Source organism: Bos taurus, chromosome 7 (assembly GCF_002263795.3).
Source record: "Bos taurus isolate L1 Dominette 01449 registration number 42190680 breed Hereford chromosome 7, ARS-UCD2.0, whole genome shotgun sequence".
NCBI lineage: Eukaryota > Metazoa > Chordata > Mammalia > Artiodactyla > Bovidae > Bos > Bos taurus.
Window position 1 is genome coordinate 64355217 of NC_037334.1, and position 72089 is coordinate 64427305.

A 72089-nucleotide genomic window follows, 5' to 3' on the forward strand; every position below is an offset into this window, starting at 1 on the left:
AAAAATGAAAACCAAAATGAATTACCAACAGTATTGGCAACAAGACAGTCTCTGAACCAGACTGGCCCCAATCTGCTCAGTCACCAAGGCATTTCCACCCTGATGACTATGATATCACCATTCCAGAATTTGAGTTCAGGTGGGGCCCAACTCAGAAACCTGAACTTTAGGAAAACAAAGAATCTATTGTTATGCAAATTGCTTTAAACACTGAAAAAGAGAGGAAATGAAAAGATAAGCAAACACAGACTGCATAATGCCACCTGGCTTCTAAAATAGTTCCCTCTACAAAGTTTCAATAGGATGTCAGCTCACTGGAAACGAAGTCTCTAATGACAGAGAAAGTGTTTGACTCAAATGATTTCATTTTCTATTTTGGTAGCTCTTGCAATGGTGCCATTGTGCTTTCAGAGAAAAGAATAACAGGAGACCCTGAATGGTTTCCTTGTAGGGACAGAAATTTCTACTTCTGTTGCCAAATGGGCAATCAGGCCCTGTGCTTATTCAACCAGCACCGATAGTGTATCAGGCACAGTGCTTGGTCCTAGGGCATAAAGTATGGAGAAGAAACAGAAAGGCCTTGTTTCCCTGGAGCTGGCAGCCTCGTATGAACACAGTCCAGCTTAGACATTACAAACACGTTTGCCTTGCTGTTGTAACACATGCAGTATGGCACTTTGTGCTTCACAAAATCCTCTCAGATATATCACTTTTTTTTTTTCCTTATCCAACAACCGTGTAAGAACAGCATGAATGTTAAGACTTCCTTCTTTTCTAAAATGAAAGGAAGGCTCAGAGCCCAGAAGAACTGGCCATAAGTCGCATCAGTCATGTTCTTTCCATTACACCAATAGCAACAAAAAAGCAAATGTTTAATAGCATTTATAAATGCTTTTTCACACAATACCATAGTGAATTCTTGCAACAAATTTATGATTCCCAATTTAAAAAACAAAGGAAAGAGGCTCAGAAGTTGAATAACTTTTTTAAGTCATTCAGGAAAAAAAAAAAAGAGAGAGAGAAGGATTGAAGTAGAGATTCGAATCTAAGCAATGTGACTATATGTGGCATTTAACCAGTAATTGACTGACAACACAGCATAAGTTGGTCATATCCCTTATTTTAATTGGAGCAACTATTAGTAGAGTCAATTTAAAAATAGAGTACTGAGGTGCACAGAGGTTTAGAGCCACATTCAAGGTCATACATTTCAAAGTGTTGAAGTTAAAGTAGCATCTCAATTCCCAAGATGTGAATTCAACTCGCTTTTCCACGCGACCAAAGGTTCTCACCCATGCACAACTGAAAGAGAAGGAGAGAGACCATCAGGTCTACACGGCTGCTTCATTTCATGGTGAATTGAGAAGTCCCCTCATACTGGACCTAGACTGTCAGCACTCTGGGTAAAAGTAAGAGCTGAAAGTAGAACATTTATAGTCAGAATGCTCTGGTCCACCCAACACCTCAGAGGTACTGGAGCCCCTATTCTAAATGAAATTTGAGTCTCACCAATGTGTCAAAGTTTGCCAATCGAAAGAGGTTGACAGCTCCTGCCCTTTCAAAGAAAAATGTTAATAGAACAGCTCTCATTAGTAAGAGTGTAATTAACTGGAGCTACATTTGGGTAGAATGTAGGGTTAATTCAAGAGAGAATCAGCTTTCCAGGTGGCTCAATGGTAAAGAATCTTCTTGCCAAACAGGAGATGTGGGTTCGATCCCTGGGTCCAAAGATCCCTAGAGAAGGAACTGGCAACCCACTCCAGTATTCTTGTCTGGAAAATTCCATGGACAGAGGAGCCTGGTGGGCTACAGTTCATAGGGTCACAATGAGTCAGACATGACCAAACCACTAAACCATCAACACCACCAAGAGAGAATCAGGAGATAAAATGCAGAGCAAGATTAACTCCAAATCATCCATCCATCCAAAAAAAAAAAAATCACTACTTTCTAAAAGACCAGAACTGTTTAGTCCTTGGGAACAAAGATGAACATGAAAGAAATAGTCCCTGACCTCCAAAACCTTACCATCGAGTACACCATGAATATACAACTCAGTTTACACTTCTTTTTCTGCAGGTGCTAGAAAGCTGTTGAAGGTTTCCAAGAAGGAAATGATTGGATGGCAGCTATTCCTTCCACAGACTCAGAAATTCTGAGTTGAAAAACTTACAAGTTATAAATACCCTCCCCATTGGCGTTCATAGCTGCAGTCACATATGGCTGTTCAACACTTGATATGCAGCTAATCCCAGATGAGATGTGTTCTAAGTGTAAAAAGCACACTGGATTTTGAAGATTTGTTATAAACAAAAAGGTAAGATATCATTAAAACTTTTGAAAATAATGATTAACAATAGATATGGTAGCATTTCTGGTACACAGTGCTCCCTCATTATCTATGGAGGGATACCAAAAACAGTACAGAAAGCCAAAATCTGCTCAGGCTCAAATCTCCAGTTGGCTGTCCATATTGACAGATTCCAAATCCATAGATTCAACCAATTGTGGCTCAACACAGCTCAAGATCTGAGGTTAGCTCAATATGTGGATGTTGAACACAGAGTTTCAGAGGACTGACTGTATGGGGTTAAGTACATTACTAAAATTAATTTTATCTGTTTGATTTTTTTAATGTGGCCATGAGAATATGTCTAGAATATGTGGCCACTAGAAAAGGAAAGATATAACCATTGGAATGCAGTTTCAAAGAATAGCAAGGACAGATAAGAAAGCCTTCCTCGGTGATCAGTGCAAAGAAATAGCAGAAAACAATAGAATGGGAAAGACTAGAGATCTCTTCAAGAAAATAAGAGATACAAAGGGAACATTTCATGCAAAGATGGGCGCAGTAAAGGACAGAAATGGTATGGACCTAACAGAAGCAGAAGATATTAGGAAGAGGTAGCAAGAATACATAGAAGAACTATACAAAAAAGATCATAACCCAGACAACCACAATGGTGTGATCACTCACCTAGAGCCAGACATCCTGGAATGTAAAGTCAAGTGGGCCTTAAGGAGATCACTATGAACAAAGCTAGTGGAGGTGATGGGATTCTAGTTAGAGCTATTTCAAATCCTAAAAGATGATGTTGTCAAAGTGTTGCACTCCATATACCAGCAAATTTGGAAAACTCAGCAGTGGCCACAGGACTGGAAAGGTCAGTTTTTATTCCAGTTCCAAAGCAAGACAATGCTAAAGAATGTTCAAACTACTGTACAATTGTACTCATCTGACGTATTAGCAAACTAAGGCTCAAAAATCTCCAAGTCAGACTTCAACAGTACATGAACTGTGAACTTTCAGATGTTCAGGCTGGATTTAGAAAAGGCAGAGGAACCAGAGATCAAATTGCCAATGTCCACTGGATCATCAAAAAAGCAAGAGAATTCCAGAAAACCCTCTGCTTTTGCTTCAGTTATGCCAAAGCCTTTGACTGTGTGGATCACAAACTGGAAAATTCTTTGAGAGATGGGAATACCAGAGCACCTTTCCTGCCTCCACAAAAATCTGTATGCAGGTCAAGAAGCAACAGTTAGAACTGGACATGGAACAACAGACTAATTCCAAATAGGAAAAGGAGTACGTCAAGGCTGTATACTGTCACCTTGCTTATTTAACTTATATGCAGAGTACATCATCCAAAATGCCAGGCTGGATGAAGCACGAGCTGGAATTAAGACTGCCAGGAGAAATATCAATAACCTCAGGTATGCAGATGACACCACCCTTATGGCAGAAAGTGAAGAAAAACTAAAGAGCCTCTTGATCAAAGTGAAAGAGGATGGTGAAAAAGTTGGCTTAAAACTCAACATTCAGAAAACTAAGATCATGGCATCCCATCCCATCACTTCATGGCAAATAAATGGAGAAACAATGGAAATAGCGACCGACTTTATTTTTTTATTTTATTTTTTTTATTTTTTATTTTTTTAGAGTCAAGTGAGTGATGTTGGGAAAGATTGAAAGCAGGAAGAGGAGAGGACGATAGAGGATGAGGTGATTGGACGGCATCACCGACTCAATGGACATGAGTTTGAGTAAACTCCAGGAGTTGGTGATGGACAGGGAGGCCTGGCGTTCTGCAGTCCATGGGGTTGCAGAGTCAGACACGACTGAGTGACTGAACTGAACTGAACTGAAAGGAAAATACACAGTATTTGTTTTTCTTTGTCTGACTTATTTCACTAAGCATAACACCTTCCAGGTCCATCCATGTTGTTGCAAATAGCAATATTTAATCTTTTTATGGCTAATATTCAATTGTGTATATTGTTTCATCATTTTTAAATAGACACACTTCATAAGTAATGCTTATAAGATCAGAATTGACTGTGATTCCTTAAGAATTTTAAGTTCTGCCACATATGGGGTAAGATAAAATAAAGGTAACTGCAAATGAATCTTTTTGTTATAGTATCTTTTTTTTTTTTTCAATGCCATTCTCCCAAATCTTCCCACCCTCTCCCTCTCCCACAGAGTCCATAAGCCTGTTCTATACATCAGTGTCTCTTTTGCTGTCTTGTATACAGGGTTATCGTTACCATCTTTCTAAATTCTATTTTTATGAGCTCCAAAATCACTGCAGATGGTGACTGCAGCCATGAAATTAAAACATGCTTGCTCCTTGGAAGAAAAGCTATGACCAAACTAGACAGCATATTAAAAAGCAGAGACATTACTTTGTCAACAAATGTCTATCTACTCCGAGCTATGGTTTTTCTAGTAGTCATGTAAGAGTTGGACCATAAAGAAAGCTGAGCACCGAAGAACTGATGCTTTTGAACTGTGGTGTTGGAGAAGACTCTTGAGAACTCATCGGACTGCAAGGAGATCTAACCAGTCCATCCTAAAGGAAATCAGTGCTGAATATTCATTGGAAGGACTGATGCTGAGGCTCCAATACTTTGGCTATCTGATGTGAAGAACCGACTCCTTGGAAAAGACCCTGATGCTGGGAAAGATTGGAGGCGGGAGTAGAAGGGGATGATAGAGGATGAGATGGTTGGTTGGCATCATCAACTCAATGGACATGAGTCTGAGCAAGCTCTGGGAGTTAGGATGGACAGGGAAGCCTAGCATGCTGCAGTTCATGGGGCTGCAAAGAGTCGGACACGACCGAGCAACTGAACTGAACTGCTGCTGCTGCTAAGTCACGTCAGTCATGTCCAACTCTGTGTGACCCCATAGACAGCAGCCCAACAGGCTCCTCTGTCCCTGGGATTCTCCAGGCAAGAATACTGGAGTGGGTTGCCATTTCCTTCTCCAATGCATAAAAGTGAAAAGTGAAAGTGAAGTTGCTCAGCAGTGTCCGACTCTTTGCAACCCCATGGACTGTAGCTTACCAGGCTCCTCCATCTATGGGATTCTCCAGGCAAGAGTACTGGAGTGGGTTGCCGTTGCCTTCTCCGAACTGAACTGAGAATATGTCAATTAACATATGTGGCTTCACTGTGTGTCTTTCAGACAATGCTGTTCTGTAGAATTCCTGATAAATGTTCAACTAGGCTTTCTTGAAATCTCTCCAGACTGAACATTCTCCTGTCCTTGAGAAAATCCATTCTGTGGCTTCAGGCTGCATATTAGAAATAATTTTTTTAACCATAAAATGTCTTTCTGCATATTTTATACATTGAAAATCATGATGCTCTATTGCAGTGGTCCTGAGCCATTTTAGCACCAGGCACTGGTTTCATGGAAAACAAATTTTCCACTGACTGGAGGGCATGGGGGTGTCAGGTAAGCATGATTTTAGGATGATTCAAGCTCATTACATTTCTTGTGCGGTTTGTTTCGATCATTGTTACATCAGATTCACCTCAGATCATCAGGCATTAGATCCCAGAGGTTGGGGACCCCTGCTCTATGGCGTTCTTCCAACAGTAACCCTCAACTATCTTTTATCTCCCCCCACTTCCATTTTCCCCAGGTCATCTAATCTTCCCTTGTTCTAAGCAAATACCTCCAATTAGTTTATTATTCCTTGCACAGTATGTTTTCTGGGTCTCTAATGATCCCCATCGCTTTTCTCTACACATTTTCTCAATTATCAGCATTCCTTCAAAAAAAAAAAAAAAACACAACTTTTCTAGTTGTCTCATTGGAGGTAACAGTATATGATGGTAAAATGACCCTTAGACTAGAAGTTAGAGATAAGTTATTTCTCATCTCACTCACCCTGTGCAACCTTCTATAAGTAATTTCACCTTGTGAGCAAAAGCTTATGAAAGTGAACTTAACAGGGAAGCCAAACTAGAAGGAAAAAAGAAAAAATAAATAAATAAAAAATGTTCCACATACAACCTCAACAGTGAACCTTTATTTTTAATAGCTGAGCATTCATGTCTCCTGCTAATAGAACCCATCTTCTCCACTTTCAAACTGTGCCATTTTTCAGTTGTTGGAGGGAGGAAGAGTAGGTTCACCCTGTCCCTCAGCTTCAGGGAAGACTGAGGCCAGGATTGGAGAATCAGAGGCACAGAAATTGGTTCAGTGACCAGCACAGTACTCAGCTGAGGCAAGTGCATTACATGGAGATAGCCTGCTGTAGGAGGATGCTAACAGGGGAAGCAGAACTCCAAGACTTTGGGGTGGAGGGAAGGACCTGATGATGCAATTCACATTATTGCAACCCCTGCTTACAGCTGTGCTTCAAGTAAAGTACTTTCTGGCCTTTTTTTTTTTTTTTTTAAAGAAACTGAATTCATGTATTTCTTTTTTCCCCTAACATCAGTTTGAGTCTACAACCAAGAGACCTGTCGCACTTTTTTCAGGAACTAAAATGCTTCCAGATCCTCGACCTCATTTCCAGACTTTTGATTTGTTGTATATGTACCTGGCCTCATGAATAAGCAGTGATGTTCTGCATATCAATATGGAAGGATAGGAACTTCCCTGGCAATCCAGTGGTTAAAACTCCATGCTTCCTGTATAGGGGGCACAGGTTTGATCCCTGGCAGGGAAACTAAGACACTACGTGCAATGTAGACAAAACAAAAAATACACACAGAATGACAGACATGTTGAGTGGTAAAAGTCAAGGATGGTAGAATCCTGATTCTGCGTCTCTGTCCTTTTCTCTTAAGCAGTGTTATCTGTCAATCTTTCACCCATGTCATGGAAAAGCTACATGGTCAATGCTTCATTTAGTCAGCTCATCTTTTCATATTAAAATGATACTTGCTCTATAGTGTGGCAAGTAATTAAGTAACATCACAGCATGCCTTGTTTTATAAAATCAATGTGTGTGCAGAAACAAACTGACTTCCATTAGGATTCACAACCCACTTGATTTTCACTTCTCATGGATCTTCAGTAGGCAACATCTTCCAACACTGCTAGTTCTCTCCTCTGCACCAACCACCACCCCCACCCCCTGCCCGGCCCCAGGTCCTAACACAGGTTTTATTGCAGCATTCGAGATCTAGAAAGGGCTTTAAGACATGGTTGCTTAATGCCATGACTTTATACTATCAGTGTAAAAGGATTTCTAGAGAATGGGAAGTGACTTTCTCAATGTACAATACAGTTGGAAACAGAGCCTAGATAAGACTTTTGTGCTCCCAGAATACGGTATCATATAGCAGCTGTATTCTAAGTGGAGTCACCTGGTTAGAGGCCTCTTTGGGTAAATCATTTCCCAATTTTCTTCTTTCACAAGATCATTTAACTGCATCTCAGTGTTTGTTTATAAAGTGGGCTTAACTCTGTTTGGGTCCATAAGCTGTTATTATTAATAGGTGCATGATGAGTGTGTGTGCTCAATCGTGTCTAATTCTTTGTGACCCCATGGACTGTAGCCCCCTAGACTCCTCTGTCTGTGGAATTTCCCAGGCAAGAATACTGGAGTGGGTTGCCATTTCCTTCTCCAGGGGATACTCCCAACCCAGGGATTGAACCCTTGTCTCCTGTATCAGCAGGTGGATTCTTTACCACTGCACCACCTGGGAATCCCACTAATAGGCCTAATCACTATTTATGGACCAGGCATCTACTACGTGCTTATGAATCCAATCTGGCTTAATCGTTATAAGTATCTCTGAAGTTGGTATTCTAAGGTTTCTCTTTTTTATAGAAAAGGAAGTTGAGATTTAGAGAGGTGATGGAGATAGCCTAAATCAGATATCTGATAAATATTGTCAACAGGATTCAATTCAATTTCTAGCTCTGACTCCAGAGCCTGAATTTTTAACATGAATATTCTGTCTTCTCAGAAAGATCAAGCAAATTTTTTCATTAGAACATGTCTGGAAACTGACAAGGCTGTAAAATAGAGTGATCACTTTCTGAGCCCTCACTGACCTGTAAAACATTTCAATATATCACCAGCTATGCTCAAGAACATCCCTGTTCAAGCCCTCTGACCCCCTATTTAAATGTATAATAAACAAAAGTCCATAATTCACTTACATCTTGCTATGTGTTCAATAGCTACAGAAGTTTTTACAGAAATTTTTAAGAGAGACAGAAATGTAAAACAGGAGGTAGAAGAGCAGAAGCCTCTCATTCCCACTGCATCTTCTGCCCTCACATGTTGCAGATACAGTTTCTATCTAGCTGAGTGTGTCCTTTACAACAGACTGTACCTAAAAACCCTAGATTGGCTGTGTGGTCGTTATCTACTGCTGTGTAACAAATTATCCCAAAGCTTAGTGTCTTAAAACAACATTCATTTTTGGCAGAAAGTAACAAACTTATTTTAGAATTCATATGGAAACTCAAGGGACACAGATAGCCAAAATGATCTTGAAAAAGAAGTTGGAGGATTCACAATTTCCAATCACAAAACTTACTACAAAGCTAGAGTAATCAAGAAAAGTCTGAAACTGGCATAAGGATAGCCATATAAATCAATGGAATAGAACTGAGAGTCTAGACATAAATCTCCCAGCTCAGTCATTTGATTCTTAATAAGGATGCCAAAACAACTCAATGAGGGAAAGGGCAGTCTTTTTAACGAATGGTTCTGGGGCAACTGGATATCCACATACAATAGACTGAAGTTGTGCCAACTTCACACCATTTATGAAAAGTAACTCAGAATGGATCAAAGGCCTACTATTTTATAGCTACAACTATAAAATGCTTAGAAGAAAACATAGGTCTAAATCTTCAAGATCTTGGATTAAGCCATGGTTTCTTAGATATGACAGAAAAAGCAATGAAAGAAAAAAGAGATAAACCTGACATTACCAAAACTGTAAACTTTTGTGCTTTAACAGGCACCATTAAGAAAGTAAAACAATACTACCTGAAAGTAAAACAACCTGATAAGGGCCTTATATCCAGAATATATAAAGAACCATTACAACTCAGAAGTAAAGACAAAAAAGTGACCAAGGGTCTGGATAGACAATCCTCCAAAGAAGATACACGGTCAGTAAGCACTTGAAAAGATGCTAAACACCATTAGTTATCAGGAAAATGGAAATGAAAACAACAGTGAGATACCAATTCATACCCACCAGAATGGCAATTATCAGTTGGACAGATAAGTGCTGGTAAGGATGTAGAGAAGCTCAAAATAGGCACTTTGGAAAAGTTTGGCAGCTCCTCAAAAAGTTAAACATAGAGACTTAGCTGTTTCATCCATACACACACACACAAACAGACCCAAGAGAGTAAAACATATGGAGCAATACCCATCTTGCTCAGAAGTCAAAAAAGCTGAAAGAAAAAGTAATTTTAGTTGCTACAGGCTCACCTGCTATTCCATGCCAACCTGCAACAGCTCAGTCTAAAAAGGTAAGATAGTTACAGTTCTATTTCTGACTTCCAAATCTCATTCAAAATGTCCTGCGGTCCATGCTAATCCACAACTAGGTACGAAAGGAAACTCCTGGAAGTTTCGTTTCAGTTTAGCTAGATTAGCATAACAAAATTAACTTCAATTATTATTAAAGAATTTGTGACTTGGGAATGGTGTTCAGTACACAAATTGTATTTCTGCAGAGTTATTTTTTTGCCAACAAAGGTCCATATAGTCAAAGATACAGTTTTTCCAGCAGTCATGTATGGATGTGAAAGTTGGACCATAAAGAAAGCTGAACACCGAAGAACTGATGCTTTTGAACTGTGGTGTTGGAGAAGACTCTCGAGAGTCCCTAGAACTGCAAAGAAATCAAACCAGTTAATCCTGAAAGAAATCAATCCTGACTATTCATCTGGTGACTTTGGCCACCTGATGCAAAGAACTGACTCATTAGAAAGACCCTGATGCAGGGAAAGATTGAAGGTGGAAGGAGAAGGGGACGACAGAGACCAAAATGGTTGGATGGTATCACTGACTCAACGGACAGAGTTTGAGCAAGCTCCAGGAGTTGGTGAAGGACTGGGAAGCCTGGCATGTTACAGTCCATGGAGTCTCAAAGAGCCGGACATGACTGAGTAACTGAACATCAACAAGAAATGGAAACTTGTATTAAATACCCTGGTATAAATTTCTCTTAAATATCAGAAAGCTGCAAAGGGTATATTCTTTAAAAAGGGTTTCTCAACCTCAGCACTACTGGCATTTTATGTTTGGTAAATCTTTTTAACAGGGGGCTTTCCTATGCATTATAGAGTGTTCAGCAGCACCTTGGTATCTACAAATTAAATGGAGTTCTCACAATCAAAAATATCTTCAGACAATGCCAACTATTTCCCAGGGATCTAAAATTGCCTCCAGTTGAGAACTACTGCTTTGAATGATACTAAATATTCCAAAACAAAGATGCTATGTAAACTCAGGTCTAGCTGAAATTAGATTATATGTTATGCTGCTTATATATTTAATTCCCTGTGTGTGTGTGCTTAGTTACTAATATTAATTCACTACATTGGAAGAGATGCTGTCTGGTTGACTTTGAGTCAAAGCTTAATAGCAAGGCTCAGTTGGTCAAGGTCACTAGTTAAAAACTATGGATGTGTTAGCTTTAGAAGATCCTGTCTTTTATCTCAGCAAGGGGAAGGAGGCAGCAGCTCACAGATGGCCCAAGGCAAATCTATGCCTGTTTCAAGAAGTTTGACAACTAGTTCCCTTGGTACAAAACACTACAGAGATGACACTCTTTCAATAGTGAATTGTCTTTCTTGACCATTTCAAATTCTCTTTCATTATTATAAGCAAATTATGTTTTTCTTAAGTAAAATGGTTGGACTCAATCTTGTACTCTTAAATGGCCCACCCTGTAGAAGTTTCACCTATTTCAAAAGTGACTAGCTGTGCCAGATATCATTATCAAGAGAGAAGATTCAAGTGGTTACAACTTACCTTTTGTCAAATCATACTCTAATTCAAGGGCAGAAAACTCAAATATCTTCAGGGATCAATTGGAAAAGTTAAACGCACAGTGGTTCTTAGCAACTATAGTAAACTGGAAAGTCTGTTCCCCCCGCCTAAAATGGTATACAAACTCTGCTTAGAGATGTCATTTAGGAAAATGTGACTTTTTTTTTAATTTTATGAAGCCAGGAGTCCATATATGTATATGAAATTAGCTGGCAATTAATTCAATTGTGAAAAATCATTACAAAACAATACCACATAGGGAGAAGCATGTGTGTGTGTAGGTACATGCCTGTAAGTAAAAGCAGGGCTCAGTTGGTAGAGATGGTGTGTATATATTTGTATGTATGTATGTATACATGAGGGCTTCTCAGGTAGCACTAGTAAAGAACCTGCCTGCCAATGCAGGAGACTTAAGAGATGCAGGCTTGATCCTTGGGTCAGGAAGATCCCCTGGAGGAGGGCATGGCAACCCACTCCCGTATTCTTACCTGGAGAATCCCATGGACAGAGGAGCCTGGCAGGCTACAGTCCATGGGGTCACAGAGTCGGACACAACTGAAGTGACCACATGCACACATGTATACATGTGTGTATATACACATGTGAGTTTGCCTGTAGGCTGCATTCACCCATCAAGAGACTAGATTATCATTTTTATTCTTATCAGCCAACCGAAAGGCAAAACAACTTACTAGTAAGGGAGGTGGAAAAATTAGTTATTTCAGAGGATGTTTCTCTTATTTTATCCTGTGACTTCTCAATACCATCAATAACTCATTGTTGTCCCACATTGTCAAAATATCCATGGTAAGCTTAAAGTTATTCAGACCAGTAATAAAAACTCACTTACACTTTCACGACAGAAAACTGAGGATCAGACAGTTTACATGACCTCAGGTCACAAAGCCTAGAAGGAGTGAAGCCAAGGCTGAAACTTGTCTCCTGAAACACACACCCAGCACCCTTCGGCTACTACGTAATTATGTCTAGGACCTTGTGGAAATCATCTGCCTTAAGTTAACATAAATCTAGTAAGTATCTGTGTGCAATCTTCATTTTTGAAAAAGACTATTTTATCCTTGTACGTCCCCAGGTGGAAATTTGACAAGTGTTGTGCTGAAAACAAATTATGCTGTACTGTGTGCGCATTAATTTCTTGGCTAATATTTCAGTTCACTACATTGTAAGCCCCTTCACAGTCATCATGATCTGGAAGCATATGTTTTATTGCTTCTAAATATTTGAATTCCAATACGAAGGCCTGTCAATCTACCCAGACTCATAAGTTGGCTTAACCTGATTTTCTCTGCTTCATGACAACATTGTTTAGTATGCGCTGGGCTGTACCTGACATAAGGAAATCTTATATTACATTTAATCAAATAGATTGAAAGCAGCTAAAATGCTCACTCTTCCCAAATTTGCAAAGCATTGCATTTTTCCCCCTTTTCTTTTTTGACTCTGGTGAGTCTGCTATCAAAGTATTTACAGAATTTATGTACATTGGGAAGCTGTCAAATGCATAAAACCCAGCGTGGTGTGAATCTCAGTTTTTGAAGAAAATATTGAAAGAGTTTCCTTTATTCTCCTGAGGACCCTCTCACAGAAGAAATTCTTAGGTCTGTAGGTAACTTGGTTATCTAGTGGCCTATATTTATAGTGTGTGTTATCTTCAAACCAAAATATAAATTTTACATTTATCCCTACCCTGTCCAGTAAGTTTCCATGTCTTTCCTTTCTTACTTTATAACAGAAAGAAACATGTTAAAAAAAAAAAAAAATTGTTCTCAAAGCCTTGACTCCATGAATAATGGAGAGGGAAATCTCAGTAAACCCTGTCTGTTCCAACTTTAAAATAGCTCTCAAGCTCACCCTTTTCTTCATCTCTAACTTTTTACTCCATCATCACCCCAACTCTCCCTTGTAGCTTGAGCCAAAAACTTCAATCTTCTAGATTTCGATGGTCCCTCTCATTTATACTTTGTCATCTCCAAGCCACTGCCCACACTACATTTGTGGTGGAAGCTGCGCTCGCCTTCCCAGTAAGCACCCTTGTGTAGTAACAGAAATTCGGTTTTCTTATGAATAGCACTACAATCAGCTTAAAAAGCTCTATTTCCTGATCTCTCCTGTGGTTAGCAGGAGCTAATTATTAATATTTGGAAGTCAATGAACCAAAGTTGCAGGAAATGGAACCAGGACCAGTCCAACAGCTATCACCCCCTCCCCTGTCTCCCCACTATGTGGATGATGGAAAGGATGCTGGAGTTCTAGCGCCCACTGTGTATGGGTGAGTATGCACACCAGGTCTAAAGACAGTGGAGCAAAAAAGCAGGAGCCTAGGTCCCTGATGACTTCATCAAGTTCCCATGTCAGCCTCAGAATGTGTTCTCTACAGTTTTCCCCCTGTGTATCTAACCCCAGTATGTTTATTGTCACTAGAATTGACAATAATATTCTTTATTCAAGCGAAAAAAAAATGATCACTTAAGAAAGTAAATCAGACCAAGTTATGAAGTTTAGTAAATTGTTCAGATTCTCACCTTCTTGCCATGGCTTACACATCTCTGATTTCATATGAATCGCTAGCCAAACTACCTTCACACCACCCCTCTGGCTGCCTTTCAGTACCTCACACTATTTTGTACTTTTTAAAGCTTTCCTCTTCACACTCACTGGCCTCAATGCCTTGACAGTGTGGTTAATTCTGTCCCCATTTTTCAGATATTGCCTCAAATAGCAGTTCTTCTGAGGGGCACTCTCAACTTTCCCAACAAAAAGTAGCTTTTCAACATCACTTTTATCTTGCTCCCGCCCATCAGAGAGTGTATCGCAGTCCTTAATTATCTCATTTACTCACTTATTAGTTGTCTGTTTCCACAGAATAGAAGCCTTGCTTTTTATGGAAGCATATAACATTCACCTGATAGATTTATCACAATTTTAAGTGAATAAAGTTTCCACTTCTCCTGTCTAAAAAGCTTACCTCAAACCCCCTTGCTTTGGTCACATCTTAAACTCCTATACTTATAAAATAAATTCCATCCCCTAGTAAATACGTTCTTTTGGGACATGGCCTTTTATCTAGCCTCTACTACCCATGCTTCTTGAAATGTATATTTTATTCTGATTTGCATGTGCATTTCAAAATCACCTGGCTAGATCCTAATTCCTTGAAAATCTCTCCAAGGCATCACCTTCTCCAGAAGACTTCCTGGAGTTCAACTCTAAAATCTGTGTTTGTTGTCTCTTCTTACAGAGGTATGGAGATTGTTACATAAAGCATCATACTTTGGGAGTGAGTGTTCCATCTTTAAAGTCAGATAATTTAGGTTTAGATCCCAGATCTGCCACTTGATTATGCCAAATGATTATGTGCCTGAGAGCAGTTTCAGTTCAGTTAAGCTGCGTCCGACTCTTTGCGACCCCATGGACTGCAGCACACCAGGCTTCCCTGTCCATTGCCAACCCCTGGAGTTTACTCAAACTCATGCCCATCAAGTTGGTGATGCCATCCAACCATCTCATCCTCTATCATCCCCTTCTCCTCCTGCCTTCAATCTTTCCCAGCATCAGGGTCTTTTCCAAGGAGTCAGTTCTTCACATCAGGTAGCCAAAGTCTTGGAGTTTCAGCTTCAACATCAGTACTTCCAACCAATATTCAGGACTGATTACCTTTAGTATGGACTGGTTGGATCTCCTTGCAGTCCAAGGGACTCTCAAGAGTCTTCTCCAACACCAAAGTCCAAAAGCATCAATTCTTTGGTGCTCAGCTTTCTTTATAGTCCAACTCTCACATCCACACATGACTACTGGAAAAACCATTGCTTTGACTAGATGGACCCTTTTCAGCAAAGCAGTGTCTCTGCTTTTGAATATGCTGTCCACGTTGGTCATAACGTTTCTTCCAAGGAGCAAGTTTCTTTTAATCTCATGGCTCCAGTCACCATTTGTAGTGATTTTGGAGTCCAAAAAGATAAAGTCACTGTTTCCACTGTTTCTCCGTGTTTTTGCCATGAAGTGATGGGACTGGATGCCATGATCTTAGTTTTCTGAATGTTGAGTTTTAAGCCAACTTTTTCACTCTCCTCTTTCACTTTCATCAATAGGCTCTTTAGTTTTTCTTCACTTTCTGCCATAAGGGTGGTGTCATCTACATATCTGAGGTTATTGATATTTCTCCCGGCAGTCTTGATTCCAGCTTGTGCTTCATCCAGCCCAGCATTTCTCAAGATGTACTCTGCATAAAAGCTAATCAAGCAGTTTCAGTCATCATTAATTTGAAACCTAAGATGACTTCAGCCTGGCGCAGTCTATGTAATTGTCATAAGATAACATGTGTAACATACTTGACAAGGTAAATTTTCAATCAAGGGTGACTACATCATCATTAATAATTACCTAAGGTGGCTCAGTGGTAAAGAATCTGGGTCAGGAAGATCCCCTAGAGGAGGAAACGGCAACCCACACCAGTATTCTTGCCGGGAAAATCCCATGGACAGAGGAGCCTGGTGGGCTAAAATTCATGGAGTCACAAAGAATCAGACACAACTGACTCTTAATCAACAACAGCATTCAACACCCTACGTCAGCTACTATCACTTTAATAAATGTCATAAATATGTCCCCTTGATTCTTTTCCCACTAGTGAGTTCAATAAAAGATTGGCTATGCTTCTTCCTAACTCATAACACTGAGCCCCAAACCTTGACAAAGTAAGTGTTCAAGTAATCACTGAAATCTACTAAGATGGCGATGAAATCAATTAATTAAAACATTATGAAGTTCAATTCTATACCTGACACTGCTCAAAGCATAGCAGCTGACAGACTGGAGCTCATCTTCATAGATTCATAGTCTATTACAAGAAGATAATCCAATGAGTCTTTGCAACTATGAGAAATGTCATGAAGGGGAAAGCACAGGATGCAGCCATGTGGACACACATACAACAGAAGGATGAAACTTTATCTAAAAGGGCAAAGGTTCACTGCCTTTTGCAATTTCTAAGACCACCCACCACAAAGCCCCACATGGCAGGTATTTATCAGGTGTTTTCGGTTTCTTTGTAAGACATGTCTAGTGTTTGCTCTTCTGTTTAAGGTTGTTCCCTTCAAACATCAGGTCTCCAAATACCCCTCAGACTTCACAAACTTAATAAACTTTATTGTTCAATAGATGATTAAATTTCCTCAGAACAAGGGAAGAGTAAAATGTGCAAACAAATGCAAGCATCATTTAACTTGCTTTTATTTAGAAGTCCATTATCCTGCCAGATCAGAGGAGAAAAAAATAAGGAAAATTTAACATAAAAAAGGAACACTGACCACAGAGTAGATGCTGGGGGAGTGGGGAAAAAATACAGAAAAGAGAAAAAAGCATAGAGAAATGACCAAAACAAAGTGGAAATCCTGATGGGGTAGGGCTTCCCTGGTGGCTCAGATGGTAAAGTGACTGCCTGCAATGCAGCAGACCTGGGTTTGATCCCTAGGTTGGGAAGATCCCCTGGAGAAGGAAATGGCACCCCACTCCAGTACTCTTGCCTGGAAAATTCCATGGACTGAGGATCCTGGTAGGCTACAGTCCATGGGGCTGCAAAGAGTCAGACACGGTTGAGCAACTTCACTTTCATTTTAATATGCTAGGACAGTCTCATGACAAGCAGTTTACATTCTCAATCTCTATAAACAAGTTATAGAAACAAGTAATTATAAATATTTGCCAAGGAATAGATTTCAGGTTTTGGAGTTTCCTCCTAACTAAAGATTATGAAGTCACACAACAAGCCCGTTCATCTAGGCTCTGTTCTGAGCGATGAGCACAGACAATAGGATTATGGGTTGAAAATGCACACTTCGCTTTATAATAGCCAGGACATGGAAGCAACCTAGATGTCTATCAGCAGATGAATGGATAAGTGTTGGGGGCCAGAGTGAGGTACTCCGCCCATGACAAAGGTCATGAGGAAGGAGGCTCGACATACGCAAAGGCGGGATCGAGCCTCAGGAGTCCCCCTGGAACTCCTCGAGCATCTACCCCCATTACCAGAGCCTGCCTACTTTACTACTTTGTGCTGTTACCTACACCTCTGACTTTATGGGGGGCTGTCCCCCACCACCTCTTTCAGAGAAGGAGTTAACCTAGAGCTCCAGTCAATAAAAACTCTTGGGTGTGACAAGAGTGTTTTAACCTACAAACTCCTCTGAAGGTTCTCTAGCTTGCCTGACAGGCTCGTCCAGCCACATGTGATTGCTCACAGCCTCCCAACCGTGAGAGGCACAAGATGCTTTAAACCCTCTAAAAACAGGTTCTTTAGAGAAGTTAGAAAACTATTAGTATAAGTATAATGGGCTAATTAGAAATTGTGTTGGTGAAGGGTTTTTCATTTGTTGAGCCAATGTTTGTTGCTAAGTCTCCATATCCCCTGCCTTTACACACATTAATGAATATATAGAATTAACCTTTGATATTAATCACATTAGACCTTAGGCTAAGTAAATTCTTTCCTTAACTAAAACCCACTACACCCTCACCCTGTAGGAATGTAACTTTACTTGGGTGGCATCTGTTTTGAGAATAATCAGCCCTGGAGAAATAAGTGTCCTGATTGACTGACCGCTGTCACAAGGAGAGGGTCGTAAATTGTCAGCAGGCCCCCCTGGCCAGAAGATGATGTAACACCCCTAAGACCTCTGTATACATTTGTATGAAGCACCTGACTTTGGTAAAAGTCAGGACTGCTGACCCCGCGTGACTTTTGCATAACATCTCAGTGTATAAAAGTAGACCATGGAAAATAAAGAATTGGGATCAGTTTCTCGAAATACTGGTCTCCCCATGTCGCTCTCTCTCTCACTCTGGCTGAGTCTCCATCTGGAGCGCGGAACCCACCATGCTTACTAATTATGCCTGGGCTTCTAAGATCCGACCGGGGAGGCCTCAGTGTCTCCTCTCCTTCGGGAGAACGGAAGGACGCCTGCGGCCTACGTAAGTGGTGCAAACTTCTTGTCTTGAAGTTTTATTGGTCTCCCGCGTAAACCAAGCTACTCAGCCTCTTTTCTACACTGAATTTTCCTACTGAGCTATCCTCATCCTATTACTCTTTATATCTTTGATAAAATATTTAAATAAATAGGTCGCCGACGCCGTCCCCACTTCGAATACCCTGGATCAGCCAGGGCTGGACCCCGGCAGATAAGAAAGCTGTGGTACATATACACAATGGAGTATTACTCAGCCATTAAAAAGAATACATTTGAATCAGTTCTAATGAGGTGGATGAAACTGGAGCCTATTATACAGAGTGAAGTAAGCCAGAAGGAAAAACATCAATACAGTATACTAACGCATATATATGGAATTTAGAAAGATGGTAACAATAACCCGGTGTACGAGACAGCAAAAGAGACACTGATGTATAGAACAGTATTATGGACTCTGTGGGAGAGGGAGAGGGTGGGAAGATTTGGGAGAATCACATTGAAACATGTAAAATATCATGTAAGAAACGAGTTGCCAGTCCAGCTTTGATGCACGATACTGGATGCTTGGAGCTAGTGCACTGGGACGACCCAGAGGGATGGGATGGGGAGGGAGGAGGGAGGAGGGTTCAGGATGGGGAACACATGTATACCTGTGGTGGATTCATTTTGATATTTGGCAAAACTAATACAATTATGTAAAGTTTAAAAATAAAATAAAATTAAAAAAAAAAAAAAGAAAATGCACACTTCACTGTAAACCAGAATTGGCTTGAATTCTGGTTGTGATACATACTGGCTGTGTGATAAAATTACTTCTGTCATATCTCCTCTGAAAAACTGGGGTAACCTCTAGCTCCTAAGGCTGAACCCAAACCTGAAAGAAAAAAAAAATCATAGAAACCTATAGTGCCGGTTAAATTTCTTGGCAATGAGGCAAAACAGTTTTCTCTGAAATCCAAGCTCTGTAGAGCACAGCAGACCACTTTCCAGCGCCCACGAGGCAGTGCCAGGTGAAGCAATTACCTGGTTGATTGCAGGGGCTGAAATGTGCTGGAATGAGTCACTGATTAAGAGATTTATTTGGATTTCTGTTTGAGCTGTGTTTGATTAGCTTGTCCATGAAAGTAAGCAATTCCGTCTCCATGGACACATTCTACTGGACACAGAAGAGCTCTGTATCCCCAGCCCCAATTGTCGTTCAGGAAAGAGGCATAAGTTGGTATCATTAGCACATGTTCATTTGTTTTAATGGGGCATTAAGACTGATTTATATGGTGGCATTCGAGGTGAAAACTCATTCCAGAATTACACCTGTATAAGAACACTTAACATTAGCTTGCCAATGGGCCTTCCAAAAGGATGAAGACCAGTGTTCCTGATTTAGGGAATTTCCATTTCACTTAGCCATCAAGAGGATTGGTCAGAAACAAATGAACAAACAAACGAAAACCAGGAGCAGCAGCCCACAAAGAATCATCTTGTGAGTTTCTATTTGGAAATCAAGCTCATGTTAGTGCTGCAGAACTCCAAGGTTGGCAGAGAGCAAAGTTAATATTCATTTGCTCAAATTTCTGTATCTATCCTAAAGTGAAGTGAAGTGAAGTGAAATCGCTCAGTCATGTCCAACTCTTTGCGACCCTGTGGACTGTAGCCCACCAGGCTCCTCTGTCCATGGGATTCTTCAGGCAAGAGTACTGGAGTGGGTTACCATTTCCTTCTCCAGGGGATCTTCCCGACCCAGGTATTGAACCCAGGTCTCCCGCATTGGAGGGAGACGCTGTAACCTCTGAGCCACCAAAGGTGACTGTAATTCTTTTTACTAGAAATGCTTCTCTTTCTTTCATTGGTAACACTAACACTTTGAGATACTGATATAATCATTATCGATTTTGTTATCATTCATCATGACGGCCTTAAGAGAGGTCAGTTCCCTATTTCTTTACAATAGCAAAGTCAAGAAAAACAACACTGCAGATTATCATCCTTTTTATACAATTTTCCCCTCAACATTAGTTCCTCTCCAGGTCCTGTTTGCTGTTCTACCTCCCGTTCCCTAATGACTGTCCCTTTATCCTCATCATTAATTGCTGGTGGTTCTGTTGGCAAAGAGAAATGGAGGGGAACATTATAAAAGTCATTCCAGCTAATATAAGGCTCATTCAATTGAAAATATGGGGAAAAATAACTTTCTACAGAGGACTTTGAAACAATCAGGAGAAAGAACTTTTTCAATGCCGGCACTGGTGTTGATGTGAAGAGAGGTAAATATTTAGTGACTTAATACTTAGTGATTTATTTGTAGGTTATTCCTTTAAAATCTGACTTGTTTGTTAAGCTTAAGCTATGAAAATAAGATCTGAGTCTCAATATTCACCAATGAATCTCCAGTTTTTTTTCCGTCAGTATTTATCACATAGGGTTTCCCAGGTGGCTGAATGGTAAAGCATTTGCCTACCAATGCAGGAGATGTGAGTTGAATCCCTGGGTTGGGAAGATCCCCTGGAGTAGGAAATGGCTACCACTCAAGTATTCTTGCCTGGAGAATTCCATGGACTGAGGAGCCTGGCGGGCTACAGTCCGTGGGGTCACAAAATAGCTGGACTTGACCTAGCGGCTTTAAAAAAATAAATAAATAAACTCACATAAGGTGATTGATAAATCCATCAAAGTAATGGATAAGAAGGGAGCTTAGTTTGCCAGGACTATTCTTACCTGTTCACTGTCAACCCTCCCTGTTAGGAGAGTAAAATTAACAGTCAAGTATGTTCCTATCTGTCTTTATTCAAACCTTCCTAAGCTCATGGGATGAATACATAGCCTTGCAAGTGCATCTCTAGACCTTGATGCAAGGATCCATCCATTACACAAACCAACAATATTCATAATAACACAGTTTTCAAAAAGTAATTTTAGAATTTAAGAGCTGGAAAAGGAAGAGAGTGCTTAAAATAACAGCACTATTGAAGTCTCTACTTGCATTCTGACCCAACAGGATAAAAATTTTATTTTCAGCCCAGGTATGAAATTCAAACTAAATATTAAAAAAAAATGTATTTACAAAGGCATTCACATTTCAGTACAAGATTCTCTCCAGGTTACATTTATTATCAAGGCAAGAATATTTCAAGAAGTGGGACATGCTTCCTAAGTGAAACCACCTTAAGCTTGCTTTGAAACTCTGGGGATGTACCCGTGTTTGTATTACCAGCACCTCATCCTTCCAAAAATAAATGCAATCAGGCCTCCAGATACTTCTAAACATATTGCACTTTTACTTTCTACCTGAACACAAAACATCTCCCAGGTGTTTGTGATCTTTATGTTTTAAAAATAAGGTTTAAGGTGTATATCCATCCATCTCTCATATCTGATTTCACATCTTGTTAGTCTGAACTGAATTCATTTATTTTATCTTTCAGTCTAACACCATCAGTAATTTCACATGAGAATCAACTCTAATATGTTCATACCTCATCAAGAAGGATAATGGTCCTGCCAAAAAGATCTATTTCTTTAGGTGTGCTTCTGCAGTGAAGGAGAGCTTTGCACTTGCAAAGCAAGAGGCTAGAAAGATGTTTGATTTTCATGGGTGTAACTGATCCTGTCATATTCTCGGGAACAATAGCTGTCAATCAGAAGAACATTAGATTTAAATTATTTATTTTGTATCACTTCCTATGGCTTCCCTTTATGCCAAACACCTAGGCTGATGAATTTATTAATCTGTAGCTGGTGGTTTCATCCATGCTGCAGAAAGAAAACAATTCAAGTGAGTAATCCCAGGGAACAAACTGTTCTATCATCAAACCTACATCTCCCAACCATCATTTTAAGCACTAAAGTCCTTTGAACTGTCAAAACAATGGGGCAATATTCATGATTTCTCTCCTATTTATAGAAAACTTGTCACTTCATTATTTCCAAGAAAGAAACTGTGCATATCCAAGTAGATTGAGGCAAAAAGGAAGATTTTCAGTGAGAGAGAGGCAACTGGCCATATCTAAATAGTGTGTTGGGGGCGGGTTGGGTTAATAAAACCTAATTTCTTATTCTATCAACAGGACTGATATTCAGATTGAAGTATCAGGTTGATTTTGATGAACTCTAGAACATGACCTCCCAACTCTACAGAGTCAATCTATCGTTTAAAGGGTAAATCTATCATTTAAAAGAAAAAATCAGGGAAAGGTAAAAATCATGGTTCTCCTATAGGTATAAAAATTAACATGTGTTAAAGATTTTATTCTGGTTGGATGGCATCACCGACTCAATGGACTTGAATTTGAGTAAACTCTGGGAGTTGGTGATGGACAGGGAGGCCTGGCGTGCTGCAGTCCACGGGGTCTCAAAGAGTTAGACGCAACTGAACTGAACTGAACCTCTTCCAGACCAGACAGAATCCACATGCCTACAAGATATCTGCAATTTACAGAATTTTAAAATAATTCCCATAGAATCAGAATATAAGACAGAAGGCAGAAGGGTGCCGTGTAGGTAATGTCTTCTTTCCCACAGGAGCACAAAGTGTTAACTATGAAAAGGGCTAAACATAGCAGGCTGCAAACATCCTCGCTGGGTAAAATAGGAAGCCTGCCAGCTCATATTAATTGCTTGCCTTGTGTCTTGACTAGCTGTAGCCTCTGTTCCACATACACTTCAGCTATTCCTCCTCAAACTAGCATGTGGCATTTTTCTACTTGTGCTGAAACAGAGAAAGACAGGGAACAGACTCTCCATACATAAAACCCAGTGAAGTTGTTCAAAAAGGCCTCCCCAAGATGTACTGGGTTGACCAAAAAGTTCATTTGGGTTTTTCCACAAGATGTTACAGAAAAGCCCCAGTAAACTTTTTGGTCATCCCAATACTACTCTGGCATGCGGATTTTTTTGAGCTAATGGCAAGGGAGACCATGTGGGCTCGAGACAAACCATGGCTTCTCTTAACTACTGAGAAAAATTTAAATTGGGTTATCTTCCCCAGAAAAAGAGTTATGACCAGAGGTAAAATTTAGATGTTGGCCCATCAGTATGGCACAACAAACGTCTTCTCTTCTGCTGTGAATAACCCTCTTATTCTTGGAAGCCTCAGGGCCCTATCTCATTCCCTAGCTCAGGATGGTGTACAGGTGACTCTTACTGAACTGTGTCAAACCCACAGGTTTGAACTCTGTGGGTCCATTTATACAGGCATTTTTTTTTTCAATAGACACACACTGCAGTACTGCATGATCTATAGTTGTTCAAAAAATTGTGTTCCAGGAATGTGGAACCACAAATGTAGAGGCCAATCTGTAAAATGACATGCCAGTTTTCAACTGTTTGGGGATTGGTGCCCCAATTCCCACATTTTGCAGGTTCAACTGTATATACTTCATTTTACATTTCTGTACCTGAATATCTCATATTTTGGGGGGCCCTCTCTTTGTGTGGATCACACTAAACTGTGGAAAATTCTGAAAGAGATGGGAATACCAGACCACCTGATCTGCCTCTTGAGAAATTTGTATGCAGGTCAGGAAGCAACAGTTAGAACTGGACATGGAACAACAGACTGGTTCCAAATAGGAAAAGGAGTACATCAAGGCTGTATATTGTCGCCCTGCTTCTTTAACTTATATGCAGAGTACATCATGAGAAACGCTGGACTGGAAGAAACACAAGCTGGAATCAAGATTGCCGGGAGAAATATCAATAACCTCAGACATGTAGATGACACCACCCTTTATGGCAGAAAGTGAAGAGGAACTAAAAAGCCTCTTGATGAAGGTGAAAGTGGAGAGTGAAAAAGTTGGCTTAAAGCTCAACATTCAGAAAACGAAGATCATGGCATCCGGTCCCATCACTTCATGGGAAATAGATGGGGAAACAGTGGAAACAGTGTCAGACTTTATTTTTCTGGGCTCCAAAATCACTACAGATGGTGACTGCAGCCATGAAATTAAAAGACGCTTACTCCTTGGAAGGAAAGTTAGGACCAACCTAGATAGCATATTCAAAAGCAGAGACATTACTTTGCCAACAAAGGTCCATCTAGTCAAGGCTATGGTTTTTCCTGTGGTCATGTATGGATGTGAGAGTTGGACTGTGAAGAAGGCTGAGCACCAAAGAATTGATGCTTTTGAACTGAGGTGTTGGAGAAGACTCTTGAGAGTCCCTTGGACTGCAAGGAGATCCAACCAGTCCATTCTGAAGGAGATCAGCCCTAGGATTTCTTTGGAAGGAATGATGCTAAAGCTGAAACTCCAATACTTTGGCCACCTCATGCGAAGAGTTGACTCATTGGAAAAGACTCTGATGCTGGGAGGGATTGGGGGCAGGAGGAGAAGGGGACGACAGAGGATGAGATAGCTGGATGGCATCACTGACGCGATGGACGTGAGTCTGAGTGAACTCCTGGAGTTGGTGATGGACAGGGAAGCCTGGAGTGCTGCAATTCATGGGGTCGCAAAGAGTCGGACACAACTGAGTGACTGATCTGATCTCATGTAAGTGGGGTTCCCATGCATACGAAATTAAATTTGACTTTTTCCTATAAATCAGTCTCATGTCAACTTAATTCTTTGACCAGACACAAGAACCTAAAAGGATAGTTTTCTTCCTCTGCAACCCAGGATTCTAATAGCTGACATCTATAGATGACATTTAAATAATCAATTATTTCATGAATCTATATCAAGTGCCTGCACCAACACCCTCTCTTCTAGGTAATGGAATCAATGTTATACGATGAAGATGGAGGATCTCAGGAGACTTTATTAACATGAATAGAAGAAAACATCTAGTCACCAAGGCTTCCTTAAATCAAAGGACATTCATGAGGAATCATACACAAGTCACTAGCCAATACATTATGTCTTTTTTAAAAATTTCCTCCAAACTTCAGTTTCCTTCCATCATCATCATAACCAATGTCTTGTAATTAACAGAATAACAGCTATGGTTTTCCCTTTCTGGGCTATTTGTGACATCCCATGACTTAAAGAATGTTTAATTTAGACTTGAGGGTGGGAGACATTGCCAGCCACTCTAGACCTTCCCATTTTCTTGCCATATTCAAATCTGGCACTGTGCTTTAAAGACTCAAGTTATGAATATATTATACAGCAGGTAAAGGAAGCTAGATCTAAAATATAACAGATGAAGGAAATTAGATTTTTATCAGGCAGCCATAAGAAGGCACGAATTGAGAAAATAAAAAAAGTTAGCCAAGTATTCAAAAGCAATTTCCTAAGGAGACAAAGAGAACAATGAAAGACAATTAGTGAAAGAAAAGACTTTCAGTCTATTCCTGACCAGAGGAAATAAATTCTGCTCTAATACTAGGCTTCTAAATTAGTAATATTAATATGAGGATTTAATAGTAACCAATCAAGCCCTAAATCAGTAGTTTTGAACTGGTAAAAGACCTTTTTTAAATTTTTTTTTCAAGTATGCTTCAGTTTAAGGGCTTCCTTGATAACTCAATTGGTAAAGAATTCACCTGTAATGCAGGAGACCCTGGTTCAATTCTTGGGTCGGGAAGATCCACTGGAGAAGGGATAGGCTACCCACTCCAGTATTCTTGGGCTTCCCTGGTCGCTCAGCTGGTAAAGAATCTGCCTTCAATGTGGGAGACCTGGGTTTGATACCTGGGTTGGGAAGATCCCCTGGAGAAGAGAAAGGCTACTTCTGTATTCTAGCCCAGAGAATTCCATGGAGTGCATAGGCCATGCACATAGGGTTGCAAAGAGTCAGACACGACTGAGTGACCTTCATCTTCACTTTTCAGTTTATTTTAGCAAAAATTGATTTCAAACCAGACAACACCAAACCACAAGTGTTTAGGAGTGCTCCACCAACAGAAGCTCAGTGAAGAACATTTACAGAGAAAAGGAAGAAGAAAATGACTATTGATGGCTATAGCCTAAACCCTACTTTGCTGTTGGTGATCAGTGGCCCATAGCTTTCAATTTCATAACCTTGACCTATTTCCAGCCTTATTTACTGCTTATTAGGCCTCCATGGCCTGAAAAATGCTTATTAGGCTTCCATGGCCTCTAGCCTGGAAAATCCCACGGATGGAGGAGCCTGGTAGGCTGCAGTCCATGGGGTCGCAAAGAGTCGGACACGACTGAGCGATTTCACTTTCACTTTTCACTTTCATGCATTAGAGAAGGAAATGGCAACCCACTCCAGTGTTCTTGCCTGGAGAACCCCAGGGACGGGGGCTGCCCTCTATGGGGTCCCACAGAGTCTGACACGACTGAAGTGACTTAGCAGCAGGCCTCCATGGCAGTAGAGCCTCTTTAGTCTCATTGCCTCCTTGTCTTATTTAACAAATCCGAGACAAACTGTCCCTATATCCTTGCCCCAATCACTTGTATTTTTCTTAGCTCACATTCTGTTCTTTGCCCTCTGATCATCAGCAAGTCCGTGAGAGGTGAGGGTGGGGAGAGAAGAATTAGACATTGTGAGTGTCTGACAAAGGATTAGTACAGTAATGCCACAGATTTATAAACAAAATAAGACTCTGGATGATCCTGTTCAAGTCTTACATATCTTTTAGAAATAACGTTGGAGAAAAATGGTAATTTGGGAAGATTACTTGACTGGGAGCCATAAGACCAGGGCTCCAGGGCCAAACATGCCTCTAATTCAGGTGAGAATTTGAGCAGAGAGAGGCCAGTCTTAGTTGCCACATTTTTCTGAAACAAAGTAAGGTTTTGGAGAAGGATGGAAAGGATGATGACTACATAAGTGTTCTAAAGACCCTCATGGTCACACGTCTATGCCCATGGGGCTGTGGGCCAGGATGAATAGAAAGTCCACAGGCAGAGTTACTGACCTCAAGCCCACTTACACATGAGCAGAACAGTTGTTACTCTTGACATAATCTGCAAACTTCTGCTTGATCTTCCGCCCAACAGCCACAGTGCCAGTCCCTCTCTTCTTTGTCTTCTGTTCTCTAGTCTCCCATGCTTCCTTCCACTTTCACTGGTTCTTATAGCTACTCCCAGTCACCGTGCTTAATAGAACTCTGTGCTGAAAAATTGAATCCAAGCAGGACCATGGACACATCAAGTCACTCTGCTGAATAGAACTCTGTGCTAAAAATTGAAACCAAGCAAGACCCTGGGCACAGAAGCCTCTCTGTGTCCCCCTTTCTTATTTGCAGGATAAAAGCTTTCAGCCTCCTACCATAGAACAGATTTAAACAGTTCCTAACCAGGGAAGTAGGAAAAAGGGCAAAGAAGGAACAATATTGCAGCTATTAAGACAGAATCCTGATTCCTCTTCAAGGGATATAAACAGCATGTTTTAGTTCTTCTGAAGGAAGCAAGGCTCTCATCCAGATGGAGGGTGGTCATTTCAGGCTGAGCACAAGATTCCTGGAGCACCATCCTGTCACCCACCACCAATCAATGAGAAGAAAATCGTATGTCCTGCAGGTGTCAGCCCACAATTTGCCTATAAATACTTCTCCCGCAAACCATCAGGGAGTTCAGGTTTTTTGAGCATGAGACACTCGTTTTCCTTGCTTGCCCCTAAAATAAACCTTTCTCTGCTCCAAACTCTGCCATTTCAGTTTGTTTGATTTCACTGTGTCAGGCACATGAGCTTTTGCTAACAAAACAAACCTTAGAATAAACTTCTCACTCTTGGGTTTATGTTCCATCCCATTGCCATGGCCTGCAGTCCTTACATGATCTGGCATCTTCTCACTTCTCAATTCATCATGCACTGCTTTTCCTCTCATTTTTAAAACTTTATTCCATACTGTTCTAATTTCCATTTTACAAACATGACATGCCACTTGAACCTTGGGCTCTTCTGTCCTGCCTGTGTGTGCAACTCTCCTTACCCCTTCTTCATCCAGCTAACAACTACTGATCCTTTATATGCCACCACGAATGCCTCTTTGGGGAAGCCTCCTTACCATGTAGGAAGTCTTCAGCTGCAAACAATAGCACTCTATAATTTAAATAGTTTAAACAAAAATAAATGTATTTCCTCACACAAAAATCCACCTAGGGATAGAGTTCCAGGGCTAACTCCATTGTTCAGTCAGCTCATCAGGTCCCTAGGTTCTCCCCACTGGTCTGCTCTTTCTTAGGTTCCTGAGACAGCTACAAGAGTCCCAGCCATCACAGGGAGACCCTTAGCATCCAGAGAATGGAGAGGTCCCTCCCTCCATGTCTGTCTTTATCAGGATATAAAACATTTCCCAGAAGCACTCAACAGCGTCCCAGCTCCAAGTGGCCAGCATTGGCTACATTTCTTTTTTTCTAATTGAAAAGGAAGTGCAGAAACAAAGTATATTTGTAGCTTCTAGCATGAGAGGCAGAGGCTGCTATGAAAAAGATACATCCATGCAAGATAGACTCTCTTGCCGTAAGCACTTCCTATTCTTTGTTATACTTAACGGTAGTAATCACAAGATAATTGTTAGCTGTTTGATAACTGTTCATTTCCTATGTTGTTGTTCAGATGCTCAGTCGTGTCTGACTCTTTGTGACTCCATGGACCGCAGCACACCAGGTTTCCCTGTCCTTCACTGTCTTCCGGGGCCTGCTCAAACTCATGTCCATTGAGTTGGTTAATGCCATCAAAACCATCTCATCCTTGCAGTGTGATCTGAGGCAGCTACCTCACTTGGTTGAGAGTCATTTTTCTCAAATGAAATATGGTAACTAAAATGGTGACTTCTATTGATGATTCAGTGAGAGTGTGATTAAAATCTCAGGAAAAAGGGTAACCTTATTTATCTCAAATAATTGTTGCTATTAGCATTATAATCATTACTACTACTGATATTATAGAAAGATACTTTGCTTCATTTTTTTTCCTTATGACGGAGTTCAGGGAAGGCTACCCCAAATATGTCACTTTGGTTTATCAATTATTTGCCGTTAAAGTTACTTGAACAACTGATACAAGAGGGACACACTGACCCTCCTTGGTCCCGGAAACTGGAACCTAGCAGGATCCCATGGGGCCTTCCCTCATATCCTCTGCTTTAGCTCTTCTCTGAAGTACCTAGACAACAGTATTTGATAAGCATGTCCTGAGTTGTTTAGCAGACGTAAAAAACCTCTCCCTCACCAACAAAGGGAAGATGTTAACTACTTGATGACCATGAGCACATAACCCCAGGCCTTCTGGAGCCTAAGGATTGATGCTGTTCATCCCTGTGTCACCACCCTGTTACCTCACCATCAGCCAGTCAGAGAACGGTGCACAAAATGATCAAAGACCCTACAAACTCTCTCCCTCACCTGTCTTTTAAAAATGCTTTGCCAAAACTCTTCAGTGAGTTTGGGGCCTTTAGAGCATGAGCCACCCTTCTCCTTTCTTGACCCTACAATAAACCTTTCTCCACTCCAAACTCTGATGTTTGTTTGACCTCACTGTGCACCAGACACATAAACTTGTGTTAACAAAAGCAGGCAATAAATCCCCCAGGTCAAAGGAGCCCTCTCTGTACCAGGGCATCCTTATCCCCAGAGCAGGCTCTATCAACAAACCTTGCTATTTCTTTACCGCTTTACTTTCTAATTTACTACCCTTCACCCGAACCCCTCTGTCTTGTCAATTCTTTACAAATGTATTGTTTTTCCCCCCAAACAGTAAAAAAGCTGCCTGCTTTGGTCATTTGAGTCTCATATTCCTATGAACTCCCATAGGAGTTAATATCTTTTTCCTCCATTGTGTCCATTTAATTACTGCAACAGCCAAAAGAACCAAGAGTTGCAGAGATTTTCCCCCTCCCTGAAACTTATCTGTATGTTCATCACAGCAAAAAGGAAACAAAAAGCCCTAAGTTTCCTCTGATATCAGAGGGGTGTATCATAAAAACAGGAGGGCAGGAGAACTATGAGACCCAGAAGAAAATGAAATTCTTCATCAGCCTAAGCTTAGAGGGAGAGGGCAAAGTCTAAAGGCTTCTGCGAATCTGCACCACGCAGCCTCATTCTGCTTTCTGTTTGGATATTACGCCTCCCCAGTGGGGGAATTAAAAAAAAAAAAAAAGAACCTTTTTAACACCTTCCAACTGAAAACCGTGTGAATCTTTTCAAAAAAGGCATCTAGCTTTCTTCCCAGCATATTTATCACCATTGTTATCCTCGGCCTAGCCACTTAGGAAATTCAATTCAAGATGACAGAATCAATGGTATTGTTTTTTGGTTTTGTTTTTGTTTTTTGAAACCGTGATATTCTGAGAAAATGTAAATATATGGAGAGAGAGCAGGTGCACATGTTCACTTGGGGGGAAGATGACGACGCATTATGGCTTCAAAATCTCAGTCATGCCTCTCAGAATCGCATTTTCACCTGCCACTGAGCCCTGCTTTCAGAGCTCCCTGTGGTCTCTGGAGTCCCCAGTGCGGTTTCAGCCGCCCCTGTAAAAGCCATCTTTCCACTTTGAGAAGTGCTACCAGCCTGGGCAAACATAAGCAAGAATAACTGAGTAAACAAAGCCAGGTGCAATTTGAATGCAAGTTTAAAAAAAGAACACCTTTCAAGGGAAAAAGACTACAGATCTGATTTTGTAACAGGTTAATTACTGTCTAACATCCTAATTAGCAGTGAACACTGGATTTAAAATGAGTTAACAACGGAGGGGGGCTCCAGGAATTAATACATTTGCATTTTGTAATTCTGAATTTCTCCTTTAGAACATCCTGACCAAATATATATAGTCATGGTTTGGTGGTTCTTCCACGAAACTGGGCGAACACTTGTCATTTATAGTTGGGATGACAGACAGAAATAGTTGGACTCAATGATTTAACAAGTCAAAACATCAACTAACTATGTCTATATACCAAAAATTTTTGTGGAGACAAATATAGAACTGTTTAAATTTAGGGACAACACTTAATTGAAAACTGAAAAAATAAAACCTGACTGTGAACAGAGACTTCACATAAAACAATGAGAATCTGAGTGATTGATGGAAATAGTTGTCACTCATATCAGACTAGTTTAACCCTTGTCCTCACAGAGAAAATGTAAATGTCTAGATGAATGTATTTCCCATGCTACCTATACACCACTTGATCTGAACTCATTATATGTAGAGGAGTTCTTTGTATTTATTCATATCCAGGGTTTTGTTTAACTTTTTCAATAGTAGCTAAAATGGAGAATGTCTTTCATAGTGTCAGATATCACTATTGGCTTATACTCAGACTGGATTCATTATTTACACTCAGCTTGAAATTCTAATTATCTAAACCTCAAAGTAGCCAATATATCAGTCATGTAACTTGACATTTATATGCACATAAAACAGTAACAATTTCATGGATCTTTATGTCTGCCAAATCAGAGAATCCAAAATGACACTCAGGGTCAAAAATGATTGTGAACCAGAATTTTTTCTCTCCCCCCAAATATAATGTGCCATTGGGTATATTTTGAAGAAATACTTAAACTATGGAGTATGGAGGCTCAAGAAGAAAATGTGTTATGGAGGGGCAAAAGCAAAGCAAAACAAGACGTAACAACAAAACATACGAAAACAATAAAAAAGAACAACTATTTGATTCATTTGCTGTCTTGCAGAGTTTGTTATTAATAAACAGCAGAGATGAAATCTTATACTCCATCACAGTCTGAGAATAATAAAAACCAAAAGACATCCTTCTGTTGAGTTGAATAAAAAGTAAACAAGCAAAAAACCCTTACCATTAAAGAAGGGAATAGACCTTACCACACTATCCACATGTTTACCCCAAAACACTGCCCAAGCAGGCAATGACAGAAAGAGGGGAGAGTGAGATAGAAGAACAATTCAGTGACAGAGAAGACAGATCGAGGATCCTAGCATGTATTTGGTAGAAGCTCTAAACAAACAAAAAGAGGAAGGTGGAAAAGCAAAATTTGAATAAAAGTAGTTTTTTTTTTTTTTCTCAAAATGAAAGAAAACTCACATTTTAGATTAAAAGAGAACTGCTACTGCCAAGGATAAATACAGTAAGTCTACATATGGAAACATTATCATCACCCTTCAGGAAGGAAAAAAAGCTCAAATTACCAGGGATCAAAAACCAGCTATTCTCAAAGGAAGGACATTTTATATTATATTTTATCCTCAAATAAACGGAAAGCCAATTTTTAATCACTGTCCATTCTGGGTGGTGCTAAAAAAGTGAAAATAAAAGCAACAACAAAAACCTCAACAACCAAGAAATGTTATCCATTCAATCATTCAAAATCCATTAAACAATTATTTACAGGTATATGAGAACTAAGATCATTTATCCAAATCAACTATTAAGAGAAGAAAGGTGAACTCAATTAGAAGGTGTAGAGGTTACCAAAGAACAGAAATCTTGATTTAAAATATTGGTAAATTTTGGGGTACCTATAGGAAAAGCTGTATAGTATACTATACTTAAACTTTTTGTTTGAAATAGTGGATCACTACACTGTTTTAAGAAAGAAGACCAATTTAGGAAGGAACATTCAGAATGTTGGACTCCTGTTTATGTTAAAATATTGAAGGCTGACCAGAAAAATGTGTAAAGGAAGCTAGAATAATTGGGAAAATAAAGTCAGTATCTTCATTGAATTACAATACAGACCAATTCATGCAAAAATCATTAATGGGGGATATGATGCTGAGAATCAAGACATGAAAGGCTCTATATTTTGTAATACAGAGCCTGACTTCAGTATTTGACGTTTAACTAGTGACTGGTTTTAAGTCTCATTCCTCTCTTTTCCCTCTCTGGTCCCCATCTGAGTAAAAGGATAAGGAGGCCACGTAACTCCTTTTATTGGCAGGAGTTTCAAATCCATCAAGCTCCTGCCCACCTATAGGAAGTCTTACCCAGGTCCAAGCCCCTAACCATTGTAAAATGCCAGTCTCCATTCCCTGCTCTCTCTCAAGGGCCTGTTTGGGAAGCTGACTCTCCTGCTGTCTACCAATGAAGTAAAAAAATAAATAAATAAAACATCTTCATTTGAGTAATATATCTTTTCATACTCCCTTTCTATGTATGTGGCGTCATCATTTAAATCAAATTTTGCATTGAGTCCATCCAATCTCAATTTAATCAGAATTGAGTTGAATTCAAGATTATTCCTGTTAATCAGTTTTCAAGTACCAAGTTGTAAGGTAAAAACATACACTGTGGAGAAATAAGACAACGCTTTGACTGGGTGATCAAAGTTGACATCACTGATGAGGGGCAGACATACTCGCGAGTCCCCAAGAATGACAGGCCACTGTGCAGTTTTCCAGCTCAGAACACATGATTTAAAAACAACCCTGAGGGAAGATAAATTAAAAACAAGAAAGAGCCCATTAAAAAGGAGAGAGGAGAACGCAGATTTTATTCTTCAAATGTGTCGATATCTTAAAAACAGGGAGGGCTAGAGAAATGTACCAAATTAAAGAATACATGACAACTAAATGCAGCACCTGACTCGAGACTGGAGTCTGTATTAAAAGGAGAAATACTATAAATGACACTGGGTCAACTGATAAAAATGGAATGTAGATAATACATTTAACTAATATGTTAATATTATATTTATTAAAGTTGATGTTTGTACATGTGCTCAGCCATGCTTGACTCTTTGTGACCCCATGGACTGTAGCCTGCCAGGCTCCTCTGTCCATAGAATTCTCCAGGCAAGAATACTGGAGCAGGTTGCCATTTCCTCCTCCAAGGGATCTTTCTGACCCCAGAATCGAACCTTCATCTCTTGTGTCTTCTGCATTAGCAAGTGGATTCTCTACCACTGTGTCACCTAGGATGCCCACTGAAGTTGATAACTGCCCTTTATTTAAGAAGGTATCCTGTTCTTAGGAAATATATACTTAAGTATTCAGTTTAAAGGGCCATGACGCAACACTCGCAAATAGTTCAGAAAAAATCGCATGTGTGTACACTCATACAGACTATACTTATTAATGATAAAACACAAAGTCAGTAAAATATTAACAATCCATGAATCTAGGGCAAGAATATATATTCTTTTTATTATTAAAACCACTTTTCTGGAAACAAAAAAATTATTTTGAAATTAAAGGTTGAAACATCTTGCATGTTCTTCCATATGCATAGTTTGAGAAATAGAAGAAAAACTTTGGTGACAGATTTTTAATCCACTTGTATAGTAAAAACTTGATGCCTCTTTTTTTCCAGTAAGCAGCCTGAGGTGACCCCTAAAAGTGGTACACCATTCACTTGACCCAGAAAACCCCACAAAACCATGCAAATCAAGAGGTTCAAATCGTGTTCATTTTAAGAACACTCGTGAAACTGCCCAGGCCATAAAGGGTATGCATATCTGAAAAGCCACCAAGTATCTGAAGGATGTCACTTTAAAGAAGCAATGTGTGCCATTCCGTCGTCACAACGGTGGAGCTGGTAGGTGTGCACAGGCCAAACAGTGGGGCTGGACGCAGGGTCGGCGGCCCAAAAAAGAGTGCTGAATTTTTACTACACATGCTCAAAAATGCAGACAGTAATGCTGAACTTAAGGGCTTAGATGTAGATTCTCTGGTCATTGAGCACATCCAGGTGAACAAAGCCCCCATGATGCGGTGCAGGACTTACAGAGCTCACAGTCAGATCAACCCCTACATGAGCTCTCCCTGCCACACTGAGATGATCCTTACTGGAAAAGAACAGATCGTTCCTAAACCAGAAGAGGAGGTTGCACAGAAGAAAAAGATATCCCAGAAGAAACTGAAGAAACAAAAACATGGCCCGGGAATAAATGCCGCAAAAAATAAATGCAAATAAAAGTAAAAAAAAAAAAAAAAATTGAAGCCTTACATATGTATAAGACAAATTTATAACAAACTGGGACATATATATCCCTTCACCCAGTAAGGAATAAATATACATGTTTCAAAACTCATGTAACATATAGAAAGTGGGAAGGTTCTACACCACAAAGGACCAATGGCAACAATTTATTATGTTAGAAAACAACAAGAAGAATCTTAGAGATGTGGAAGCTTAGAATAATTCATGTGCTATAAAGAAAATCAAACTGGAAATATTCTTGTAAGAATTGGGTATTCTTACAACTGAATGACAATCAAAATATCATATGTTACAACTGAGCTAAAATGGTGCTGAGAATTATAGCCAAATTGAATTGATTTTTTTTTGAACTTTAAATAAGCATCTCCCTACAAAAGCTGAAACAGAACATAATAAACCAAATGAAAAAAGATGAAAGAATAAATAAGTAATCATCAAAGCATAATACAGAAGATGATGACAAACTTCCCTGTTGGTAGAATCTGCCTGCCAATGCAGGGGACATAGGTTTGATTCTTGGTCCAGAAAGATTCCACAAGCCGCGGGGCAACTAAGCCACTGCACCTCAACTACTGAGCTCACTAGAGAAGCCTGCTTGCCTAGAGCCCATGCTCCACAAGGCAAGCCACCCCAGAGAAGCCCAGGCGCTGCATCTAGAAAGCAATCCTCACTCGCCACCACCACAGAAAGCCTGCTAAGCAGCAAGAAGACTGAGCACAGTCAAAAATAAATATTTTTCTTTTTAAAGAAAACACGATTGTGATTTTAAAAAATGGTAAATAAAGTAAAAAAACACTATCTTATGAGCTAGACAAGCTCCAGCTAAGCTTACTGGAGGGAAAGTACTGAGAAAAAGAAATGACATAACTGGAGATAGGATAGAGTTTCTATGTGTTATCTGAATGACAAAGATATATACAAAAACATTTTGTCTATGAAACTAGCTCATTTGTACTGATACAGATGAACCTAGAGTCTGACATACAGAGTGAAGTCAGTCAGAAAGGCTTCTCTGGTAGCTCAGCTGGTAAAGAATCTGCCTGCAATGTGGGAGACCTGGGTTAGATCCCTGGGTTGGGAAGATCCCCTGGAAAAGGGAATGGTTACCTTTTTCAGTATTCTGGCCTGGAGAATTCCATGGACTGTATAGTCTGTGGGGTCACAAAGAGTTGGACACGACTGAATGACTTTCACATTCATTCAAATAAGAAAGAGAAAAACAAATACTGTATAGTAACACGTATATATATGGGATATTAGAAAAAAATGGTACAGATGAACCTATTTGCAGGGCAGAGACACTGATGTAGAGAATGGACACGTGGGTATAAAGGGGGACGGCAAGGGTGAGACAAATTTGGAAAGTAGCATTGACATATATACACTGCTGCTGCTGCTGCTGCTGCTAAGTTGCTTCAGTCGTGCCCGACTCTGGGATACTCCAGGCAAGAACACTGGAGTGGGCTGCCTTTGCCTTTTCCCATATATACACTACAATGTGTAAAACAGCTAGTGGGAAGCTGCTGCACAGCACAGGAAGCTTCACATGGTGCTCCGTGATGACCTAGAGGAGTGGAACGTGGGGGTGGTGAGAGGGAGGCTCGAGAGAGAGGAGATACGTATACATATGGCTGATTCACATTGTTGTACAGCAGAAACAGCACTGTTAAACAACTATATTCCAATTTTTTTAAAAAAGATAAATACAAAAACAAATAAAATGGCTGTTTTTTAAACAAAAATACTAATTATCAAAACCACCCAGAATAAGAGAAAACAAAAATCAGCAATCAGAAATATTCCACTCAATTTCACCTCAATAATTTTTTTAATCCACCATCAATGACACTAACCAGCAAGGAGTAGATACTTCTTTTATAATGTAATAGATGCAGAAAGTAGGAAAACAAGAGGAAAAAATGAGATAGTATAGTTTGACACCAAACCAAAGAAGTTTAGAAGAAAAATTAGACCATTTCCTTTGTCTACACAAGTGTAAAAAGACTGGGGATAGGGTATGCTGGGATCTTTACCTTACTCATGAACATTCTAACCCCTTAGAAGTCTTAATTGTTGACATACCAGATTCTCCTACTAGGCTGTTAGCATCTCAAGAACAAGCACTGTGAATTTTCCATTTCACAACGGCAGAGAAGGTCTTAAATGGGCATGGGCATAGAATCAGCTGTAGAGGACTTTTTGACCTGGTTTTTGTATTATTTTCATTTAGATCTACAAATTGTGTCCCCAAAGAAATCGATGAGGTATATGTAGACCAAGAAAGGACATAGGTGCACTTTTTCAAAAACAAATTCTACAGACAATTCTAATATCCAGCTCTAAGCAATAACTAATATACTCAAACATAATGCAAGGTTCACACATAAAATATAGTGAATATTTTATGGACCATAAAATATGGTAAGTGCTTGTTAAATAGAACTTAGTTTGCAACAGTCTACCTTCTCTTTATTTTTGCCCCTGACTTCTCACAGCCTGCTCAGAGAGGCTTACCAATAAAGTTTTAGTTTCCTTAGCCCAAATGTGCCTTTCCTCATACTGCTCTGAGCATTCAAGGCTCACTCTTTCTGCTTCCCTATCTCACCAAAACCCCTAAGCCATGTCAAATCCACTGGATTCCTCCTGGAGCATAGTTGCCCCTGGAAGAACCAGGACCCAGAGATGACAAACCCTCAGCCTGAAGAATCAGTACTCAATGACAACATGGCTCAGGCAAGAGGAACCACGTGGGTACATCTGATGTTTTCCTGATGACATGTGCTCTCTTTGTGACTATAGTATCAAAGGTCTTCATGGATAGTGCCCTAAGTGATCTGCCCTCTGGAAAGATTCATTTTAGCAACACGTCTGTCTTTTCCTCCTTCCCAACTATGCAGTGGATTGTCTCAAATCTTCAGGAAGGTGTTCATGGGTGCTCATGAGTGTGTCCATGCTACAGAGCACCAAGCTTCAAGGTGTATATTAGCCAGTGTGCTGGAGCCCATTTAATTTGTCAATTAAAAGTTTGACCTCATTTATTCTCACAGGCTGATGATCAAAGAACTCAAGGTTACTGAGATTCAAGTGCCTTCACTAGTGACAGATTTAAATGAGAAAAAAGATACTGACAGGATTTGAGCATTAGACTGTCCTTAGAATCCACCTGCAATGCAGGAGACCCAGGTTCAATCCCTGGTTCAGGAAGATCGCCTTGAGAAGGGAATGGCTACGCACTCCAATATTCTTGCCTGGAAAATCCCATCAACAGAGGAGCCTAGCAGCCTACAGTCTACGGGGTCACAAAGAGCTGGACATGACCAAGTGACTAAGCATGCACGCATGCATGCACCAGGACAAAATAAGCTGAAAAAATTTAAGAACTGAAGTTTATTAACTGGCAGTTCTTTCTATACAATATCTTTGATCAGGTTTAGAAGTAAATTTACTGTCATGAATAAGCAAAAGATTGGGAGCAAAGAACATCTTCATTTGAGGTTCAAAATCTGATATCTATTCAAGACAAGACTAGTTGGAAGTGTCCATCCTCCCTACTTTCCTTCCTGCCTCCACATTCAAATCTCCCGCATCAGCTTGCTGATGCTGGAAATCCCTTTGAGTAGAAACAGAAATGAGAGGGCCAAGGGACCTACTGCAAAACAGCCTATCCCATGAAAGAAAGATGTCAAGCAGAAGCATCTTGACACAGTGACAGTCAACCACAGTGCGGAAGCCCAGACCTTGCACATACTATGACAGCTATTAGAGATCCATACTTAATCTGACCCTAGACACATCAAGATGGGGCATGGAGGGAAATAGGGGGCAGGAAGAAATTTCTTGATTAACTCAGAAAGGAAAGAATGGTGTAGTTAGTTTACTGGAATAAACTTGGGTGAGCCAAGCCTCACTGCTTTGGGGACCACCTAATGGTGCAGTACTGAGGGGCCTTCTGGTCACTTGACCATACATCATTGTATAGCCATGACACCAGGGAGGCTCCGGCACACTGGTTAATACACCCCTTGAAGCTTGGTGCTCTGCAGGGTGGACACACTCACAAGCACCCATGCATACCTTCCTGGAGATTTGAGAAAATCAACTACATAGTTGGGAAGGAGGAAAAGACAGAGGTGTGGCTAAAATTAATCTTCCCAGAGGGCAGATCACTTAGAAATTTAATTTGTCAATTAAAAGTTAGTTTGACCTCATTTATTCTCACAGACTGATGATCAAATAACTCAAGGTTACTGAGATATCAAGTACCTTCACTAGTGACATATTTAAATGGGAAAAAGATACTGAGGATACTATAGAGCAGCAGTCCCCAACCCAACCTTTTTGACACCAGGAGCTGGTTTCTTGGAAGACAAATTTTCCACAGACTGGGGGAGAGGGGTGGAGGGGACAATTTGGGGATGATTCAAGTGCATTACATTTACTGCGCACTTTATTTCTGTTATTTTTACATCTGCTCCACCTCAGATCATCAGACATTAGAGTTTGGAGGTTGGGGGTCCATCGGAACTAATTAATCTCTTTAATTAGTCCATCTGATAGACACTGCCATTGTGCAAAAAACATAATTGCAAGAGACGCTGCCCCACAATTTTTTAAATAAGTGTCCACATGTTCTACTCCAACTATTACTACCCAGGAGTACAAGAAACTTCTTGGGGAAAAATTCTAGATGAGTCTGCTGCTGGGCCAGAAACATATTTCTTTTATGTAAATATTATCTTCCAGTCATTTTGAAAGTGATTTCATCATTAGATTAGGTGTCATTATTCTAGGTCCCTCTCTAAAGTTGATTTCTTTTATGACTGAGTCCATGCTATGTTTCCTTCTGATCTTTCTTCTCTTATTTATTATGTTCATATTCATTTTACACACTGCAGGCAATTGATATTTTTCTGCTTATAATTGCTTAAGCCCATCAACAAGCATTAGCAGATGACCCCCAACAGAGCCACACATGCTCCCCAATACCCAACTGTGTAAGTAGTCAATAGAGACTCAATTCTAGAGTTACTGATGATTGATTTTTGGGAGAATAGATGTATGCACAAAAGACGATAGGCAAAGAGACCAAAATGGTTTACAATTAGATTTTGTGTTGTGTGACTCAGTCTATTAGTGAGATAGAGCAGAAAAGAAATATCAATGCAGTTTGAGTCACTAAGAAAATTTTAGAAAAGGCTAAATGTGTATTGGCACTTGAAGGATGGGTAAAAACTGTAAAAAAGGAAATAAAGAAGTTGGAATTAAAACAAAATGTTTGACAACCAATGGAAAAGGAACCTTTTTCCTGTGTTTGAGGAGTTCCCTACTATGTAAGAAAGAATTGGCCAACACAGAAGTTGAAAATACCACATGATATTATTTCCAGTTAGCCCTTTCAGTTTAGGCATGGACACATGACCTGGGTTTGTCATATCAAATGATCTAATCCCAGCTCTTCATCAGAAGCTGGATGCTGAAGTAAGGACCATTTGTCACATAACCAGCTGCAGAGGATATCCTCTAAATCAATTTGAGACAAATTTGGGGCATTTTGTTTTTAACTTCATGACCTCAAAGCTTGGTTTTCTGGCTCTTCTGAATATTCTTTATAAGCTATTATCCATTCTTTTAATAAATATTGTTTTCCTTTGAAACTAACCAGAGGTGGTTTCTATTGTTTTCTACTAACAACCCTGAATGAAGGCATATAACGGAACACTAGGTATTTAACAGAACACTAGGTATAATACAGAGACACATTAGCACAAGGAGGCTTGGGAAAATAACAGAAAAGGGAGTACCACCTTTTCTTAAATCTACCTGACAAGTTCACATGGGCTGATCAAATTAACCAGTGAACACCAGGCACTTAAAAAATATATTGCCAGTTTGGATGAAGAAGTGATACCAACCTCTCGTTGTTCTCCCAAGTTGATCCCATTACATGATCAGATCATTCTATCTAGTTGGACAGGCTAGGAGATGATATAAAGTCAATTACTTTTTCCATTTGGATCTTAATATCCCATCTCTGGATCCCATCAAGACAATCTTCTAGAGAAAAGTTGAAGGTGATGAATCTTAAAATATGCTACATAAACATCCTGGAAAATAATCCTGGAAACTTACTTACAAATTCAGATTCCCTGGCCAGTTCTACCAAGATTTTTTTCAATAGATTACTGTGGAAGGCCCCAGGATCTTAACCGTAGTAAGTCACCTGGGTTGTCCCAGAACACTTTTACATTAGGGAACCAGTGACCTATGGGCTCAAAGTGAGTTTAGCACATCATGGAAAAGTACCACTTCATTTCCAGACACAAACTAGATCTTATACAAGGTTTTCCTTCAAGTCCTGTCCAGCAGAAACAGATTCTGTTTCTCTGTGATTTGTTTCCTTATTGATCATGCACCAGAATTAAGATTTCTTTATTCTTAACATTTTATCAAAACTGAATCTAATTATCACTTTATCCTCTTCATTTTAATTAGGGATTTCAAAATTAACATTAATATAGAGACATTATGTCTTGGCAGAAATAGTTTGCCTTGTTAGAAATAGTTTGAAATGGTCAACAACTACTGAAGCAGACAGTTTAAACCAGAATGTATCCATCATGACTCATGTTTATCCTTTCCAAATATGCTAAGGACATGATTCCCATTCACAAGGGATCCAAAGACAAGAGGAAATTAAGTTTGGTGAAAAGGAACCAGGTTTATGGGAAAATTTAAACTAAAGATCATCACACTGAGCTTTTGTGGGTATAAACAATACGGTGAAAACTACACTGTCACCTTCCCATCACATGTTTCTTAATCATGGTAATATGGATTCTCAAGAGCCTTGTATTTACTTTCTGGAATAGGAGGCTGTATTTGTTTGCCTTGAGTGCTGTAACAAATTAACATAAGCTGGATAAGTTAAAGCAACAGAAATTTCTTCTTTCACTGTCTTGGAGGCAGAAGTCTGAAATCATGGTGCCAGCATCTCCAAACTCCCTCCAAAGGTGCTAGGAGAGAACCCATTCTCTGCCTCTTCCAGCCTCTGGTAACTTGTTAGTATTCTTGACTTAGGGCCATATCATATCCACGTCTGCTCCTCTGGTCATATTGTCTCCTCCACTATGTTGGTCAAATCTCCCTCTGCTTCACAACCTGTAAGAACACTTACTATTCTAAGGTCCACCTAGATAATCCAGGATAAGATCTTTCTCTCAAAATCCTTAACTTAAACACATCTTTTGGCATATAAGGTAATATTTACTCTTATAAATAATATTCACAGGTTTCAAGAATTAGGACACTGATGCAACTTTTGAGGGCCACCATTCAGGGGTCTTTAGATTTAGGGGGAGACTATATTCCTTTAAATATAAAATTATTTGTGCAGGTGTTTTTTCATTTTTATTAGATTCCCAAAATGTTCTTGATTAAAAAAAATTTTTTTTTAATTACTGCTTTAGTAAAAGATGGGGTTGAATAATACTTGGAGAATATATTGAGAAAGTCTAACTTCCTCAATTGCCAATACAAGATTTATTGAAAGCTTTCATTGCATCTCTCCCCTACTTCCTTCTCTCTCCCCCAAGAACCCCTGGGATACTCCAGGACAGCTTATATAGAATCCACCATTAGCTCCCAAACTAACAAAAAGGGCAATTTGCCTGTCACTGTGCTGCTTTACTCATGTCACTGCTTATCTCTGAGCCTCAGACGCTCTCATCTCCAAAGAGGTGAAACAGTCCTGAATGAAGCGATTTTCTAAGGTCTTTCCTGGTATCTCCCAAGACTAAGAGATCATTACGGAGTGATACCTGTCCCCAGCCCACGATGACTACTTCATGACTTTTACTGGATCAATAAACATGCCTCCAGATTTCCTGCAATCATTCCTTCCCCATCTAGCTCCAACTCAGAGGAAAAATGAACCAGTTTTATTTTGTTCTAAGCAACTAGGATGGGATTTCTCTCAACAATTAACAGCTGTGAAACCCTTCTAATATTGGTAAGGGAGCTTCCAAGGCAGGATGATTATAAGAGCTCAACAGAGAGAGTAGAGAGGTTAAACCTACAGATAAAACATGGAAAAGATGAGTGTTACACAAATTCATAGTGTCAGGTGGTTCCTCTGGATGCCTTTCTCCTTTCAAGGCACCCCTCTTCATTTTAGTGTTCCCTGCCTTTGCATACCACATCTTTTTGGGGTGTCATGCCATGAGGTTTGTGGGATCTTTGCTCCCCAGCCAGGCATCAAACCCAGGCCCTCAGCAGTGAAAATGCAGAGTTCTAACCATGGGACTACCAATGAAGTCCCATGCCACACATTTTTTTTCTATTCCCATTTTAAATGATCAAATAAATTTAGTATCTTACTACAAACTCACCTATTGTTTCTAAAGATGAACTGCTATGTAAAGCATGCATATATGCCATACTTGTACAACTCATATTTAATTACCATTACTCACGTCTACTGAAATTTATATCCTAGTGTACAGCTCAATGTGCTAGTTTTTCTGTAATACCAATTAGAGGTAACTACTAAAATTTGAAAAATTCCCATGAATCCACCCAAATTGTCTTGCATACCTATGGTATTAATTCAATCTTTGGGATATACTGCCTTCATTAATTCATTTACCTATTCCATATGTACCTGCTGTGTACCATAGTCTGTTTCACATCCCAGTAGTAAGTCTCTTAATAACCCTGAGGGATTAAAAGGTATGACCCAGATATGAAAGGAATCCACCAATCATAAAAAAGAGGAGAGCAGCCTTTAAGGGTCATTTGGGACACATCTGCTATTACACAGCTGTGTATATCCCATCTCTTGGGAAAACTATTTAAAAAAAGGAAAAGATTCCACAAAATCAACTCATGACTCATAGATTCTTTGTCAGTTTTTCAGCTCCCCGCCACCCTCACCCCCCACTTAATGATGCCCTACCTAGCAATCAGGTTTGTAACTCAGTCAGTCTCTTTAATGTGAATTGGGCAGTTCTGAAAAGCCTAAGTCTCTAGGCTGATCACACACCTGCAAAGAGACAGGTTATGCCAAGACAAATGCAACATATGCTTTATTGAATGAGTTAGAGGTGTAGAATCAAAAGAGAGCAACTTTCCACACTGGGATGGAGAATGAAAGCAACATATCATACATATGAGAAGTCCTTGTGTTCTTACAGAAGACAAGACTAGAGACAGGATGGACTATGGCAAGCAGTCTGTGGCTTACATGTGTACAGATCAAGCACCTGGAAAACAATCCAGGCTGAAAAAGGAGTCATAGAAAGGTTCTATCACTGTCTATAACATTATTGGACTTAGAGCCTTCTCTTCCACTCTTCCAGACTCAATGCTTTGTCTATATAATCTTAAAAGATCATAGATGAGTCTTGATACATCATGGTTATCTAAAGTGTAGGACCTATAGTCAAATATACTTGGGTTTAAATATTGGCTTCATCACTTTCTAACTATGTCACCTGGAACAAATAATTTTGAATTTCAGTTGCCTCAAGCACAAAACCTATGATTGGGAGAAACAAAGAAGGTCATGCATGAACAAATGGTCCAGATCTGGCAACCAGCAAATGTTCAGGAAATGCAGCCAAATCGTCACAACTCTATCAATCAGCCCAAGTCAGGAATCAAATCTGAATAACAGAGAGACTGCGGGTGACCTGGAACAGCAAAAACTGGAAACTGAGTGGACACTTGTAGATAAATCCCAAATTTGAGTTGTAATTAGACATTTCCCGTGGACTAAGTGCCAAATGTATCCAAGCGCATCCATCAATTTCTATAGCAGCTTTTAATAATAGGATTCCCTGGATCATACCTTTGGAGAGCAGATCTCATACAGTAGGACTGTAACTGAGCAGGACCCTATGGGGCCTTCCCAGGACAGATACCCAGCCCACTCCACCTGTCCCATGTCCTCCATCTGCCTTTTGTCTGTAGAAAAATTTTAGTCAAACACTAAACTTATAGAAGTGAACAAATGCAGAAAGAAAGGGCAACAGTCAAGCAAGACAAAATAATAAACTCAATAAAACAAACTCAAGAACCTTATCTACTCAAGGGCTATTGGTAATATTTTGAGCCATGTCCTTAATGTTTTACAGATACTGAAACCCACACCAGGTGGAAGAAATTAACTATATGCTGCCTCAAAGCACGTAACGGACCTCGTAGGGGCTGAAGCTAGAAGGTTGTTGATGCTGACTCCTGATTACCTCACCACCAACCAATCAGATGAACATCTACAAGCTGATTATATACTCCACATCCCCCTTCACCCTACCTTTAAAAACTTTTCCCTGAAAGTTTTGAGAATTTTGGTCTTTTGAGCACCAGCTGCCCTGGACTCCTTGCTTGGTGCCCTGCAGTAAACACTGCATTTTGTTTCATCACAACCCAGAGTCAGTAGATTGGCTTTACTGCTTGCAGGTGAGCAAACTCAAGTTTAGTTCGGTGACAGGTCTAAATGGAATTGCTGAGACTTATTTTTACTTTTATGGGCTTCCCTGGTGGCTCAGAGGTTAAAGCTCCTGCAATGCAGGAGACCTGGTTTTGATCCCTGGGTTGGGAAGATCCCCTGGAGAAGGAAATGGTAACCCACTCCAGTATTCTCACCTGGAGAATCCCATGGACGGAGGAGCCTGGTGGGCTACAGTCCATGGGGTCGCAAAGAGTAGGACACGACTGAACGACTTCACTTTCACTTTCATTTTTACTTTTGAGCATATAAGGAATTAAGGATAAACACAAAGGACATACAAAAACATTTCTGTCTGTATATCTACAGATGAAACAACTCATTCCAGGATTTTTTTAAAAGGAATTACAATCTCATAGACTCTTGCCCTCCTGTTTGCTCGATAGGCTATTCCAATGGCCATCAAGAGAGGACCCGCCCGCTATCTAGGACAGGTCTTCTCGCATAAGCTCACCTGGTCTCCCAATTATACACATCCCTGTGCCTCAACAAAAAGCCATGCACATCACAGCCCAATCACATGCTACCTTCAGGTTTAGAGACTTGGAAGGAGCTTGCTTTGTGGTCATACACTCTTTCCCTACTGGCTAATTCTCCACAAGGGTCCATACACTTCAATGTAGCTTTCTCTCATGGCCCCACACGCTGGGAAGCTGATTCCTGGCAATGGACTCATCAGAGGAGAGCCAATCCCAGAGCACTGCTCTCCTACAAATGGTCTGCAGCATTCAGACAGGCTTTTTAGTAGTTCAGCCGCACCTCCCTCACACTCTAACGCAATTCCTCCCCAGAGAAACCCTGACAAAGATGTAAAATCGGAAGAACACATCAATGAATTGGACCTGGTGACACACCAGAGAGTCAGAATAGATCAATCTCCTTTCTGTCAGTCTGCAAACTTAATTACAGAACCTCCGCTGCTCATTACCCATCTTTCTTTGCAGACTGTGTAAGCAGAGGGAGCAGGGAAGACTTAACAAATGCAGAGGTTACGGGGCTCCGAGAGTACACCCTTGGGACTCTATGAAGTATGTTTTAAGCAGTGGTGAAAAGAAAATCAGCCTGTAAAGTTATCTGGATGAAAGGCACCGTAAAAATGCAGCTCATTATCATTATCATTAAGCAACTGTTCGGGTGAGATGAGCACAACTCGGCCTCCCCATCCTTCCCTTCTTGGGTGAAGAAAAGGATTGAATTGGTCCCTGTCCAGTGACAGGAGAAAATGTGGCACAGGAGGAAATTTTCACATCTGATTTTTCAGCTCACGGTCCTTAACAGACAATGTAACTTATTCTCCATTTACAGATGCCTTGAAATTCTTAGGCCAGATTCTGACCCAAGTCCTTGCCTCCTTGAGGAAATGATACACTGTAAAATCTAATAATTAGAAGTGACTCACCCTGGTGTTGACACTGAAGAGGCAAGCACGCTGTGGGCACCGAGGGAGAAGCTGGACAGACAAGCAGACTCCAAGGCCCAAGGAGCAGACTGGAAAAAAGCAGAACCCCGACTCAAGCTTCAGTTAAGTAGAAGCACAATTATGCTCATGGACAACACCTGGCTAAAGGGGGCTGGGTCATGCCACATAACCATGGAGATGCCTAACACCTCTAATAAGGGCCACATGGTTACCTTTTGACTATTACATACTGAAAGTAGCAGCTCACCAAGAGATGGAGGGTAAAGCAGGGATTCTCAAATTAGCATGCATCAGAATCACCTGGAGAAGTTACAAAATACAGATTTCAGGGTCTGGAGTTTCTGACTCAGTAGATGCTTTCCTTGTAAGATTGCAGGGGATACTAATGCTGCTGGTTCAGGGAAGACACTGGCAGAGGGTAAGAGGCCAGAGCTGGAAAGGGAAAAAAGATTGGACCTATCCTCCTGGCACACTTGGTAACCTTAAGTCCATTACTTCCCCTTTCTGGCCTTAGCTGAGACGTCTGAATGAGATCATGCTTCTCAGAGAATGTGTCTTTTCATCAACGACTGAATCAGATGCCTGGACCCAAGCCCGTTTATATCAGAATTCTAGGACTGGTGCCTAAGATTATGTATTTTCACCATCATACCAGCTGATTTTTATAATCATTAAAGTTGGAACATGGCTAAACTCCAAAACTTCTATTGTATCTGTTAGCTCAAAGAGGCCATAAACTCTGTTGATAGAAGAAAAAAAAAAAGTCATTTTCTGCTCCTGAGGAGACAATAATCGTCATCTCCATGGGTAAGTAAACCTTGGGGATTCAAATCCAGACAGATTATTTTGGTTTTTTTTGTTTTTTTGTTTTTAATTTAAATTTATTTATTTTAACTGGAGGCTAATTACTTTACCATATTGTATTGGTTCTGCCACACATCAACATGAATCCACCACGGGCATACACATGTTCCCCATCCTGAACCCCACTCCCACCTCCCTCCCTGTACCATCCGTCCAGGTCATCCCAGTGCACCAGCCCCAAGAATAAACCAAATATTGGCTGTCTATTAAGATCCACTGCATTGCTTATAAAAGAAACACATGCACTGATTCCCAGTATTAAATCCACATTTTTGGAATCAGAGTGGAGGAGAAAGAGGTAAGAAGATTCAAGGAGGAGATCAATAGATTTTCAATCGCTTTTCTCATTTTCCTATTTTTCTCATAATGTTTATTACCTATGTTAGGGCTGTCCAGCAACACAGAGCCAACAGGATATACTGAGAGAGAGGAGAGAGAAATAGAGAGAGGAGAGAGAGATAAAAGTTTTATTTGAAGGGATTGACTTAGAAAATTAGAGAGGCAGATAATACCAAAATACACAGGCTGCAGGCCTGAGTTCCACGGAACTGCCACTGATGTTGCAGTTTAAGGTCAAAGATCTTCCGTTGATATTGGGTTGGCCAAAATGTTCATTCAGGTTTTTCCATATTATTGTGTGGAAACACCCAAACTTTTTGACCAACCCAATATAGTTCTTTTTCTTTTGAGTGAGGTCAATCTTTGCTCTATCAAGGCCTTCAATTTACTGGATATGGACAACCCACACTATGGAGGGTAATCTGCTTTACTCAAAGTCCACCCATTTTAATGTTCATCTCATCTTAAAAAGAAAAAAAAAAAATAAAAAACAAGCCTCATAGGAACATCCAGAATAATATTTGACTAAATATCTGGACACTGTGGCCCAGCCAAGTTAGTGTATAAAACTAACCATCATATCACCCTCTAACCCACTACATAGCATACTTATTATGTTTCTTCCCTGTCATATACTGAGAGCATGTAAGTGGCTCCACCAGGGCAGTGTTTGTCTGCTTCATTCACTAACACGTCTCCAGAGTCAGGAATGCTATCTGATGCACTGCAGAAATGTTATAACTGTCTACTGAATAGATCTTTATCACATTATCATCCCCCTCACCTTCATCCAATGTCATATGGTTATTTTGGAAAAAGCAAAACTTCAACCCCCATCCATTTATGCCTCACATGCCATGTTCTTTCCATTTCTATTATGAATCATCCATCTTCAGAAATACTTGTAAGTCTCAGGATTCTTCCAAATACAATGGATGTATTTAGGCATTGAATAGGTCTGTGTACTTTAGAACCCAAGGAAGACCATTGGGCTGTGCTATGGGTATTCTCTCTCTTCTGCCAGAGAAGATGTGAGGGCTTTTCTTCCACATGCTGAAGGAACATCCCAGCTCTCATTACCAACAGAAATCTCGGTGCTAGGCAGCCCAGGACATAGATAATGGTGCTAATTGGAAATTATTTACAGCTTTAATATTCCTTTTATATCTTGGCTGTCTGAGTTACGGAATTCCTACTGCCAAGATTCACAGTGACAGGCTGTGGCTCCTGTGGTTTCTTTCCCTTCTCCTTTCCTCATCTCAGATTCATGGCCCTGAACTTGCCAGTTATTTATGGATAATTCCTGGGCAGGGCCTTCAGTGGAGGAGGAACAGCGCTCACTTCCAAAGGGCTATAGATATTCATAACTTGTGCAGGAAGATGTTTCAATAACTGACTGTCCAATCCTGTCAAAATGAAACAGAGTGAAAATTGATTCAGCCTTTTGGAAATTGATCGGTGATAACATGGATCAAGAAATTTAACAGTGACCTTTTTATTTGACCCAGTAATTTCACTATGGAGAATCTATTTTAAATGTCAGGAAATATTTATATTCAAAATGTCTATCATGATATTTGTTCAAACAGCAAACATTGGTAACAGTTTAAATGTTCAATATAACAGTTTTCCTTGAATTGCAGTTACTCAGTAGAATAAAACAGGCATCCTAAATATCGTTTACAACATGTAAATAAAACTCTTCATTATGTTGAGTGAAAATTCAGTACATAATGCTTCTTCATAAAATATTATCCAATATAAAAATGAAGAAAAAATAAACTTGTCTAAAAAAAATGAAGAGAGGGTAAAAAAGACAGTATAACATTATTTTTATTTGGTTAAACTGTGAGTGATTGTCCCTCTTTAAAAATGTCTCAGGTTTTAAGTACAAGGCATATATACAATGTTTTGACCTGCATGCTAAGTAAAGATGCAGTCTACTTGTTAATTTTCAGGAGATACATATTTTATTAGTGTTCCCTGATGGCTCAGTGAGTGAAAAATCTATCTGCAATACAGGAGCCACAGGAGACAGAGGTTTGATCCCTGGTTTGGGAAGATCTAAAGGAGGAAATGGCAACCCATTCCAGTATTCTTGCCTGAATAATCCCATGGACAGAGGAGCCTGGCGGGCTACAGTCCACGGGCTCACAAAAGTGTTGGACATGACTGAGCAAATAAACACACAAATCTCTTTTACCATAGTCAAGGTCAAAATGGATATTTTCTTTCTTTTTCAGCAGCTCCCAATCGCTCTGTCTGAAGCTGGATGCTTTCTGTCTTTCCTTGCCCATTCTTCCACTAAAGAGCCCTTCAGTAGATGAACAATGTCATTCATGTCCAAGCCTGGGTATTGATGAAAGGGAGGCAAGTACTATTAGTAGCAATACAGAAACAACAGGTATAAACCAGGAATGTCCAGGGTAAGCAAGAATGTGGGGTCACCTTTCCCAGAGAGTCTCTACCAGGCAAGGGTTGGAGTGGAATCTCATCCACAAACATCCAACAGCTGCATATGCAGGCTTTGTTCTCCTGCTCTTGTGTGACTGCTGGAACCCCAGGCTGAGGTTCCTAGTGTCCCTCAAGGCAGCCACTCTTTCAGGCTTAATTCGTTGCTTTAGTAGACTGGATTCCCTTGATCTTTGTTTTCGGATCCTGTAAATTGTCCTCAGTTTAATCACATGGACCACAGCCTTGTCGAATTCAATGAAACTATGAGCCATGCCATGTAGGGCCCTCAAGACAGACTGGTCATGGTGGAGAGTTCTGACAAAATGCAATCAAATGGAGAAGGGAGCAGTAAACCACTTCAGTATTCCTTCTTTGAGAACCCCATGAACAGTATAAAAGGGCAAAAAGATAGGACACTGAAAGATGAACTCTTCAGTTCGGTAGGTGCCCAATGTGCTACTGGAGATCAGTGGATAAATTACTCCAGAAAGAATGAAAAGACAGAGCCAAAGCAAAAACAACACCCAGTTGTGGATGTGACTGGTGATGGACGCAAGGGCCAATGATGTAACGAGTAATACTGCAAGGGAACTTGGAATGCTAAGTCTATGAATCAAGGCAAATCGGAAGTGATCAAACAGGAGGTGGCAAGAGTGAACGTTAACATTTTAGGAATCAGCGAACTAAAATGGACTGGAATGGGTGAATTTAACTCAGATGATCGTTATATCTACTACTGTGGGCAGGAATCCCTTAGAAGAAATGGAGTAGCCATCATAGTCAACACAAGAATCCAAAATGCAGTACTTGGATGCAATCTCAAAAATGACAGGATGATCTCTGTTCATTTCCAAGGCAAACCAGTCAATATCAAAGTAATCCAAGTCTATGCCCCAAGCAGTAATGCTGAAGAAGCAGAAGTTGAATGGTTCTATGAAGACCTACAGGACCTTCTAGAATTAATACCCCCAAAAGATGTCCTTTTCATTATAGGGGACTGGAATGCAAAAGTAGGAAGTCAAGAAACACCTGGAGTAATAGGAAAATTTGGCCTTGGTGTACGGAATGAAGCAGGGCAAAGGCTAATAGCGTTCTGCCAAGAGGATGCATTAGTCATAGCAAACACCCTTTTCCAACAACACAAGAGAGGACTCTACACATGGACGTCACCAGATGGTCAACACTAAAATCAGATTGATTATATTCTTTGCAGCCCAAAATGGAGAAGCTCTATACAGTCAGCAAAAACAAGACCAGGAGCTGACTATGGCTCAGATCATGAACTCCTTATTGCCAAATTCAGACTGAAATTGAAGAAAGTAGGGAAAACCATTAGACTATTTAGGTGTGACCTAAATTAAATCCCTAACGATTATACAGTGAAAGTGAGAGACAGATTTAAGGGACTAGATCTGATAGAGTGCCTGATGAACTATGGACATTGTAAAGGAGACAGGGAGCAAGACCATCCTCAGAAAAAGAAATGCAAAAAAGTAAAATGGCTGTCTGAGGAGGCCATACAAATAGCTGTGAATAGAAGAGAAGAAGCAAAGGAGAAAAGGAAAGATATACCCATTTGAATGCAGTGTTCCAAAGAATAGTAAGGAGAGATATGAGAGCCTTCCTCAGTGATCAGTGCAAAGAAATAGAGGAAAACAATAGAATGGTAAAGGCGAGAGATCTCTTCAAGAAAATTAGAGATACCAAGGGAACAGTTCATGCACAGATGGGCTCGATAAAGGACAAAAATGGTACAGACCTAACAGAAGCAGAAGATATTAAGAAGAGGTGGCAAGAACACACAGAAGAACTGTACAAAAAAGATCTTCATGACCAAGATAATCATGATGGTGTGATCACTCACCTAGAGCCAGACATCCTGGAATGTGAAGTCAAGTGGGCCTTAGGAAGCATCACTCTGAACAAAGCTAGTGGAGGTGATAGAATTCCAGTTGAGCTATTTCAAATCCTAAAAGATGATGGTGTGAAAGTGCTGCACTCAATATGCCAGCAAATTTGGAAAACACAGCAGAGGCCACAGGACTGAAAAAGGTCAGTTTTTATTCCAATCCCTAAGAAAGGCAATGCCAAAGAATGTTCAAAGTACCGCACAATTGCACTCATCTCACACGCTAGTAAAGCAATGCTTAAAATTCTCCAAGGCAGGCTTCAACAATATGTGAACCATAAACTTCCAGATGTTCAAGCTGGTTTTAGAAAAGGCAGAGGAACCAGAGATCAAATTGCCAACATCACTGAAAAAGCAAGAGAGTTACAGAAATACATCTACTTCTGCTTTATTGACTATGCCAAAGCCTTTGACTACATGTATCATAATAAACTATGGAAAATTCTGAAAGCGATGGGAATACCAGACCACCTGACCTGCCTCTTGAGAAATCCATATGTAGGTCAGGAAGCAACAGTTAGAACTGGACATAGAACAACAGACTGGTTCCAAACAGGGAAAGGAGTAGGTCAAGGCTGTATATTGTCACCCTGTTTATTTAACTTATATGCAGAGTACATCATGAGAAACACTGGGCTGGATGAATGAAGCACAAGCTGGAATCAAGATTGCCAGGAGAAATATCAGTAACCTCAGATATGCATATGACACCACCCTTATGGCAGAAAGTGAAGAAGAACTAAAGAGCCTCTTGATGATAGTGAAAGAGGAGAGTGAAAAAGTTGGCTTAAAGCTCAACATTCAGAAAACAAAGATCATGGCATCCAGTCCCATCATTTCATGGCAGATAGATAGAGAAACAGTGGAAATATTGGCAGGCTTTATTTTGGGGGGCTTCAAAATCACTGCAGATGGTGACTGCAGCCATGAAATAAAAAGGCGCTTTCTCCTTGGAAGAAAAGTTACGACCAACCTAGACAGCATATTAAAAAGCAGAGCTATTACTTTGCCAACAAAGGTCCGTCTAGTCAAAGCTATGGTCTTTCCAGTGGTCATGTATGGATGTGAGAGTCAGATTATAAACAAAGTTGAGCACTTTTTTAAAAAAATATAAATTTATTTATTTTAATTGGAGGTTAATTACTTTACAATATTGTATTGGTTTTGCCATACATCAACATGAATCTGCCACAGGTATACACGTGTTCCCCATCCTGAACCTCCCTCCCTCCACCCTCCCCATACCATCCCTGTGGGTCGTCCCAGTGCACCAGCCAGAATTGATGCTTTTGAACTGTGGTGTTGGAGAGGACTCTTGAGAGTCCCTTGGACTGCAAGGAGATCGAACCAGTTCATCCTAAAGCAAATCAGTCCTGAATGTTCATTGGAAGGACTGATGTTGAAGCTGAAACTCCAATACGTTGGCCACCTGATGCGAATAAATGACTCATTTGAAAAGACCTTGATAATGGGAAAGATTGAGGGCGAGCAGAGAAGGGAACGACAGAGGATGAGATGGTGGGATGGCATCACTGACTCAATGGACATGAGTTTGGGTAAACTCCGGGAGTTGGAGATGGACAGGGAGGCCTAACATGCTGCAGTCCATGGGATCACAAAGAGTCAGACACGACTGAGCAACTGAACTGAACTGAAAATGTCCTCAAGGTCTAACAAGGTCAGCTGTGTATTTAAATAACTTCCGGCATTTTATCGAGGACCCTTGGTAGACAGATGTTTCTCCCCAACTCCAAGCCAGCTTTCAGTCCATGGATTGCCCGAATTTTGCAGAGGTCAATTAGTGATTATTATATATCTCCTGGGAAGCTTTTGGAAAATACATTTCCAAGAGTCTCTCCAAAGATTCAGCAGGTGATTCATGGACCTAAAGTGAGATACTTACATTATATTGGACAGTCAATGTGGCAGGAATCAGTGCTGAATTCACAAAGTCAGGCACTTTGGTTCAAAATATATGCTCAGTAATTATTTATAAAATAAATGAATAAAAAGTCATTTACAAAACTATCTGATGATTTATTGTGTTTTACAACAATATTCTACTTACTTTATAGTTCAAAAATTATGTAGTTCAATTACTTAACCTCAAAATAGCTTAAATAATTACATTATATTATTACTTGCTTATAGTCATTAGAGGATTAAGTAAGTACCTAGATGCTTTTTGTTTTTTTTTTTTTTTTCTTTTTTGGATAGCTTCCCTAAATCATAATGTTTTATTTGATATATATGTGTGTATACACACACACACACACATATATATACATATATATATATATATATATATATATACACACACACACACACATACATATACATATCCTCTGGAGGAAGAAATGGCAACCCACTCCAATATTCTTGCCTGGATAATTCCATAGACATAGGAGCCTGGCATGCTACAGTCCATTGGTTTGCAAAGAGTCAAATATGACTGAATGGCTTATGTGTGTGTGTATGTGTGTATATGTATATATATATATGTGTGTGTGTGTGTTTATGTTTCTTAAACTTCCATTGAAAAGTGGCTTAGCAGATTTCAAATACAATAGTTGGAATTAAATAAAGCCTGATAATTTTCTATCTACCTAAACATGCTTTTTGATTAGTTCACTTTATAGAATGTGGCTGTTGTAAAAAAGAAAAAAAAAAAGTTAATTTACAAAAGATCTAATGAAGAAAGAAAACTGGCCTTGGTTCTCCAAAGACTGAAACACACATTCTATTAGCAAACTAAGTACATCACTTTAAGAAAAATATTTATTCAACTTTCCTAAAGATATTTTATTGTGGGGAAAAAGCTATAGGCTGAGATAATGCATTTGACAATGAAGTATTTCATAAATGCCATTGAAAGGAAGGGTTAAATCAAGACAACCCTCAGGTGTCTGAAGTCTGTGTCAGATATTTACACCCATGACTTTTTCTCATCTTGTTTCTTTAACTAATAGTCTATGCCTGCTTCCCAAGGTCCATGTCATATGAATTTTTTCAATTCCTCCCCAGTTTGGTTGGCCTTTAAACAACAATAAAAACCCCTTCCCACCCACAGTTCTCCTTGCCATTCACTTAAATTTTTGACTTTTATTATAAGATAATCTCATTATATCTTGCAAATGAAACCAAACTCAAAAACCAAGATTTTCATTTATGGGCAAATAAAAACACATAAACACATCCACTATATTTTGTTTTAAATTTATTTCAAAAATCTAATATTGACAGTGTGCAATCATAATTCTAAAAGTGTCTTAAACACAAATGGGAACAAGGAAGCTCCTTTCTCCAATGGAATCTACTCTCTACTTGGAGGGAGGATGGATAAAATGGGAGGGAATAGAGATAAGATAGAAAACTGGGGAATTAACAAATGTAATTTACAAATGCATCAGTTTAGTCTGACAGGAACAAATGGTATGTATTTTGGGGTAATAGAGAGACTGCTTCCTAAAGGTATGAGTAGAGGAAACCCACAAGGAATAGTGCAGTGCCCTGAAGTTAGACAGCATATTAAAAAGCAGAGACATCACCTTGCTGACAAAAGTTGAGTTCACATAATCAAAGCTACGGTTTTCCCAGTAACCATGTACAGATATGAGAGTTCGACGATTAAGAAGGCTGAGCGCTTGAGAATTGATGCTTTCGAATCGTGGCATTGGAGAAGACTCTTGAGAGTCCTTTGGACAGCAAGGAGATCAAACCAGTCAATCCTAAAGGAAATCAACCCTGAATATTCACTGGAAGCTGAATATTCATGCTGAAGCTGAATCTCCACTAACTTTGGCCACCTGATGTGAAGAGCTGACTCATTGGAAAAGACCCTGATGTTGGGGAAGATTGAGGGCAGGAGAAGGGGGCAACTGAGAATGAGTTGGTTGAATGATATTACTGGCTCAAGGGAGAGGAGTTTGAGCAAATTCTGGGAGACAGTGAAGGACAGGGCAGCCTGGTGTGCTGCAGTCCATGGGGTTACAAGGAGTTGGACACAATTTAATGACAGAACAACTGAAGTTAGAGGAGCTGGGAGCTCTTATGATGTCTGAGTCTGAAAAGCCAGTGGAAAGGGTGATTACCAAGGAGAGAGCTGTGCAGAGGCAGCTGCATGATAGAAGCTATAGCCTGAGGAGAGACAGGAACAACCCACAGCAGCCCACCCTCTTCTTCCCTTGCCTCTCATCTCCTGCCTAGTAAAACTGAACCAGAAGCTGCAGGGCAAAGATCCTATTACAGTATAGCCTGAAGATCAGCCTTCTCTGACACATAGGAGGAAGGGGAAGGGTCAATCTGGATCAGAAGTGGGGCAAACCAAAGATACCCAGCACAGTAGACCAGGGTTCTATGAGAGCTCTTATAATGGTGCTTAAACACCCAATTGGAGGGTCAGAGGAGGAGATGCTCCCTGGAGAAGGCAGCACATCTCAGTGTAGATTTGAAAGTTGGGAATCAGTTACTCAGCAAGAGCATCATGAGGTGTCTTGTGGGGAAGTCTCTACATGTGAGGGAACACGGCCAGTACCACCATGCATAAAAGAAGGGCACCACACATAGAAAAGGAAAAAAAAAAAAACGAGCAGGAAATGAAAGGTGAGGGGGTGTGACAGGAGGCATGTGTGTCCGTGGGAAGCTATCAGACTGGTTTGTGCAAGAAAATGACACGTATGACTTTATCTGGTGCTATGATAGTGAGAGGAAACTGAAACTCAGATGGGAAAACCTCTGGATGTCACAGACCAAAAAAGTCATGAGATCATGTTTGGGCTTAAGAAATATTCCATCCCCTAGTGAGGTCTTTTCTAATTTCTGTACTAACCCATCATGTATAGATAAAGGTACTGAGTTCTAAGAGAACAGGTACATCTTTAACTCCCAGCTTCTTAAAGGGTAACTCACTATGCAGCCCTACAGCCTCCCTGGAGCCTTGCAGTTCTAAAGGGCTAGGCTCCTGTAAGTTGATGACTCCTGAATGTTATGGAGGGCTGTAGGAAAAAAGGAATACCATGAAGTCCAACACAAATCATAAGGGTGGCAATCTCTACCCTAGTTTGTGAGTTTGTACTCTGTTCCTGAAATAGCTATTGAAGTTCTCCACCAGATGAGAAAGTTCTGGTGTTTCCAATTTCATTGTCATGAAAGTTACATTTCCCTGGTTCAAAAGCAGTTCTTGGGGAGGAGAAGAATGGAAAACCTCAATTCTAAAAGTCCAACCAGCAGGGGCTGCCCAGTCTCCCTGGAGAACTGAATTTTTCCACTTTGTCTCTATGTTAACCTGTGAAAGTAAAATGCCACTCTGTAATCTTTAAGTGCATAGCCATTGAATAACATCAGGACACCCTATTTGGAAATACATACTAATGTGGTGAGATGTGAACTGAAGTCAGAAGACCTGGGCTCCATTAGGTGATAAATTCTCTCTGCCAGGACACTTCTCCAGTCACCTTGGGAAAGTGACTTCATTTCTATGGGCCTCCGTCTACCCATATATCATATCAATAAGGTTATTTGTTCACTCATTCATTCAACAATACATATTAAATAGTCTATGCCTGTTACAGAGGCCATGTGAATATAGCAATGGCCAAGACAGATGATAAGGGTCTGCTCTCACAAAGTGTATGTTAGTAAGGGGAGAAGGCAATGATCAAAGCAGAGCAAACTAAAAACATGGTATGTTAGATGGTGTTGAGTGCTATGAAGTAAGATATAGCAAGGGTGTATGGGATACAATAGACAGTAGATATGGAAGTTCTCAATGAGGGGATGATATTGGTATGACTATTTGAAGAAGGTAAAAGGCTGAATCATGTGGATAATTGGGTGAGGACTGCTCTAAATAAAGGCAATAGCCACTGCAAAAGTCCTGAGACAGGAATATGTCAGACATGGTTGGAAAACAGCCTGAAGACCAGGGCAGAGCAAAGGAAGTGGGGTAGGGATGGATGGAGGAGAAGAAAGCAAGAAGAATAAGAAATGAAGCCAAAGAAAGAACAGGGAGTCAATACAGCACAGTCTCGGGTCAGAGTAAGAAGTTGGGTTTAACTCAGAGTAATCAATAGATAACCTCTATTGACTTCTGTATTACTCTTGTTTTTTCCTGAAACAAAGAAGACTGGAATGAACATCCACTGCTCCTCCTCTGCCCAAGGAAGAAGGTAGGAATCATGTTCCCCGACCTTGGCATCCCAACATTGTCCCTTGGACAAAGTTTTACAAATGAGAATGACCTCTGCCATTTAAAGTCAGGAAACTGGCTAGGCCCCATTTTCCACTGCATACCTAGGCAAGCTGGTTAAGGGAGTCTCCCTGCGGCGTGCAAGATGGCCATTCTCCAGCTGCACAGTGGTCCATTTTGCCCTTGCAGCTAGCCTCAAGGTCTGCTCTGTGGACCCAGTCCTGCCAAAGACTTGGTGGAAAGGATGGTTTGGGAAGGAGAAGATCCTAGTCAGTCCCTCGGTCCATCCTCTGAGACTGCCCCACCCTTGGTGGAATATTGGGTTGCTTCCATGGATGTTAAAAACACTGTCAACATTTATTACACTGAACTAATGCCCCTTGTATATATTCTTCCTTGGTTCAGAATTAAGTTCCAACATTTGTTCCATCTTTAAGTTCTCTGGTCTTCATTACAAAGGATCTACAGTTTACAAATGTTAGAGGAGAGGACTACTGTTTATATGCCTTGAAAATCCAAAAACAAATAAGCATATATTAAAGTTCAGCCAAGTGCTGTGGTTTTGTGCTGATATGAAACCAGTTTCAGTTATGAAATCAAGAAACCAACATTCTAGTCTAAGATCTGCAACTAATCCATTGAAAATCATTTTAGATGGTCACTTAATTTCTCTGTATTTTATTTCTCTTATCTGTAAAAATGGAGAAAGTTCCTACTCATTTACCCTACTCACTTCAATATTCTGAGGATTGATGAATATAAGTGAACATGATTTGGAAGAATACAATACTTATACAGTGTTCACAAACACAGTATTACTCTTTTACTATTGTAAATATTGAGTAATACTTTCCATTTTCCCTTGGGTTTATGGAATATAGTTTGACCAACATATCATCAAAGTCAAATCTTATCAAAACTCAAACTCCATCTCTCTAAGAAATTCTCCCTCAGCCACCCAACAATTGTGTTAATGATGGTAATGACAATAAGAAAGAGAATAACAACCTAAAAATCATGTAAAAGATGGATCCTGGATTCGAGGTTTAATCAAGTTTGAGGGAAAGACTCATACATCATTAGAAAACAACGTAAAATGTCCTGCAATCCATCTAAATCGTACAGTATAAAAATAAATGCCCTGGGAGTTTAAAGAGGAAAAGAACAAAGCACACTGGAATTGCCTTGGGGAAGGGGAGGAAGAGTTGTACTTCTTGCTCTTATTCCTCCTTGAGAAACAGAGGCAACCTTCTAATGAAAATGCTCCCCTTCAGTCGTACAGTGGGACGTTTCAGGAGTTGAAAGAAGACAGGGTTTTAGACGAAGTGAAAGAAGCCATTGCCAATCCACCACCAAGAGTGTTTTATCAAGGGGACAAAGGTAAGAGAAGGGGTATTCTCCAAAGAAGAGTGAAACCATTTCCAATCCATGTTTCTTCAATACTGCCAAGTACTGTTAGGTGAGATTTGTTCTTTTTCCTCCGATACCTACTCCCTTATCTTTTAAAATGTATTTTCTTGTTTTACATGCAACACATACTCACTGTAGAGAAATCAGAATAAATACAAACACAAAGAAAAAAAGTAAATAACATATTATTCCACCAGTGAGAATTCCTATTAGCCCTTAATATATATGTTCCAGACTCTTTAGATATATGTGTACCTAAGCTGGTTCCATTTCATTTTTCAAAAATGTGTGGTGTTCGTAACCTATTTTCTATTTAAAAGATGCTCAATTCCCCCTATTAATTAAAGGGATTTCCACAATATTATATTTATAGTTTGCATAACCACTTTGTATAAATGAACTAAAATGTATTTAACTGGTATTAAATCGATAAACATCTACATCTTTGTCAATTTTTCACTCTAACAGAAAGTGGGGTAATGAACATCCCTGTAGCTAAACCCTTTCATACAACTGTGTTCAGTTCATTAAGATAAAAGTCTAAAATAGATTCATTATTATAACAAGAATGAATTACTAGATACGACTCAAGTATAAGAGATAACACATGGCTTTATTTTCTTAGAATCAAACCAACCCAGCCCTGAGTCACCAGTGGCTTTAATATTCATCACCCTCCCTGTGGCTCTACCACTCCCCTGAGTTACATAGCTCCCTGGGCCTCGTGTATTCCAGAAAAACGGGAGCAAAGGCTGTGTAGTCCTCAGAGCTTTAGTAATGCTGCCATCACGCCTTCATTGTTGCAGTCAGCAACTAGGGTCTCCCACCTGCTTAGGGTACAGCCACTTTGGGGGTCCCACTCAAGCCATGACATGAAAGCATGTGACTGAAGGTCAATTACCCTTCAAAGTACACCAGAGGCAAAAGTCATGGAGTCCACGGTTCCTTTGCTTCTCCGACCTGGAGGGTCCCTCACTCCCTGCAGACTCAAAGGACCCTGGAGGTCGCTCGTGTCCCTTGTGCCTTTGGTGCACTTTCCTTATGCCACACGTTGCCTGGCAGTTCAACAGTAATTTAAAATGAAGGCAACTTGAACTGTGATTGAGCTATCAATCTCCCCAATTTTGCAAACAAGTTCCAGCTGCCAAGGTCAAGGGGACAAATTCCCAACCCTGGTAAGCATCCATTTCAGGTATTTCCGCATTGGGAAGTGGTACCACCTCAAGGGCGCTGCATTGAGAGATTAGGGTTTCTGCCTCAGAAGCCCACAAAAATCATAAGTCCCCTGTCAGAATCCCAAGGAGTACAATCAACTCTATCTTTGGAAGAGGGCCACCTATGTTCTGCTCTTGAAACATGAATCTGCTCCTCTCCCCAGATAATAAAGCTTCAGAGATCTCCTGGAACCTTTCAAAGCTTCAAAATCAGTTGTTTCTTTGGTGTTTGCCTTATTGATGTCAGGCACAACTTCTCTGCCTCCACTTCTGCTACCATTTCCATCATTTCAAATCATCTGCAAAAGGCTACTTAACTGTATCCTTCAAATAAAAGAAAAATCGCCAACTATTATCTCCAAAATTTCATTATGCATACATTTTAAGAATTTAATGCATTCTTATCCTCAGTTTTCTATTCATTGACATCTCCCTAATGAAATGAAGATTTCATTACATTGACACCTCACCATAGAGGCTTTGATCTCTGTAAACCACAAATGTTTTCAAGCAGGGGCGATCTTACTCCCCAGGGGCCAGATAGCAATGTCTGGAAACATTTTTGGTTGTTATAAACTGGGAACAGGCACTGCTGGCATCTAGTGGGTAGAGGCTAGGGATGCTGTTAAATATTTTGTGATGCCCAGGGCAACCCCCACTACAAATAATTGTCTATGGTGACAAGGTTGGGAAACCCTGCTCTTAATTTATTTGACAGTTAATGTATGCAATCCATATTTTTTGTTTTGCCAGGTCCTGGGGCTAAGAGACCTGTCTGAGAAAAATTTCTGCCATCTTCCTCAAAGCTTCTATCCCCAGATCTCAGATGTGGCTGGCTTTCAGAGATTGTCGATTGCCTGGCAATCTCACTGCAAAATCCCCAGATGATGAAGGGCATGTCTTGGAACAAGCTGTGTCTTCCTGGATCCCTCTGTTTAGGCATCCCAACTCTGGCTGCATTATATAATTCATCTAGGGAGATTTCAGAAAGTATCTTAGCCTGGGGCCTCCCCCCAGAGCAACTTGGAATGAATTTGGGTATGAATATCTTTAAAATCTTCCCAGTGGCTGTAATGTGCAGCCAGGCTTGAGAATCCCTCTTCATGCTGTCTTTCAGGGTCTGCCCCTCTGTCCTCACCTCCCATCTCTCAACACACACTTAAACCTACTCATGCTAATGTTAGTCACAAAATAAAAGAGCTACAAGCCTTACTCCCCTCGGATGGATTTGCTTTAAAAATAAGGATCAAAGTCTTAAGCTACCCCCTCAGGCTCTGATGCTCTGATGGAGCGTGGTTAAGACCCCATCCAGGGAGTCCAGGAAGCACTGTGGAGCTGGAAGCCATTTCTATCTCTTTGAAACTGCATCCTTTCTTCTCTGGCTGAAATTCTTTACTTAGGTGGCATCACATTCCACCTGTTAGGGCTCAGGCCTCTCCAACAACTTGCTTAACTAACCTCTCTAGGTTTTGAAGCCACCAAAGACTGGATTCAAACAGAGTGCTTCTCCATTTCTATGTGGTGTGGTATAAAGATTAAGTTATATCACAAGACTGATAAAGAAAAATATTCAGGACTATGCCTTGTCAGTAGTGTGACTTTCTCTCACCTATATCTCCTTTACCCTTTGTTGCCTTTTGTCCTGCACTTTATTCCATTTTCCATCCATTTATCCAACTCATATTCCCTGAGCACCTACTTTAGAGGTATTTGCACTACTCTAGAGGCAAGACAACAAGGTTCCTGGTCTCAGAGCTCTTGTATGTTAGGGGTGCAGAAAGCACACAGGAAGAAATGGTAAGTAGTGTAATACCAAGTCATGATTAATGCTATAAAGACAACAAACCAAAGAGCCAGAGGATGGCATTGTATGGGGAGTGCCTGGGCTGGTGTGGTCAAGGGTGGTCTCTGATGAGGCATCATTTGCACTGAGAACTGAACAAGAATGAGCCTCACGTGTACAGGTCTGGAGAGAGGACATTTCAGGCAACAATAACAGCAAGATCAAAGGCCCAGGGGTAGGACCAAGCTTGGCATTTTCAAGGAACAGAAGATAGATGTGGATGGGTAGGACACAGTAGACTTGGGATGAGGGTAAGTATTGGCGAAGGAGGAAACAGAACAGGCTCTATCTTGAAAGGACTCCATCTTGGGCGAGACTCTGGACTTTGAGCTATATGCCCAGTATCTATGGAAATGACATACCAACTGGAAAACCAGGCCCCCTGAAGGAAGAGCCTCAGGGCTCTCCATTGCTAAAAGAATACCCTAATCATCTGTGTAACCGAATAGAATCATACATTCTATTATGCTACTGGGGTATGACCACAGGCCTACTGATAATTGTCCACTGTGAACTACCCAGGCTTAAGGCATATGAATCACGGGTTAACTTTGACTGTCAGGGAATTTGGGGAAGTGGGTTTGTGCACATACACTTAGGGTATATAAGGTTTTCACAAAAACTAGTCGGGGTCCTTGGCTAAGAGGAGACTCTGCCTTGGGTCCGCCAGTGTAATAAGCTGCACTCCACTATCTGCACTGTCCTTCTGAGTGAGTTTGTTTCCCGGAATGCATGGATACAACATTGGGACTTCAGAGGCTAATGGGGTCAGAAGGTAGAGATTTTGTAGGCCACATGGGAGTTTGTATTTTACTGGACACATAAGGAGGCCAATGTAAGCAGGGAGTGACGCCATCTTAGTTACATGACAGAAGATCTCTTGGACTACACCTGGATAAGGAAGTGTCGGGGTTACAAGAGTGCCTCCAGAGTGGCCAGGAAACTGCTACAATAGACCCAGCATGGATGATGGTGGTTTTCAAAGCACAGTTCCCTCTCTGAAAGCAATGAAGTTTCAGGGGACTTCCCTTGGGTCCAGTGGCTAAGACTCTGCAGTACCAATGCAGCGGGCTTGGGTTCAATTCCTGGTCAGAAAATTAGATCCCACAGGCTGCAACTAAGACCTGGCACAGCCAAATACATATATAAAAGTTCAGGCTCAAAGCCTGAATAAAGACATATTTATCTGGATAGTTATCTGATCAGTGGGAACAAACATACAGATTCTGAGGTTACCGAATTCAACCACAAATCTAATTGTACAGGAGAAGTGGCAGGTGGAGGTGCTGAGGATGCAAGAGGTGATCTCTGTTAGATATCGATGGGACAGGGTAACTGAACTTCAACATGAAAATTTAATCAGAGACTCTTCAAGTGAGAAGTCACCTAAGAAATCGTGCCCAACACTCCCACCACATAGCTGGGAAAACTGAGTCTCAGAAAGAGGCTGACCTCCCCAAGGTCACACTATGAACTGGTGCCAGAAGCCACTTCTCCCAACTGACACCTGAGGCCCCTTTTTAGTGTGACCACCTTTTGGCATCACATTAACTATTTCAGTATAAACCTATGCTCAGCCAGAGGAAGATTGCACTCCTGGATGTTTCCTCCTTCCCCTGCCCTCTCCCCTTTTCCACAGTCCTTGAATCAAGCTGCTTTCCGCTTAGCCCCTTGTTATTCAGGGATGGGAACACCTCCTGTCTCCTTCCGGGTGGCTGGCTGTGTGTTCAGGTGTTCTTTTCAGAAACCTAATCCCTGCCTGGTACAGATGTAGATTGCATCCTCTCTCCACCCACCTGCTTTTCCTTCCCTGACTCACTGCTTCTGGCCTGTTGGGAGCTGAGCGGGGGCGAAGGTGCTGCCTCTGCGGCAAACTCACCAGCTTCCTGTTTGCCGGAGCTTCCAAACAGACCCCAGCTTTCTGCCAGGGGAGTAAATCTTTCATCAGCGTGGTGCCCACAGACAGCTGTGTATGGGAAGCCACAGAGAAAGCAATCACGGAGAGAGATGAAGTAGTCAAGATTACTGATCAAAATAATTCCTCTCCAGTCCCCACAGCTGTGCCTCCCTTGGACAAAGGAATTCTTGAATGTCCATGGAGATAAAGAGACTCCCTTTATATGTACATTTGACAGTTTTCAGCACTTGTTCACAGGGTCTGTGACTTTCCGACATCTATACCATCACCCTCCCACCCTCATCAATTCAGTCACTCCTCTCTGGTTCTGTGGCATCTCATTTCCTTGTAACAAACTTCCACTTTGTTATTTCTCATACTATTTTGAAATGCTCTACTTGTCTTGCTTCCTCATTGGAATGTATTTCTAGTTGGTAGAACCTGTGCCTTCTTTATCTCAGTGTCAACAGCCCTTAGCAGAGTGCCCAGCACATAAGAGGAAGCAAATAATGTGTGCTGACTTCTAAGAATTGGCCTTTGAAACTAGGTCTTGATCCTCAAAGTACATCCAGGGGTCTAGTTTCAGTATCACCTAGAAGTTTGTTGAGATGAAGACTCTCAGTCCTCACATCAGATCTACTGATTCAGAATCTGCATTTTAAAGAACTATCCAAGGCATTCATAAACACATCGCAGCTTGAGAAGTAGTCCATCTAAAATAGCTCCATCTTTCAGAAGGAAAAGCTGAGGCTCAGAAAGGGGAATGCATGTGTCCAAGTTCATACAGCTTATGGGTTATCGATGGCAAAGCTGTGGGCAAGATCTAGCTCTCGCGTAGGTGTCTAATGCTCTTGTCACTTCTCTCTGTTTACAATCCCAAGTCTGACTCATCTCCATAAGGAATTGGTACAGATTTAAAAAAGAGAGCTAAAAAAAAAAAGCAGGGAAAGATCTCATAAGCCACAGAATAATGTCCTATACTGTGTAATTTGAAGAGCCCCTCAACGCCCTCAGCTTAAATCTTTCATCTCTACCTTAAGCAGGGTCTGAAATTTCATCATTAGAAATCAAATATTTGGTTCTTAAAGGTCAATTATTAGCTTACTGGGGCTTATCTGATCCCTAGCTAAGAGGCAGGGGTTGCTGTCTCTAAGAGCACACACGTTTACAAACTGGATGGATAACAAGGCATCATTGGGCAATATGGCAGTCACTAGTCTGTTCACTAACATTCTAAGTTCTTCCTGGATTAGATTATGAGATTGGACTTCCCTTCCCCCTTGGGAGGAAACGTGGCCTTGTGACTTGCCACGCCCACTGGAAGATGAGAAGTAACACCTGTCATTTCTGGGTGGAATGCTTCAGAAGCAGCACACCACGCACCATGCTTCCTCTGACCCTCCGCCTCATGGGCAGATCATCAGTGGGAACGTCCATTCTACTGGCCTGAGTGCCAGGCTGAACACATGTCAAATGGAGCTACCAGACAACCCAGGATGGAAAGGAACATGAGAAAGGCAAAGAAACACATGGTTGTTATTTTAAAACTCTGAAATTCAAGGTTTTTTACATTACTATGCTTTTTACTTCTTATCCTGACTTCTACTGACAGAATACTTAATTTTTCTCAGCTGCAATTTCCTAAACAGTAATGAGATAATTCTACCTACCTATACACCTGTGATAGGGTATATAAAATGCTCCCTATAGAGTCCGGTTCATAGAGGGAGCTCAGTAACTCCACCATCTTCCTTTCATTGGCTGGAAATTTAGTCCTACAAAAAAGATTATAAATGTTTCAATGTCATTCTCCCAAATCTTCCCACCCTCTCCCTCTCCCACAGAGTCCATAAGACTGTTCTATACATCAGTGTCTCTTTTGCTGTCTTGTACACAGGGTTAAATATCATGTAAGAAACGAGTTGCCAGTCCAGGTTCGATGCACGATACTGGATGCTTGGGGTTAGTGCACTGGGACAACCCAGAGGGATGGTATGGGGAGGGAGGAGAAAGGAGGGTTCAGGATGGGGAACACATGTATACCTGTGGTGGATTCATTTTGATATTTGGCAAAACCAATACAATTATGTAAAGTTTAAAAATAAAATAAAATAAAAGATTATAAATGATTAGGGGAAAGGAGAAAGAACACTAGGGAAGGCTATTGGAATGTGGGTAGTAAGGAGCTCAGAATGTTATAGGAAGAGCCTTGCAGTATATATATATGTAGGTGAAAGAATATTAAAACAGAATATCACTGACTGTCCTCAAGGAGATTCAAAATTACCAAGAGGCATCATGTAATTCACTGGAAGGTAAATGAGGGAAAGATGGGTAGATTGGAGGATGGTGGTACCTGCCTCATACATACAACATATAACACATACAGCTACCTACTCCCTCCCCTTAACCCAATTCTTCCATCCTTCATTACTCCGATCCAGCATCACCTGCTCTATGATTTTCAGATTCTCCATTTTTCACTTGAAATATATGCTTTCTCTGCATTTCCATGATGCTCAGTCTGGAGGGTATATGTCAACCATCAGACAACATATAGACTGCTATAGAAGATGCCCTCACCGCATTCAACTTTGCATGCTCCAAAATATCAGGGAGAGTACACTCTCTGAGGGTAACCGCTTTGTTCAACAACATAGGCCTATCCAGGAGCACTTTAAATGCCTTAATCTTCCAGTAACCCTTTAAAGCACATACATTTATCATTTCCACTTTTACACATGAGGGCACAAAGACTGGGAGAAGTTAAGCAAGTGTCTGTACAAGTTTATGCAAACCGTCTTACAATACAGCTCACACTCAAACCCATTCTGTCTGACTCCATGTTATTGTTCAGTCACTCAGTTGTGTCTGACTCTTTATAGCCCCATGGATTGCAGCACTTCAGGCTTCCCTGTCCTTCACCATCTTCCAGAGCTTGCTCAAGCTCATCTCCATTGAATCAGTGATGATATCCAACTATCTCATCCTCTGACTCCAAGAGAGCAAAGAAAGAGGTCCATTGTATAGATGTACCACATCTTCTACATATGAACCTATATAGAGACACAGATGTAGGGAACAAATTTATGGACACAAAGAGGTAAAGAGGGGTGGAATAAACTGGGAGATTAGAATTGATATATATAAATGATTATGTATCAAATAGATAGCTAATGAGAGCCTGCTGTATAGCACAGGGAATTCTACTCAGTGCTCTGTGGTGATCTAAATGGGAATGAAATCCTAAAAGAGGGAATATATGTATACTATAGCTGATTGACTTTGCTGTAGAGCAGAAAGAATACAATATTGTAAAGCAGCTGTACTCCAATATTTTTTTTTTTTTAATGTCCTGAAAATGCACTCATGATAACCTCTTCTTTTTCCTGTTTGGCTAAAATGTAGACCTGTTTCCTTACCTCCCAAGTATTTTTCTACAAAGCATGAAGCCTTGTAAAGATGTGAAGGGAATGGCAACAAAGTTATAGGAGAGAGATGTAAAGTAAAATATGACTCCAGCTAAAGAGAAGATCTCATTAAAAGATTATAAAATCTGATGGATTAAAAGCAAACAGGGAGATTTCCATGGGGTGGTTCCAAATTTTCTTCTCACGCCCAAACCCTTGGTTTGATCTAATTTTGATCAGATTTCCTCAGTACAGTTTCTTCCCACCTGCTTCTCAGTTGACTATGATGGCTTTATTGACTTTGCCCAGAGCAAGTTGGCCTTAAGATGATTCTAAAGTCCTGAGGCTGAGTCTTTTCCTGAGGGAAAGACTAGAGATCTCTTCAAGAAAATGAGAGATACCAAGGGAACATTTCATGCAAAGATGGGCTCCATAAAGGACAAAAATGGTATGGACCTAACAGAAGCAGAAGATATTAAGAAGAGATGGCAAGAATACACAGAAGAACAGTACAAAAAAGATCTTCACAACCAAGATAATCATGATGGTATGATCACTCACCTAGAGCCAGACATCCTGGAATGTGAAGTCAAGTGGGCCTTAGAAAGCATCACTACAAACAAAGCTAGTGGAGGTGATGGAATTCCAGTTGAGCTATTTCAAATCCTGAAAGATGACACTGTGAAAGTACTGCACTCAATATGCCAGCACATTTGGAAAACTCAGCAGTAGCCACAGGACTGGAAAAGGTCAGTTTTCATTCCAATCCCAAAGAAAGGCAATGCTAAAGAATGCTCAAACTACTGCACAATTGCACTCATCTCACACGCTAGTAAAGTAATGCTCAAAATTCTCCAAGCCAGGTTTCAGCAATACGTGAACTGTGAACTTCCAGATGTTCAAGCTGGTTTTAGAAAAGGCAGAGGAACTGGAGATCAAATTGCCAACATCCGCTGGATCATGGAAAAAGCAAGAGAGTTCCAGAAAAACATCTATTTCTGCTTTATTGACTATGCCAAAGCCTTTGACTGTGTGGATCACAATAAACTGTGGAAAATTCTGAAAGAGATGGGAATACCAGACCACCTGACCTGCCTCTTGAGAAACCTACATGCAGGTCAGGAAGCAACAGTTAGAACTGGACATGGAACAACAGACTGGTTTCAAATAGGAAAAGGAGTACATCAAGGCTGTATATTGTCACCCTGCTTCTTTAACTTATATGCAGAGTACATCATGAGAAACGCTGGCCTGGAAGAAGCACAAGCTGGAGTCAAGATTGCCAGGAGAAATGTCAATAACCTCAGATATGCAGATGACACCACCCTTATGGCAGACAGTGAAGAGGAACTAAACAGCCTCTTGATGAAAGTGAAAGAGGAGAATGAAAAGGTTGGCTTAAAGCTCAACATTCAGAAACGAAGATCATGGCATCTGGTCCCATCACTTCATGGGAAATAGATGGGGAAACAGTGGAAACAGTGTCAGACTTTATTTTTCTGGGCTCCAAAATCACTGCAGATGGTGACTGCAGCCACGGAATTAAAAGATGCTTACTCGTTGGAAGGAAATTTATGACCAACCTGGATAGCATATTGAAAAGCAGAGACATTACTTTGCCAACAAAGAGTGGTCATGTATGGATGTGAGAGTTGGACTGTGAAGAAAGCTGAGTGCCGAAGAATTGATGCTTTTGAACTGTGGTGTTGGAGAAGACTCTTGAGAGTCCCTTGGACTGCAAGGAGATCCAACCAGTCCATTCTAAAGGAGATCAGCCCTGGGTGTTCTTTGGAAGGAATAATGCTAAAGCTGAAACTCTAATACTTTGGCCACCTCATGTGAAGAGTTGACTCACTGGAAAAGACTCTGATGCTGGGAGGGATTGGGGGCAGGAGGAGAAGGGGATGACAGAGGATGAGATGGCTGGATGGCATCACCAACTCAATGGACGTGAGTCTGAGTGAACTCCGGGAGTTGGTGATGGACAGGGAGGCCTGGAGTGCTGGGATTCATGGGGTCGCAAAGAGTCAGACACAACTGAGCGACTGAACTGAACTGAACTGAGGCTGAATAATCACCTCCGTCTTTCAGAAAACCAATTATCAATTTCACAGAGCTCACTGGTAACTAAGCTCTAGAGAGAAAGTTGATCTCCAGACTCCCCATCCAGTGCTCTTTTTACAAGTAGCTTCTGGCGACCAAGATCTATCCTCAGAGAAATGTGCTCGCTGATTATCCATGGGATTCAGAAACAATTCTAACTACAGGGAACAGCTGTTGGCAAATTCTTTCATCAGAATCCTCATGATAGTTCTATTATGAATGATCATAACATATCAGCTAGAATCAGATCCTGAGCCTCCCCCAAAACTGTCATCCCCCCAAATATTGATTGAGGCTGGGCTCCTACTAAGAAATGCAAGTGAAATTTGAGTACTTCATTGCTTCCTGGCAGGCGGTAAAGACTGTAATAAATTAAAATGAGCTCAGTCCCAACAGATGATTTTAGACACCAATATAAATGTAAATAGGTTTCTCGTGTCTAAATGTGCTAAATGTTATCCCTGTTAATGGACATTGGCTCAAGCTCAGTAGAGATCCAGATGTAGCTCTAGATATGTGTTCAGGCATAGACAACAAAGTATGGGATACTAGTCTGGGTTTCATCTGTGGTTTATTCATTCCATGCTTAATACTGAATACATAAAAATACTCTGCTAAGTGTTGTGTACTTAGAAAAACATAAATTGAAGGCTAATCCTACATTCAAAAAGCACCAAGTCTATTTAGAAATTAGATTTTAAAATATACAGAGATAACAAAAGGGAGTGGTGGAAAGCTTCTTACAAATTTATCTACCTTTGTTCTTTTGAATTGAACATGAGTGTGCACATTTGGGCTACAAACTGGTGAGATGAAACTGCTCAGTGAGATAGATGGAGAATGCTGTGGGGTTCCTAGGGACAGTTCAATTTCAGGAACAAATGACGATGAAATCTGAATCATAATTGTTTCTATGTTTGCATCTCTAGCCCTAAGATCTCAAATATAACACTTAGATATATAAATATATCATGATTTCATCTATCATTCTGTACAGAACTCCTAGTCTCATCCAATCAAATGATACCTACCTTCTGATGCTCTGATCAGATCTCTCAGCCTCTGCACAGGCTCTAGAACATGACCTTTGGGCTGCCAACATGATAAAATCTGCAACCCTGAATCTGGCATTCTAGGCTTTCCATACTAGATCCTATCTTCCTTTATCATCTATCGTCTCCTGGCTTCTGTTCCTTAATCCTGTTTCTTTATAGATGGCCTGCCCTGTCCTACTGCAGTGATTTTCTCAGGCTCTATTCCTGCCTGATCCCTCTTACTCCAAGATGTCTGCTGAAGCCTGACCCTTCTTCTGGATCACATACCCTACCTTTCCCAAAAGGCTTTCCATTGCCTCCGGTGCTTTCTAACAATGCAATTGCAGGCAACTTGCTTATCCTCAGTTTTTGTTTTGTTGTCTAGTCGCTAAGTCATGTCCAACTCTTTTGTGACACCATAGACTGTCGCCTGCCAGGCTCCTCTGTCCATGGGGTTTCCTAGGCAA

At 40.5% G+C, this 72089-nt stretch overlaps 1 pseudogene; it reads left to right on the forward strand.

Moving 5' to 3' along the window:
• The first annotated feature begins 34481 nt into the window (after nucleotides 1-34481).
• On the forward strand, nucleotides 34482-35212 carry LOC784755 (large ribosomal subunit protein uL22-like; annotated as a pseudogene).
• Nucleotides 35213-72089: the final 36877 nt, after the last annotated feature.